The sequence below is a fragment of the Pleurodeles waltl genome, chromosome 9 (genome assembly GCF_031143425.1).
Source record: "Pleurodeles waltl isolate 20211129_DDA chromosome 9, aPleWal1.hap1.20221129, whole genome shotgun sequence".
Classification (NCBI taxonomy): domain Eukaryota; kingdom Metazoa; phylum Chordata; class Amphibia; order Caudata; family Salamandridae; genus Pleurodeles; species Pleurodeles waltl.
Genome location: NC_090448.1, coordinates 532,181,561 through 532,253,649, shown reverse-complemented (window position 1 = coordinate 532,253,649; position 72,089 = coordinate 532,181,561). Strand labels below are relative to the sequence as shown.

At 43.3% G+C, this 72,089-nt stretch overlaps 1 long non-coding RNA gene across 2 annotated transcripts; it reads left to right on the top strand.

Annotated features, from left to right (window-relative positions):
- The first annotated feature begins 15,000 nt into the window (after positions 1-15,000).
- On the top strand, positions 15,001-71,352 carry LOC138258672 (uncharacterized). Of its 2 annotated transcripts, XR_011198491.1 has the most exons (5): positions 15,001-15,177; positions 23,334-23,550; positions 32,821-32,869; positions 58,202-58,345; positions 70,931-71,352. It is a non-coding gene; the product is annotated as an uncharacterized lncRNA (long non-coding RNA). The 2 variants fall into 2 exon arrangements; XR_011198492.1 differs by lacking the exon at positions 23,334-23,550.
- Positions 71,353-72,089: the final 737 nt, after the last annotated feature.

Sequence of the window (72,089 nt, the reverse complement as noted above, 5' to 3'; positions counted from 1 at the left end):
TGGGGGAATGCTGGGTGAAAGGAAATTTGTGGCTCCTCTCAGATTCCAGAACTTTCTGTCACTGAAATGTGAGGAAAAAGTGTTTTTTTGGCCACATTTTGAGGTTTGCACAGAATTCTGGGTGACAAAACCTGGTGAGAGCCCCACAAGTCACCCCATCTTGGATTTCCCTAGGTGTCTAGTTTTCAAAAATACACAGGTTTGGTAGGTTTTCCTAGGTGCCGGCTGAGCTAGAGGCCAAAATCCACAGGTTGACACTCTGTCAAAAAACAGCTCTGTTTTCTTTGGGAAAATGTGATGTGTCCATGTTGTGTTTTGGGGCATTTCCTGTCACGCGTGCTTGGCCTACCCATACAAGTGAGATAGCATTTGTATTGGGAGACTTGGAGGAACGCTGGGTGGAAGGAAATTTGGGGCTTCTCTTAGACTCCAGAACTTTCTGCCACCGAAATGTGAGGAAAAAGTGTTTTTGGCCAAAGTTTGAGGTGTGCAAAGGATTCTGGGTAACAGAACCTGGTGGGAGCCCCACAAGTCCCCCCATCTTAGGTTCCCCTAGGTCTCTAGTTTTCAAAAATGCGCAGGTTTGGTAGGTTACCCTAGGTCCCGGCTGAACTACAGTCCAAAATCCACAGCTAGGCACTTTGAAAAAAACAGGTCTGTTTTCTTTGAGAAAATGTGATGTCTCCACATTCTGTTTTGGGGCATTTCCTGTCACGGGCGCTACGCCTAGCCACACAAGTGAGTTACCATCTTAATTGAGAGACTTGGGGGAACACCGGGTGGAAGGACATTTTTGGCTCCTCTCAGATTCCAGAAGTGTCTGTCACCGAAATGTGAGGAAAAAGTATTTTTTCTGCCACATTTTGAGGTTTGCTAAGGATTCTGGGTAACAGAACCTGGTGAGAGCCCCACAAGTCACCCCATATTGGATTCCCCTAGGTGTCTAGTTTTCAAAAGATTTCCCTAGGAGCTGTCTGAGCTAGAGGCCAAAATCCACAGCTAGGCACTTTCCAAAAAACATGTCAGTTTTCTTTGGGAAAATGTGATGTGTCCATGTTGCATTTCCTGCCGCAGGCATTAGGCCTACCCATGCAAGTGAGGTACCATTTTTATCGGGAGACTTGGGGGAACACAGAATAGCAGAACAAGTGTTATTGCCCCTTGTGTTTCTCTATATTCTTTCCTTCCAAATTTAAGACAATGTGTAAAAAAGACGTCTATTTGAGAAATGCCCTGTAATCCACATGCTAGTATAGGGACCCCGGAATTCAGAGATGTGCAAATAACCACTGCTTCTCAATACCTTATCTTGTGTCCGTTTTGGAAATACAAAGGTTTCCTTGATACCTATGTTTCACTCTTTATATGTCACTAAATGAATTGCTGTCTACCCTGTATAGAATGAAACCCCATTGCAAGGTGCAGCTCATTTATTGGCTCTGGGTACCTAGGGTTCTTGATGAACCTACAAGCCCTATATATCCCCACAACCAGAATAGTCCAGCAGACTTAAAGGTATATTGTTTTTAAAAAATTGATATCGCAGTAAAAAGTAACAGAGTAAAACGTGGAGAAAAATGGCTGTTTTTTAACCTCAATTTCAGTATTTTTGTTTTATTTCAGCTGTTATTTTCTGTAGGAAAACATTGTAGGATCTCACAAATGACCACTTTCTGAATTCAGAATTTTGTTTACTTTTCAGAAATGTTTAGCTTCTTGGGATCCAGCATTGGTTTTATACCCATTTCTGTCACTAACTGGAAGGAAGCTAAAAGCACAAAAAATAGTAAAAATGGGGTATTTCCCAGTAAAATGCAAAAACTGTGTTGAAAAATGTGGTGTCCTGATTCAAGTCTGCCTGTTCCTCAAAGCTGGGAAGCTGGTGATTTTAGCACCGCAAACACTTTGTTGATGCCATTATCAGGGAAAAAAACACAAGCCTTCTTCTGCAGCCCTCTTTTCCCATTTTCTTTTAAAAAAATGATTTTTTTGCTGTATTTTGGCTAATTTATTGATCTCCTTCAGGGTAACCCACAAACTCTGGGTACCTCTAGAACCCCTAGAATGTTGGGAAAAAAAGACACAAATTTGGCGTGGGTAACTTATGTGGACAAAAAGTTATGAGGGCCTAAGACCGAACTGCCCCGAATAGCCAAAAAAAGGTTTGGCACCTGAGGAGGAAAATGCCTGGCAGCGAAGGGGTTAAATAATCAGCCCACGCAAGCTCCAATTATTACAATTAGACAGCACCAAACACCATGCTCGCTCAAATTGGATAACATAATATTTGTAATGTTATGTAAACATATTTTACTTCTGAGTGTGAGCAGCATGCTATTTCAAAAAAAATATTAGCATTTTGTAACACAACAAATAAATAATGACTTAACAAGCCCGCAACATGGACGCCCAGCAGATTGAGCAGATTGAGCAGGTCGAGGATGTTGGCCCAGCAGTGTGTTAACTGCTGCTGTGTGCGTTTCACCCCAGTCCTCTGGGGCACACACTGGTGTATACTCCCATACAGAAACCAACACTCCAGACATACGCACTCCCATGCCTGCCACCTGCTGCCATAATGGAAGGGAGGTGGTGTTGCACGTAAAACACCAGCTCAAAAAAAAGGTTAGCAGCAGCACTAGTGACGGTGCTCCCACTCTTGCCCTGCTCTGCCATTGCGCTGGGTGGGAAAAAAGGAAGAAATAGAAAATTAAGGAATTAATAGAAGATGAAAGAAAAACTCAGGAAGTAAAGGGAAAACAAAAAAGTACAAAAAAGTCATAGAAAAGTTATAAAAAAGACAAAAACAGAAAATATGCAAACACAAAGACACACACTCATAAAATAAAGGTAAAAGAGGGGTATATGAGTGGGATCGAGGATAATTGTAATAATTTAGGCATGGAAATCAGGCCCAGCCCAATGCACAGAGCACAGAAAAGGAGGTAAAATAAAATGGTCACACTCATGCGACCGCGTGGTGCCGTTTGCACTAATTTTGCAGTCTGGAATGCGTTTGCCATGAAAGCAGCACAAACGGGCGGGTGGCTGATCATTAATTCTGCCCGTTTGCAGAGCTACGCTGAATCTTTCTGACTTTTTTGGGAAATCTGCAGAACCTCATGTAGCAAACCTCCATGAGGATATTGTGCATGTTAGATACTATGTATGTAATAAATCTGCCAGGACTGTATTTTTGTAACAAGCAGTCAGATAGTGTTTAAAGAATTATTGTTTTTGTTAATTGTAAGTGTTGTGAAGGAGTTGGATTTTAAGTGCCCACCAAGTGTATATAAATCACTGTGTGTAAGAGCTGAGTTGAGTATGGCTTCAGTTGCAGAACTGTGCTGTACTCCCGGACGTATTTTGTTTTGTTTTATTTTGCTTATAAATGCTCAATTATTACTAGAATTGTGTCACTTATTTATTATTGAAAAGAAATTAAACTACAATATGATGTTCAATTTTATGTTTTCATAATGGCTGTTAAGTATTAGTGAGATATGCCAAGCAGGTCGGGTGGTAGGGTTTTGTTAATTTGATGCCATAAATCGAAAAGTGTGGTAAGATCCAGTTTGATAAAAAATAAATCTTATGAGATTTGTGATATGATAAGAAGGGTCCTTTGTGGGCCCTGGAAGTGAGTTGCTAAGTTTTGCCCAAGACACTTGAAATTTTAAAATAAACATTGAATTGAGTAACACTCGATTCAAGGAGTAAAATCAGGTAATTGTTTCCAACATTTATACACTGATGTGGACTACATGAATGATTTGATCAATATATTTTATGGAGAAATGCAAGATTGTACGTGCAAATTTGAAATGAAAACCCTGCAAAATTACTAAATATGTTGCTAAAGTCAGAGAGTGCAAAAGTTGCATCATTTGTTTGTTGCTCTGGTGCTTTTTATTTTAACCAGAGCAATGAGTTGATGCGGCTGTGATCAAAATAAATTGTCCCCACTCCTAATGATATATAAACTTTCAGAATGACAATACTGTCTGGTATGGAATCTAGGGCAAATGTGGTTAAGTGTGAGTGGCATCCCGTAGGAAATATAGATATTGTTGAAGTATCTGGCAAGAGGGAGACCACCATAGTTGGATTTATAGTCTGAATGAGGGAGAACAGTAACACCCTGATTAGATACCTTTCTAAGTGATGAGGTATATTTCAATACAAAACTAAAGAAAAATCTCTCTCTGACAAGACAATTATGAATGCATAGCATGCATAGATCTAAGGTGGAAGATAAATTCCAAACAATCTGCCTCTACTGTTTTCCCAATGCACCGTAAGAGCCACTCTCGGGTTAGATCACATCTTAAAAAACATACGAGCTCAAGCATGCGGGCCATTATGTATTATGCTGCTAATGAGTGCTATTCTAATGAAAGGGAGACATACATTTTGTTGAGGTCGCAGCCACTCAACAGTTTTTAATTGTGTGTTTAATGTGCTTGACACTTGTCATTGTTAAGGTGGTGATTGCTTAGAGATGGTGAAAGGTTGATCCTTGAGCCCCTATTGCTATGACTGGAGAATAACCAACATTAGTAATTTGAAACAGAAAAGATACCACTGTGACAATCGAATGTTATCAGTGCAGCATCACAAATTGATCACTGAATAGGATGGTTACTCGATGAGAAATAATTGCATACATCAAATGGCTTAATCATGATTTGCTATTTATTACTACATCTGCTTACTTCTGAACCTGTCATTTATGCTGACTAATGGAAAAGGTGAAACGAGATATAGTAAAATGCGTGTTAACTCTTTCACTACCCTATTTACATATGTTTTTATAACGGAAAGCTATGCCCAGTAAATGTCAAGGGAAGTGCCTTTGTAATGCTGCAAGGTCAATGATAGGGTTATAAAACTGTTTTGCAGTCTTACATCCTCTCATGGGAAAACACATGTGTCTTCATTTATGTGCAGATGTATTTGTGAGACAGCAAATGCAAACACATTTAGGCCCTGATTTATACTTTTTGGTGCAAAACTACACCAACTCAGTTTTGCACCAGAAGGTTTAGTACCGGTTTGCACCATTTCTGTGCACCAGACGGGCACCATATTTATGGAATGGTGCAAGCCGGTGCAAAGGGTAGGCTAGCAGCAAAAAAAATGACTTTAGTTGGGTTGGGCTGGCAGTATGGAAGAAGGGGTTTTTGCACCAAAAAAATGACGTTAGGCAGGTTAGAGTAAAAAAAATGGCTCTAACCAGCCTAGAGTCATTTTCTGACGCAAAACCATCCATACCACATGACTCCTGTCTTAGAAAAGACAGGTGTCATGCCCACCACCCCAATGGCCAGCACAGGGGACTAGGGTCCCATGGGCATGGCCATTGCACCCAGTGCCATATGGGGGGCTCATTTCAGGGCTCCCAATGGCACTTTAAAAAACAAAATAAAATACTTTCCTGTACTTACCTGGGATGGGGTGCCCCATCCTCCGCTGTCCCCCTGGTGTGGGTTGGGGTGTTTCTGGGGCCTGGGAAGGGCACCTGTGGGCTTATTCCATGGTGTTACACAATGGAAATAGGCCCACAGGTCCCCTAACACCTTCCCTGAGCCAGGCATAAAAAAATGGGGCAAAGCAAGCTTTGCACCATTTTTTGACCCCTCCTCCGTCCCGTGCACCATTTTTGCATGGGAGTATAAATATGGCGTTAAGTCCATAGAGTCATTTTTTGCACAGGAATGCCTACCTTGCATCTCATTAAGGTAGGTTTCCACTTCAGAAAAAATGACTTTAACTCCATAAATTTGGCGCTAGACAGGTTTAGCACCAAAGTATAAATATGGAGTTAGTTTTGCACCGAATTAGAGTAAAACAAAATGACACTAATTCAGTGCAAACAGAGTATAAATATGCCCCTTAGTTCAGAACAAAGGAGTGGTGATCTGCCAGCCCACCAGGTTGGCAATGATCCTGTCCTCTTCCCCCTTGCGGAGGCCAATCCCACTATATTTTGAAATCCGTCTTCCTTACTGCCTGCAGTCCATTAACCGATGCACAGTATGCTTTAGTGGTAAGGCATGATGCCAAGCTGCTACCATGTTTTTTCGGCCCTGCTCAGTATATATGTTTTACTTAAACAGACTCCTAAACCAGTAGTCAGCTTAAGAAAATCATAAAGCAATAACCCTGCTGTGTAGAGCTTTCTCCCTGCTCATCAGGACTATTGTTTTCCATGTTTTGGTGTGTAATGTTTTACATTTCAATGCCTGGTAGGAGAACCAGTGACAGTCACCCTGCCCTATAGAGGGCAGTGCAGCCATCACTAGTGGCACTGTGGTGAAGTGGGGGCCTGTCAGGTTCAGGGTTTCCATTGGCAGAGCCATCTTAGGTTCCATTGGTGGACATTCTGCTGTTCCCCCATGTCTAAAAGGGTTAAAGGAATCACTAGTTTGGCAGGGATGGTATCAGCTGTTTGTTTAGATTGCCCTCATCCTCCCACCCCTCAATAAGTAATTTAGTAATTCCAAAACTAAAACTCTTCTCCTCGGTTACAAATGATTACTGTTTACAACTTTCAATAAATAAATCTGATTCTTGTGATTCATTTTATTGGTCAAACTGAAAAAGGGGATTTTTTTACATATGTTATTTTATTGTAAATATGTTAATCTACTTTGGAAATCCGTATCGTTCAAAATGAAGGAATCTGATTTACCTCATACTCTTACAAACACATTTTAGTTTCTATATCTATTCTAATATCTAAGGTGATATTAACCTGAACAATGGATCTGGCTGTATTCACTGCTTTGCAGTAGATACCTACCTGTTAGAAAGACTCTTTTAAATAAATTTTGTTTCATGATGGAACAGTGTTTTTGTGAATCAAAAAATAGATAATTTCCATTCTTATACCACACAAGGCAATGTTAATATGAGAACTTAGGGGGTCATTACAAGCTTGGTGGGCGGCTACCGCCGCCCGACAAGCGGTAACCGTCGTGCGGCCGCCAATGCGGCCGCACTCCCGCGGACCCCATTACAACATCCCCGCTGGGCCGGCGGGCGCAAACCTAGTTTACGCCCGCCGGCCCAGCGGGGATGCGGCCGCAACATAGGAGCGGTGTTGCGGCCGTGCGACGGGTGCAGTAGCACCCGTCGCGCTTTTCACTGTCTGCTATGCAGACAGTGAAAAGTTGCACAGGGCCCTGTTAGGGGGCCCCTGCACTGCCCATGCCAGGACTCCCCTTACCGCCAGCCTCTTCCTGGTGGTGCAAACCGCCAGAAACAGGCTGTCGGTAGGGGAGTCATAATCCCCAGGGCAGCGCTGCTTGCAGCGCTGCCCTGGCGGATTATCACCGCCGGGGCAAAAATGGCGGGAAACCGCCGCCCCCGGCGGTGCAACCGCGGCGCTACCGCCGAGGTCGTAATACGGGTCTCCATACCGCCAGCCTGTTGGCGGTACGGACGCCACATTACCCCTGGCGGTCTCCGACCGCCAGGGTCGTAAAGACCCCCTTAGTTACCTTTAACTAGGATCTCATCTCATGATCTGATAAGCAGTTCAATTGTAAATCAAAATTATATTTTTGATTCCCTTGAGCAATTTCATTTTTTATTTGTTTTAATTTGTATATATATATGTATATATATACAGTGGTGTTTGTTTGCTTGTCCTAAGACTTGGGTTATAAACATCAATAAAATCAACATACAAACTTTAGAAAGCATGTGCTCCACAAAACTGCAGATGATCCCAGATAATGCCAATCCAAACTCTTCTGTGATATCCTGGAAAACAGTCACCAGGAGGTGGCAGAAGGAATTGTCTCCTTAAAGCAAATAAGCTCAAGAAAAGTTAGGTTTCAGGATGATTCTCCAAATAACCTTTTAAGGAATGCAACTTTCTCAGTCTAACTGAGTACATATGAGCAAAAATGCTTTGAACGTGATTGTAGTAACTATAGGCAACAAAAGTAAAGAGTATAAGGGAAACATCATGGCAGCCAAATGAAACTGTATTAGATTATAAATTGACTCATCGCAAACTACCCGAAATGACTTTTTACCGTTACCAAAAATGTAAAAAGTCCACGGGCTGCTCCAGGCATCACAAAAATCAAAGACATCGGCAAGAAAAACTATATTCATCAACAAAATACAAATGACTGAGTATTCTTTTAATTCACTGTACCAAATGTGTAATTTTACGGCAAACCACCCATTAAAATAGTTGCTCTTCAAGGAAATAAATGTCTTTGATGTAGTAATCTCAAGTGCTGGACGGAATTAATCTATTTACTTTACTGATCTTTTTCTGGCTGAAATTTTCTAAAACATCAGTACATCATACTTCCCCGACAGTAATCAATGACTCACTCTCCTAGAACTAGTTACCCCTCTTCGTAAAAAGCATAGAGCTGACCCTTATGACTTGAACAACCTCTAGCCAGTATTCAGCCCTGGCCCCAGAATAATTGTTTCCGGTCCAGAGAGCACCTAACTTGGCAGTTTGGGCTGGACTGCTCTCATGGGGAACAGGGTCAAGACTTATTTGCAAATGGCTGGGTCCAAACTGGGGTGGCGTGATTGGCAAAAATTGATTAATTAATCCCAGATCTTTGTGACGGGGTGAATGTTTGCATTGTTCAGCATTCCGTCCATCATCTGTTCTTTTTGCTTTTATTGCCCTAAGCATGAAGGGTATGCCCAGAAGTGGGTCCCATGCTCATTGTGCCACTGGATTCAAACTAGCCTGATTGATGAAAGGTGATACCCTGAAACCGGTCCCAGGATGCTTGTTTCCGGTCCAGGGAGGACCTGGCTTGGCAGTTTGGGATGGACTGTTCCCAAGTGGAACAGGGTCAAGACTGATCTGCATATGGCTGGGTCCAAAATGGGGTGGTGGGCAAAAAATGTTGGATTAAACCCAGTTCTTTGTGACTGGGGGTGAATGTTTGCATTGTTCAGCATTCCGTTCATCATCTGTTCTTTTTGCTTTTGTTGCACAGTCTCATGGCACAGGCAGAACCTATTCCAGGTATACGGAGCAATGGGACAGACTGGTTTTCAAGAAATCTTCAGGATTTGAGTGATTGGATGTTGGACAGGATGGTGATCTTAAGAATTAAAGCAGTGGGGTCAGTTTGGGAATAATGTGTGAGCAAATGGGTTGAATTAATAGGTGAGTAGATTTTTCAGTTGACATCTGGATTCAGAAGCAGAAAGGGTAGATTTATTTCTGCAAAGCTGAAGAGGATTACTGTCATATGCTTTACCAACGTTTACCATGATAGCAATGGTGACTTTGATGATTCATTGTTGGAAGGTGACATTGGTGGTGGTGACTCCACTTTGGAGATCACATGCAGGGTTTCTAGCTATGTTGGAGATGTCTGAGTATTTCCCACTTCTCCCTTCATTTCAAGGCTAGCTAGTAGGCCCAGCCAGGGGAGGTGAACAATCTTGTGAGATTAGGTAAATTATCATTGGTGGCTTACAGAATTTTGAAAGGGTATGAAATGTGCCAGATCGTTTGAAAGGCACTACAAAACGTATTTCAGAATCTTAAACTCCATGGATTAAAAGTGGATATTGATTGGTAGTGCAGAAATGGTTACGCTGGTGTGTGGTGTGTTGAGCCTGTTTCAGTTCAGAAAGTTTATGTTGTAAATTCTTTATCAGAGTTGTTTAAGATGGGACTTTCATATAGAACAATTAACCTTTGCAGGTTAACAGTTACAACAGGAAATACTATAGTGAAAGGAATATTGGTAGACCAAGATGTTTTGGCGAGAAGGTTGATATGGAGAGTAACAGCAGTGAAACCTTCTGGTTACGCTACAGATACCCTTCTTTGTGAGATGTGAACGGTGTTGAGAGACTAATCAGAATTTCTCTTTGTGAATGTTGCTTTTAAAGGTACTAATGCTGTTATGTTTGGTGTAGTTTAGAAAGAGTATCAGATATAAAAGTACTGTATGTTTCTCGTAGGGCATTTCTAAGTTGAGTTTGTATGTTTTTATAAAGCAACGGCGTGGAATAATGTGTTAACTACTATTTGTGTCCAATGTTTGAGGATAATAAAAAGTTGTGTGTGTTGCACATTCAGCCAAGGAATATGAGAGATGAAGGCAAACAGGTGGACTCTTGGGTGTGACACAACTTAGGATTTGCTACAGGTCTCCTCAAAGAGATGTTTAATCTTCTGTCCTGTCTAGATGGGTTAAGAAAGTGAGGAGGGATACGAGTCAGGATATACTTTTTCTTAAACTCCCTGCACTTAAAGCCTACTGACAACTTGAGGGTACGTTTTCCACTTAGAACCCTCCTCTCCATGACCTCCAAGGTATAAACCAAAATTAATATTGTTATTGTCTCATTTGTTTTGTAATGAATTTTGTTCAATTTACTTTTAAGAAAAAATATAGAAAAGGTGCTATGCTCCAAAATTATGTTCAAAGCACAATATATTAGACCTCACACAGTCTTGGCTCGGCAAGCAACACGAAAAAGAGTTATGTTGCTTACAACTGTTAGATTGTTTTTGGGGGGTTTCTATTTTGTGTACTAACAGTGGCGATGCATCATCACTTTGAATTATGAATACAACTGACCTCAGTAATTCTGAGTTACAGGAATGTTTTGCAATTAAATTGTCCCTATGAAATTTGGAACTGATGTTTGCCCACACAGTTCCTTCTGTAGTTGCTAATTCTCGGGCCATTTCGGACCCTGATATTTTGCCTCGTTTTAGCATGTTAAATGTCAAGTGGGAAAACCACTGGGAGGGTGGATTAACACAAACGACGTAAACCCAAATTTGCTGGTACCCTCTGTTACAGGTAGAATCAGGATTTAATTCATGTTTTCGAAGAAGGAGCACAATGTTTCAATTAAGTTAATTAACATTTTTCTATAGCTCAACTTAACTTAGTCAGGTATCAGTCTGCTGTACAATTATAACAGCTTTAGAAACAGATGTTTCATTTAGAAAAAGCTGTTAGCCTAAAGAAACTGTAAAAACAAATGCCATAAACTATTAGATATAAAATATAAGAACTTTATACAACACCCTGTGATTTTTTGAAGATATTTTAGTATACATAAATGCAACCACAAAAAAGAAATGCACGTGTTCAGGCCTATAACCTGAATCAAAAGTTATCCTCGTCTGTGCAGAATCAATGAAAAGTAAAACTGTGCTTGCCAACAGTAATGTAAATAGGTAACCTTGAAACTTTTCATAAAAATATGTACACATCCATGTTTAAAATGCTCGAATTGCAATAAAAGATGTTTTCTGTAAGGCATTTTGCTATTGGCAGAAATTGAGCTTGTACTGTATATCCAATGGGAAACATACATTATAACGTCTTTACGAGGAGAGCGAAAATATATGTTGGCTTGTCAGCAGAGCTAGAACCTCGGGAAAATTAGATGAAGTAATATTGGTCCCTCCACTGGTTCTTGATGCGGCCTGGTGTCTGATAAGTATGGGTGCTGTTGTTACCCCTTTGCCCAGTGCTACCAAGTGCTCACTGAAATCCATGTGTCCTCAAGAGGTGATCAAACTATCTCTGTTGCAGACCAAGTTCTGAAGATTGCGCTTCCACACCATCTCCAACTGTGTACTAAATGCTTTCTCATTAGAAGATAGTAGATACTCAACCACAATGCTTGCTATCAGAGTTAAAGGACAGAGTCAAATAAACCCAGAACTGCTAGAAATGAATAATTTCACAGTGTAGTTATATTTTTATATGACCTTAAATAATCGATTTAAAATTGAAAAGTAAATGCAGTTTGTCTGTGAGTCTAAGGGCTAAATTTGTCTGCGTCTCATTTTCTCCCATAACTTTGTATGTAAACGTTTAAAAAATGATCTAGTCATGAGCAAAGTGAAATAGTGCACAACTGTGAGCTTATGTAATCGGCCTTAAAACATTTGTGTGGACATGTTGCCTATGTAATACATACTGTGACAAACTACTCTAAATGTGTGTTGGGGACTCTGTCATAGAAAACCCAGCAGGCCTCATACCCTTCAAAGTCAGCTGCATTCAATAACTTGTGACCCACTGTGTGGTGCACTTTAACGGTGTCACAGACTATTATTGCATCTCCAAAGTGGACATTTTTGTCAAACTCACTTTGTATAAGTTGCGATATAACAAATTGCTTACATAATGTTAACTACTGACTCCATGACTACAGGGACACAACGTTAACAGTTATGGACTTTCATTTATTTAAGAAACCAATGCATTCTGGGAATTTCGAACTTTGTTCTCAGTTGAACAAATTGCCTACATTTCCACATTGCCGTGGTTTGTGGAAGGTAATATTGGACAATCTTTGATTGTCCCTGATACAAAGGGATACATGCTGACCGTAAGCCTAAACCTACCAGGGCAAATAGAAAACTTCCAAAGTTTGTTATCTGAATATGTACTACATTCTTTGCAGCTGGCAGTAGCTGAGCAAGAATGTACCTACAGACCATAAGATACAAAGCGGACCATTTATGAAGACATTTTGGAAAACGTAAAGTAATACTCATGTACCAGGGGTTTAAATATGCATACTTGCCTTAGTGAATTTCCACAAAAACATCACGAAAAGCAATACAATTGGAACTTTAAGGCCATAGTCATATACATTTAGCACACATAGAAAGGATTTTAACAATTGTGGAGTTGGATGTTTCAACACTGATTCATAAAGGTATGTAAAAGTATGTAAAAGTGTACTCCTGTATTACGACTTCCCATGTGTATAAATGCTTTTGTGAATGTATTTGATGTGACTAGGTCTGAGTTACACTTGTAGTCCCAACTTACTCTTTAATTCAATAAGCAAGTGTATTCCTGATTTACTCTTGAAGTCCTGGACTAAGTTGGAATTACTACAAGTGTAAGACATAGCAAAACCTTTGTTATTTGGGAACAAATTCTATTTCTACATAGAAAGGACTTTAACAAATACAATACCGGATGTTTAAACACTAATTCATGAAGGTATGTAAAAGTATGTAAAAGTGTACTCCTACAGTACTATCACATGTTCATGAATGGTTTTGTGAATTGATTTAATGTGACTGGGTCTGAGTTACACTTGTAGTCCCAACTTACTCTTTAATTCAAGGAGCAAGTGTACTCCTGAATTGCTCTGGAAGTCCAGGTCTAAGTCAGAATTACTACAAGTGTACGTCACAGCAAAACCTTGGTTATTTGAGCGCAAATGCTATTTGTGAGACACACTGAAACATGTTCATCATTAGCTTGCTCTTCTGTTTCATCATTGGATCATTATGGTTGTTCCCAAATCTGAAGGTGATAGGATACTTGTAGTTCTAGCAGATGTAGTGGTATCAAACCATATCTTTCCATTACTAATTTCTTTGTGATTTGAAAAGGTACATAGCGTAATGGTAGGAGTATAATCTGATGTTTTCCGATTTAATTATTTGTGGCTAACCCATGAATAGCGATTGCCCTACTTTGAGAGGAGAAAAAAGGAGTTTTCCTTTTGTACGCCTCTATGACTAAAATCTGTTTGAACTCGGACCCAGCTGAGTGAGAATTCCTTTGTAGCACTGACATGATTAGCATTAAATCTTTAACGTCGAAATGTCCTATCCAACGTATTTAGGGCTTGCCTCACTTCTCAGAAATGCCGCCTATTTCTGCGCGAGCATTCCATTCGGCCAAATTAACACAGCCTGAAGAGTGGGTGTAGAGTCAGCGATGATATGATTAGGGCCAAGCCTGTCCCAAACACATTTTAGATGTTTGTTTTATCACTCTTAATCTTATGAGTTGAAAATATTGCCCAACGCTTCATGTGGTGAGGAGTCTGTCCTTTGTTTGCACCCTCCCGTAAGTAATTGGAAATGCAACAATTGTCAAGAAAGTGCATTGTCAATGAAAAGATTTAGTGAGGGATGAGAAATTTCTTGAACCTAAAAGGCATAATCTGGTGATCCAATTCTCCCCACTGTGTCCATTCCCGTGAAACCCCATTTACTCTCTCTGCCGTCACTAGCCTCCCCACTTCCCACCTAGCCAATCCTCTAGGTTTCCCCCCATTGTGGTGTCTTTTGTCTCCTGCTGGCCTAAGCAGGAGAACAAGAGGCCTGGTTCTGAAGACAGGGAGCATCAGGAGCTGGGGGACAGAATGGCTCAGATGAGGGTCAGAGTCCTGCCCCCACTGCCAACAGTTTCTAGGGTTTGTGCTGCCCGGCTGAGCAGTGTTCAAAGCCTTGGCACCCTTTGTTCCACTGTGTAGGGATTAGGCCTGGCGGTCTGAGAATTTGCCTTCTAATTAAAAAGGATAAAAGATTGAAGTAGCATTAGACTAAAACATAGCAGTGGCACTTCACAGGCTGTTTTTTGTAGTCACAAGACCACGCAAAAAGTTGTGTCAGGTTGTTTTATTTCCTGGCTTTTGCAAATAGTTTAAAACTAAAAAAAAATAGTTTATAAACTGCTACCAGCTGTTGCGCGGCGGGTTTGAAATCTAATCCTATGCAGCAATGCCAGAAATTGTAAATGCGCATGCTCTGTCGCAAAAACGCGAATGCAGTTTGTAAATAGAGAAATATGAGTTCCTCTTCCATGTTAACATTCGTTATTCTCATAAATTGTGCCCTACGAATTTAACGGCAGTATCTTGATCCCTCCACCCAGCTAAAATGTTTCTCCATGCCATGCGCTTTGACGAGTCACACTTGAAAAACATTGTTTCAAGCTAAGAAAAATGCGTGCTTTGCCAGGGCTCACGGACAGTTCAACTGAATGAATTTATTTGAGGTGGCTTCTCCCTCTCTGAGTGTAGGGTAGGCCTCAATTTGCACGTAATATAAGCCACGACTGAGAAAGATGATCTTTGAGAAACAGAGTGAGGCTTTAGTTGTGTGAAAACAAATTTAGCATGTAATCCCAGAAAAGCTTGTGAATCGCACGAGAATAATAGGATGTTTTAAGAAATACTTATCCACAATCCTGTTCCAGCCTCTGTCATCTATAATTCTTCAAGTAGCTTTATAAATGTTACGGACGGGAAAGTTCACAAAATTCTGAAATGATCGCTCTGACACCAGTGCCTACTACCGCCCTGCGCAGCCGGAGCGCTGCTGCAGAGGTAAATGTACGCTCTTCGGACGCGCAGAAGATTACAAGTCACTCCTTTTAGCAGGTAAAGGCGGAAGGTGTTTGCTCTAGACTTCAAAGTTCTCATTGGTCCTCTGGGGTTTCTGTTGTTCCCACGTGGCTCATGTTACATATTGTGTACCACATAGGTTCTCGCAAACAGTTTCCCAGGGGCCACAAAGTTTGGTCTGTGATATGAGGGAGGGCTGCATTGATTCCAGCCCGTGGCGGTTGAGGGGATTGGCAGTAGGGTGAGTGTAGGAGAAATGAAGCATTTACCTCTAGAGTCCGAATTGCACAATGTGAAACCAAAAACGGGATTAATCCCAGCTTCTCCCCTTAGCTAAACTGTGTGATCCTAGACAATTGTTTTATTTCGCTTTCCTTCCTTTTTCATTGTTACATACTAGGATCTCGAACTATGTGACTTCATGATGTGTTCTGTACAAAACCTTCTCCTGTGTTTGATTTATGACATAAACCAAGGTTACCCAATAGGGAACACAACTGACTTGCCTCTTACATACTGTATGATATTTTTACTCTTTTGCTGCAATATTTCTTTAAAAATTAAGGGTGTTTCTAAATTTAAACTGCGCAGAACACCCTAGTTACTTCCTGTGTTTACCTTAAATTAATTATTAAATAAATGCTTGTCTGTTTATTTAACATCGTTTTAATATTCCTGCTGAGTCCAGTCAGTGCTGCTGTTGCCAAAGGGGCTGCATATAAAGATCAGGAGGGCTGCATGCGACCCCCGGGCTGCACTTTGAGGATCAGTGGTGTACAAGTATGGGGGAGATAGTTCAGAACAAGGCTCCTGAGACACTGGTAGCAGTTCTGCTATACGCAGTCCAACTTATTAAATTAGAAGCGTTTGCTTGGTTTAAATAATATATGTAAAACAAATTTGAAAAATGTGTGTATTTTCAGAACTCATAAGCTAATGTGTGGAGAAACCATAACGTATTTGTAAAGCGCACCTTCACCCAGAAGGGTATCTTCGTGCTGAATAACAGATGTTTATTTGTTGAATTTCCAAAATATATTTAAAGCTGATAGTTGAATGCTAAAACATGCTTCATTGGGAAGATGTATTATTGCTAATAACATTACCATGATGCCACAGGCATTTCAGCTAATCTGTTCTGTTACCCATATTGAGACATTCTAAAATGATCAAGCATTTGTGACACTAGAGCTGATGCACTGATGTCCTTATTACTGGTAATCTTGCACAGAGTGACCACTAGTGTTATCTTGTCTGATGACACTTCTAATATTTTCTAGTAGCTCGGATAATGTTTATTAAACATTAATAGACCAAGGCCCTAGCTGTTTGTGCAGGAAGTATTTTTCTGCACACTCTATAATATCTGCTGTTCTAAATACCATTGCTGATATTTCAAAAGCTGGAAGAGTTCAGCGGGCATGTATTATGATTTTGCTATATTGGTGTGAAGACCATCTCACTTATGCCCTCATTGCATGGAGAATGAAGTAAATGGGTCTTAAAAACTGCTGTATTCATATGTTTACCACCACATTCTGTGTTTTCCATGTGGCAGTTTTATCCCCCAATTTTGTGTTTGGCAAATTGGAATAACAGATAAGGTATGAGAAAGCTGTGCTATGTGTTTTCCTTGTTCCAACCTGTTTTCCCTCTGCAAATTACTCTAGGTAATGCCTGAAGCAATTCACATGAGGATAACCCAGAGTCAATGTGCAATTTTCCGCTGAATCAGAGTCTGAGATTAGGCTCAAGTGGTTTGTGCCTACGATTTCAGATTTCCTCCACAGCACTTGGATTGAGGCTGTTATTATTGGGACCAATTGCTCTAGAGCTGCTGAGAAATTTGATTTAGTGATTATGTGCTTGTTGAGCTAGTGTGTTTGTGATGTTATTTACAACACAACGGTGCAGGTGCTATGGTTCCACTGACATCCATAGCTTTTACAGTATCAGTGATTTCGGAAGTATTTCACCTACCTCCCTACCTGTTCAAGAAAGAATAAGGGCCTGTTTTAGAGTTTGGCAGACTTGTACTCCATCACCACATGACAGATATCCTGGTCATCTGATTACAAGTTCATTATATCCTATAGCACTTGCAATAGGTAGACGGATTATTAATCACGTAATGCACTAACCCGTCTTTCAAACTCAAAATCAGCCTTTGCATTTTCTCTTCCATTCCTACCTGTAACGAGACAGTAAAGACTCTGTGATTCCCTAATTTTTCCAGTTGCACATGACAAAAGAACGCTAAGGTAGTTAAACACTTAGGTGCTCATCGCAACCCTCATGCTTAATCCCAATGTGTTTGCAAATTATGGTTTGTGTCTGGATTCCAACTTCCAGTGAAACTACCTTCCCAAATTGGGGCTGTTCATCAGGATGATTTTTACTAGGGAAAACCTAGTGCAATTGTGTGAGCAAATATCACTGATTTTAGATTTGTGCTGTTCTGTGGCTAGTAAGTTCTGGAGAGCTCATGTACATACCACACCTTTTGGAAACTGGTCATTATATTCACCAAAAAAGATGTGGCCTGAATCAAAGAGGAGGGACACCTTTGGTGCCAGAATGATATTGTGCTGACCGCAAGTGTGCTCTGCATTTGTACAATGCTCAGAGTAGCAACAGAAGTGGATGATGACCCTTAGTAGCCTTTTCGGAACCTGGGGGAAGCATTAGGATGAACTAATGGGGGAGCTGCATAACGTACTAATAACTTATGTCATTCCTCTGATCAGATGTTTGTCATCAATGGAAGGCTGCTGTAGAAGGTTTACTTGCGCATTTGGTCTCTAGTGATGAGCACTCTTAGAACTGTCAGTAGTTTCAATGATCTTGGTGTCAACTCTAGCGATGCAATTAGATGATAAGCTAGAAGATGACATGAGAGCAGGGGCTACTATGATAGCTGATTGATGTGAATCTCCTGTGAGAACTCCTCTTATGGAGCCTAATAAGTGTAAATGTGTCTAAGAGCTAGGGCATGATGTTTGAATGCTAGCAGTTCAAATATCTTCAGGAACTAATGTTTATCTTATTATTTGAGTCGTCCTACACAAGAGCGCGGGGGGTGGGTACATTGCTATGGTCTTGTTGAAGGAACATTTTCACTGTTCCCCACTATTTGGATGCTAAGTGCTATTATCCTTTGTATACCTGTATGCTTGTAACCACAATAAAGATCATTTAAAAACAAAACTAAGTAAGTGATCTTTTAAACTTAGTGGGCTTGGAGACTGAAAAACCACAAGTTGAGGATGAAAAATGATAAATGAAGAGTGAAAAAGTGTCTTGTGGAGATAAATGAATTCACAGTAGCTTTGTGTTGAAGTGAATAAACCTCTAACAGTTTAACTGGGACACCACAATCATGATGAAGCACTCAAGCAATTGGCGCTCCTAAAGAGCAAAGCTGAAAGAGACTGAGTCTGTCATTCCAACTCAGGTGCAATTTGGTGCGATATTTGGGCAACTGCAAATTGTCATGCATATGGTGTGGTGATTAGCGAAGTTTTGAACCACAGATGGACAATAAGGTCCTACATTAGCATGATTTCCCTTGTTTCGCGGTGAACAGGCCTGGAATATATGCTAATTGCTCACAAATTTTGCACAAGAATTTACCTGACAAATATCATGTAGTGAACACCCCCAGGTGTGGGCGGAATTTTTGTTCAACTTGAAACCCTGATTGGGGTAAAAAGCATAGTCTGCACCGGCATCAAGAATAACAAAAAGATTTCAATGAGGGTCACAATGTTTAAATACCTTAGCATTTATATTTGTTTTGTTGAAGTACATATTATGTGGATAGACCAAAAATAACCAAACTCGTCTGATGCTTTCCATTTGTATAATTTGAGGCATACTCAATTTAGGGATTTGTGTTGTTTATTTTGAACTTTTAAATTCAATTTAGGGCCTATCTATTTCATGGGAAAGGCACTCATCAGGTACAAGAGCAAGGAGTAAATATCCATGGTAGGGCAGTGGAAAAATGCCAAAGGGATGCTCTATTTAAAAATGAATGATTATTACATATATTCTACTGAACCTGCTCCAATTTGAAATAAGCAAAGCTATCAGGGGTTTTCTATTCAATTTAGTGCCAGGATTAAAGTCTTATATGAATAGTGCTTGCATACATAAAAAGTCACAAGATAGTGAAACTCCACTTATTAAAATGTGAATATGTACGTGCCATTGGTCATGGCGAAATTCTGCGTGTCAATGATTTTTCTTGACTCAATGAGTTATAGTTGCAAAAATTCTGGTATGGGATGTGTTGGTTAACTATATGCAACACTGGTTTTAACATTTATATTAAACGTATAAATTGAGTTATCGATTCCTAGTAAGACTGTTTAAAATATTTGAAAATTAAGGGGTCTTGTGCCTCTTTTCTGACCTTAAAGGGGGCTCTCCTAATTTCTGACTTTCTACAACTGCTCTACTTAGAAACCCTGACTTTTCATATCTCTGAAAATTGTGAGTGTCCCACGAGAGCCACTGAGTTAGCCAATTGCCTGTATATGCTATAGGTGTTGTTGAATTGTAATGACTTGCAGAAACTTCCAACTTTAATCTTAATAATGAAAAGCAAATGTAGTTATCAATTAAATGTATGCATATAGATGTAATGTGTGAAGGCCTGAATATGTATCACAATCACACTTTATACATTACCCACAATTACTTTATTTAAAATGTGTCTCCAGCCACAAGTTGGTAAAGATTCTTTTAAAAATACTTCATGAAGCTAAAAGTGGTAATTTATTCTCAATCCTAATTAAATTCAACCTGCTTCTGTAAGGATTAATTATGCACGTTTGATAGTTTATTCCAGTTTGCTGGAATATATTTGGTTGTTTAACAATGTTTACTGTCCACCAATTTGCATAGTGTGTGGAAATGCATTCTATTTGTTTATTGATTCTCTGTTTTATTTACTAAAACATTTCCACATTGCAATAAACAAGTAAAAAAATAAAATAGCATTGCAAACAATAAAACTTTATAAGAATGAATACTTTGGTGGTTTCTGTTCGGTAAGGTACTCATGAGGTCCAGACTGCATTATTTATATGATTGAAGCTAATATTATTTCTAGGACTAAGGTTGAAATTTGTGTTCCACTGTCAGGCAAAATTTTGATTGATGTTAATTTTAAGATCTGATCATGAGCCTTAAACACAAATTTCATTTTTACATTGAAGAATAGTCACAAAATGAAAGGTGTAAGACATTGGATAATTTTTAGGAGTGGGCAACTGCCCACTTCAAGGAATAATCACAACTTGTGCACCCTCCAAGTCACTAAATCAACCTGTTCTCAAGCCGCTAGTAGTTATGACAGAGAGCAGAGATGCTTCATTTAGGACAATGTGTAATGTATTTATGCTTTAACAAAATAGTAGCAAAGTCAAAATGCCACACAAAATAACTGACACACAGAATTGGAAAAATGGTCAGTAAACAAAATGACACCTTAATGTCAAAATCATCTAAGAGTACCCTTTCCACCGAACTGAAGGTCCATGTGCCTCATTTGCAAGACCTTCATCATGTTGGTGGCAGAGGCTACTCTGTCTCTGCCACCGACATAAACCTCTGACAGCCTAACAGAGTAAGGGCCACCGGAGATTCAGCCATGTGCCCTCCCACCCAATATAGAGTGGGAAAATACATGGATAGTTTTTACTACTTGAAAAATTTAAAAGTAACCAGCAATTACAACTGCAAACTTCCACCCTCGCCTTGGAAGAAAACCAGCATGGCGAGTGGGGCATTGTTTTTTTTTTATTTTGCAAAACAAAGTCTCACTGTGGGGTTTTCTTTAGGAAAATAAAAAAAAATAACTTTGTAAGTTTGTCATGCAGCTATGTCATGTTGACTGACCTGTCCATCAAACGTACAATGCATTGACAGGAACCACTGCGATGGTGGACCTGCCAATGTTAGAGGTGTCTCCTAGGCCGTCAGAATTTGTCAGATGAAGACTCCATTAGAACTACGGATGGCTTTTGTCCTTTTGGGTGATGGTCACTGTAAGGACATGATACCATTAAATTTCTACATGTCCTGCTTATAAACACCATGCACCCTGCCTTCTGGAATACAAGGCTGAGATAGAAGTGACTTATTAATATTTAAAAGGAAGGGTTTTACCTGTGATAAAGGGGTTACTTTGACAGGTAATAGTGCATGTTTTGCACTGTTTTAGTCAGGCTACAGTGGTAAACCTGAGGCCATGTTTGGACCACCACTATAGTGGATGGCACAATAAGCATTGAAGTCCACCAGTGCCATTCAGCTTCCAAGCCATGGGCACAATTTGTACCATATACAAGGGACCTATTTACATGTTAAATATACCAATTAGGTGTATTCCATTCAACCATGTTTTAAGAGTACAGGAACTTTATCGATGGTTCGCAGGGGTAAAGTGCACAGAGTTCTAAAGCCAGCAAAAATATAGAGTCCAGAAAAAGACAACAAATCATGGATGACCACGTAGAAAAGGTGGACTGTATACAAAAGGAGAGCCACAAAATATTATCTTCAAATGCAAAATGGATCATTTGGTTATAAATTTAACAGGCTAATATGCTGTGAGATCTGAGAGCACTATGGACAATTGTGTTTTTTTGTGGTTATCTGTTAAGAAGGTCTGAAGTCAATGGGTAACAGAAGCACTTACATTTTAATTGTGTTGAGAGAAGAGGGCATAAAAGAACATCTGAAATTTTCTATGTGTTAGAAATGTAGTCTTTTGGTTGGGGGTTTGAACCTTTCTCAAGCAACAACCACAATCTCTGTCAGGACGAAACACAAAAAGTCACTAAATTAACCTGGACTTAAACATCTTGTAGCTTGGCATAGAAGCAGTCAGGCTTAACTGAGAGGCAATGTGTATAGTATGTATGCACACAAACAGTAATAAAAGGAACACAAAACAAAACACAAGAAAAAACCCACACCAAACAAGAAAAATAGAGTCAAATCAAATATTTATTTGACACCAAACCGAGAACAATCCAATCAGTTGAACTTTATCAATTTTTAACGTTTTCAGTGAAAAAAGAGCACTTGACAAATGAAAGCACCAACCGGGGGCATCTAGATACACAAGACCAGTGCAAAGTCGAAAGTTATGGCCGACCACAATGGACTGCGGTTCCAATACACAAAGTGGACTTGGACCAATCTCAACTTACCTTCAGACTTAGAAGAAATTCGGTAGGGTACTCATGAGGTCCAGACTGCAAATGTCTTAGGAGGTAAATGTCGAGCCTGCTGGCTTTTTTGTGCCCCTGAATGCATGTCAGGCACTCAATACGTGTCCCTCCTGAGAAACTGACTGTTAGATACCAAGGATGTTATATGTCATTTATGGGGTTTCACTGTTTTTTAAACAAACAAGGCCAAAGGGTCAAGTTCTTGGTCAAGAACATGTGAATGGCATTAGCCAATGCTTATTTTTTGGAATCTGCCAATGCTTGTTGCTGAGTGGCAGCATTGTGAATTCAAGGTAAGAACGGTTGTTTGCTAACTGTCAATATTGTCAGGTGCAGGGAGGGGCAGCCTCGTTCTAAGCCCATCACGTGCTGTCAGACATTTCAGGAACTGCTGAGCGCTCCCGGGTTCCGCAATGCTGCAATCCCAGCCTCTACTTGGGGAGAAAAAGGCTTGTGCTTCCTCAGAGTCCGATATCTTCCAGAAAGATGGTAACTCACCGCACACGATTGTGTCTAAAGAATCTCTTTTCCGATTGGCAGTGTTTCTCTGTACCTTTCAGCTGTATTGTGTTGCAACATCAAACACCTGTCTATCTACTGAAAACAACTGCTTATATTGATGTTGGTTTATTTCACACAGTAACTAATGTGTTGTATTGTGCTAACCTCAGATGCACTATCACTCAGCTTAACAGTGCAAGAGTTTGGTGTTCTTATGCTTCATAAAGTAATTTGGCTACTCTCTTGATGTTTATTGACATTTTTGAAACAACGCTGAGATACATTGTCAATGAACAGTATTTATCATGAAATGATTTGACATGTGATATAACATAATTGAAAAGAGAAAGGGGATTATTACAGGTATAACTGAGACCTAGAGAGAGTATTCATAGTTATTGCAGCAAGTTAGTGTAGAATTTAATCAGTTCTCTTCATTCGTAGGAGACTTAAATTGAGCTGCATCAGTCCGGTGAGCAATCCACAAGAATCTCCGTGTGGCCAGTGGAAGTAGCGCCTCTCTCTCGCTCTTCTTCCATCCCCTTTCACCCAGATGTGTTCCAGTGCAGGTCGCAAGATGTTTGGGGACAGTGCTTGAATGTCCCAATGGAGTTGAAAATCAGTAACTTGGACCGGCATTGTTTCTCCGTGGGACAAACAGGTTAGTGCTTGACAGTAAAATTCAGAGGCGCAACACAGCCAGCGGTGTCCGAGGAGTAGCGTCATCATCTGGGAGCCACTGGGAAAAGTTGCAGTGAAGGATTCTACATTGGGACTCTGTAACTTTTTGGGACGTCAAAAATATCCAGGGTGGATGAAGCTGCAGGCTGTAGCCAATGAGGGCTTCAGGAGGCCATATACCCCTTCTGCAAGAAGCCACTGCACAGGATTTGCTGCTCTGAAGAAGAACATAGTGGAAGGTACCGCAAAGTTGGGTCAACTGGCAATGCACCTTGAGTGGATCTGTGCACAGATGGGCCCAGGTGTCCTGTCAGTTCTCAGAGCACTTTTTGAGTCAAAATTTCTCAAGTCATGTGTTATGGTTTTTGCCTGTTTGAAAAACTTTAGCACCATATCTAAGGGTCCAGGACTGTGTAGGTATCTCGTGGATGGTAGAACTCACTTCAGACAGGGTCCAGGTGCGGTGTCACATTATTGGAATTGTTTATGTCCCTGTAGCTCAGACCATGGGAACCAGCTAGACCTTAGAGTCTCTCTGGTAGTCCCTGGTTTAAGCAGCAAGGCAGGCCTCAAGCAGTAGGACAGTCCTCTGAGGATTCAAGGCAAGCTTCAAGCAGCAGGGCAGCCCTATGGGAGCAGCAGGATAGTCCTCTGAAGTGCAAAGCAAACCTCAAGCATCAGGGCAGTGCTCGGAACTACAGGGCTGGCCTTCTGAGTGTCCTCTGGTCCAGGAGTGAACTGAAGAGTTGTTCTTAGGGTCCTACTTTCATAGCTGGTGCTTGCTTTGAAGTGGAGGAAACTTTTAGAGTTTTACCCCCACAGATAGTTTTTGAACTTCCTTCCTCCCTGCCCAGATTCCAAGAGGGCTAGGGTGAAAAAAAGACTGGTGTGAAGTGCGAAGTTCTTTGTGAGTGTGCTGAGGAAGCTCATTTAAAATGCAAGTCAGGCAGGACACAGCTCCACACCTCTCATCCTGCCAACACCTAGTCCCCCTTTGTCTCACTGTCTGGGGGGAATCACAAAGTCCAATGGCCACTCTAATCACAGTCAGGTGAAAGTGGAATTTTCAGAATTGTGTCTTAAAATCCAACCTCACCATTAAAGAGGATTTTAAATTACAATTCTATTGAGACCGGTCATAACATTTCTACCTCTTCCCACAGAAGTTATCACTTATTAAATGTGATAAGGTAACACACTGTTAACCTATAGGAGAACAAGGGCTCACAGTAGTGAAACATGAATTTAGGAGTTTTCATGTCAGTGCAAGTTATACTTAAAAGCAGATGTCTAACGTTTTAAATACACTTCACTCTGCTTTATGGGTTGTTTAGGACCCATGTTAGGGGAGACTTCTGTGCATTAAAAAGGGAGGTTTCGGCCTGGCAAAATGGTTATTTGCCAATTTAAAACTTCACATAAGCTTCAACGCCAGCCCTGGGACATGTTTTGAAGGGCTACTTAAGTGGGTAGCACAACAAGCACCCTAAACTCACTAGTAGCATTTCATTTACAGGCCCTAGATATATGTAGTATCACTCAACTAGGGGCTTATAAGTAAATGAAATGTGCCAATTGGGTGTAAGGCAATTTTACCATGCATGGTGGAGAGAGCACTTTAGCACTGGTTGGCAGTGGTAAAGTGTAAAGTGCACAGAGTCATACAGCCAACAAAAACAACATTCAGAAAATAGGAGGGGAAAAGACAAAACCTTTGGGGATTATCCTGCAGAGAGAACCAGGTCCAACACTGTGGTAACAGAGTATGTAGGCTGTAGGCACTGGACAACTAAAGAAAAATTTTCTAAGATAAACCTGGCCATATGCACAAGTAGTAGAAGGTCTTCACCAGACGTTTTTTCACTGAAGCTCTTAAAATGTATCCCAGCACGTATTTAGGAACTTGTTTAACCAAACTAAGGGTTAGAGTGAATTAATGGTGGCTGAATCTAGAACATATGGTTCACTGCAGATTTCCTATTTGGGTCAGAAATATGAACAGAACAGGTGTTGACAAGATTTGCTAGTCACAAATTTAAAATATGTTCCGGAGCTGGACAGTCCCTTGAGATCTAGCCTGGCTGGCAAATAATGTGAGGACTGTTTTTCTGGCTCAGTCTCAGGCAAAATTTATGATACTATTTTACATGCAATCCCTACCAGCACCCAAGCCTTTTTTTTTTTTTTTTTGAACGCCCATCTTTTCCCAAATACATTGACTTAAATACTTCCTCCCACAAAACCCCAGCAGCTTGCATCTCAACTTTAAAAAAGTTTTTATTTTTCTGATTGCTGGCCACAATGATTACATACAACACCTTCTTAGAACAATTATTTTATTCTTCCAAATGTTGAGTACTTGGAATACCACATGTAATTGTTGAGTAGTTAACCACTATTCCCCTGAAAGTATTGCCATGATTTCATATATGGACCACCGTGCCATAGTCAAGGAAGTACAGACTACAGACATTCGTATATCATCTGCCTTGTCTGGCTGGCATTTCAAACACTTTCACAATTTTTATTCTTCATTAATATCAACCATATTGGCAGTGTCTATTACAACCTATTTATAGTAAAGAACTAAGGGACTTATTTACAAGCCCCTCTGGGCCGCCGGAATGTCACTTTAAGTGACTTTCTGGTGGTGCTGACTGCAGGATCATATTTAAAAGGCCAGGAAAAGCCACACTGCATGGCTTTTCATGGCCGTGTGAATATGAAATGAAGCAACGCAGTGCAAGTCGCTGGGTTGCCTCACCCTGCGACAGGGAGGCGTGCCATGGACATTGCGGTGGGTGTTCCCATGTAACACCCATGGCATTTGATACATTCCGATATTTATGAGATTTTGTAGTGCTGGGAATGCATCAAAAGCCTACGCCTCCACAGGGGAGGTGCAATGATGAGAAATACCTATATTTCTCCTTGTTTTCATTCTTCTACGTGTGCTGCATTCTGTGTCCCTTCCTGCACAAAAACAATCCTCCCTGCAATGCAGACTCCATTGAACCATGGTGCTAGGATGCCTGCGTTGGCGCTTGGCAGCCCATTGTGTACCAGCGCAGGGGAAAAGGACAGGAATGTGTTGTATCTTATAGATATGGAGCATTCCTGCCCTCTTTTTATGCAAGTCACCACAGCAAAAAGGCTTGCGGCACTGCCCTGCGCCAAAAACATGTAAATATGCCCCTGATTGTCCTAAACCTGGAAAGCTTTACAAGTCCAGTGGCATAGTGCAACATGATGAGGCCGCCCTACAGAATTGATTAGGGCCCCCTGCGTTTTCCTTTTTTCTTAGAAATGCTTTGGACTTTGGTTATATCACGGGGCTCTATGAAGATTTGGGGGTCTCTTGAAGAGCAATCACTAGCAAATCCATTTCCCACATCTTCCTTGAAGCAACCACCTTTCTCTCTTCTGTCTTGAACAGGATATCTCCGCTTCAGTGGCTTAACAAAACATGAGGATCTCCCCACCCCAACTTAAATTAGAAGTACGTTTGGTGATCATATATATATATATATATATGATCACCAAACGTACTTCTAATTTAAGTCTGTTTTTATACATGAGTGAGGTATTTGTTACGTAAAAAAATGTGGTGTCACAGAATTGCACAAATGTCCCACTACTGATAAGTAAACAATAACCATTGCACTTAGCCTTATGTATTTACAAATAACGCAGTTGTAAAGCTCAAGGGGGTAACTCCCAATTCCCACCCACTTTCAGTAAGTGAGTTTCTTAATTTGTAGTAGGCTATTTTAGGTTTATCCATACAAAGTTATCAAAGTTATTGAATAGAGTGTGAAATTTAGTTATTTTCATTCTATCTATATGTAGCAAGAGGACTCAAACAAGTTATTATGTAATAATATGGTTTTTTCCCTTTAAGCATGAGAAGGCTGCTACACCGAGCTAATTTAGTTTTAATCTAATTTTTCTTTTTCATACCATTCACTGTGACAATATTGATTAATTGTGTGACTATTATACTCAGATATCTAACTTGAATTTTTACCTGCTGTCTTTCAACAAGTCAATTAATTTCCTCATTTCATTCTATTGCCTAATCTGGTTTGACTCTGAAGCACATATCATAAACTTTCAACTACTTAAAGAGTGATTGTTTTACCCACTCAGTAAACTGATAGGTCTTTATATTCATTCAGCTTCTTACTGTTAATAGGTAGCTCTATACAGACATACAATAGGGCCAGAAACAGCACTGTCTAATGTCCTTGTTGATTTCCATCACATGGTACTGGATGCTGCCTATGGCTATTGTACAGTTAGACTTCATGAGAAATGTTTAGTAAATATGTGTACAAATTCAACTTTATCAAATAACATTCCAAAGGTATAGCAAATTCATATGATCTAAAGCCCTATTTAATTCTTTTGTGCAATTCATTACAGATTGTTTAATATTAGGGGCTATATCTAGATCTGGCGAATATCACTCAAGAGTGACCCCCTTCTGAAAGGCTTTTACTGAACCTTTGCATGTGAGATGGATCTATAACATTAACAGCAGTATGGATTCATCTTTAAATTAAGAATAAGAGACATTTTTTCAATTGGCTGTTATTACAGCCATTTCCATGATGAGGTAAACACTTCCACAAAATAGAGTGCTAAGGCCCTCTTCACAGAAATATACACCTGCACTTGATGTTCTTCCTTCCTTAAACTCTAAAGTCTGGTATGCAGTACTTGTTTTCTCTCTCTCAAATCAAACACATTTATTGAAATTTATGAAAGAAAACAATAATTGACATACTTCTTACATTGAAGGCTATGAAGTGAAGAGGTGGTTCACGGGAAAGTGTTGAAGACTTTGTGTGGGTCATCTATATTACGAAAAAGCAATATGCCTGCCTTAAAATATGGCTCACTCTATTAGTACAGTACAAGAGCAGATGCTCCATTTGGTAAAAATTTAACAACAATATCACTTATAAGAAGGCAGTGCAAATTACAAAAGGATGAAGAAACACCTGATACTACCAAATACAATCCAGTGACCCTTATGAATGGACAGTTGCCAAGCACCTAAATACCTAAGTCTCATCACTTGGCCCTGCCAAAGATGAGACTTAGGTATGTTAAAGACAGGTAATACAATGATTCATTGCCAATAAACCTTTAAAAGAGGGATTTTGAATAGTAAAAGACCTGTAGGGTGTCCCAAATCCACTCCCTATTGTGCATCTGCAAAACAGATTTGGGATACTCACTATTAAACCTTAATTTGCTTTTTCTAAGGGAACATTATGTACAAACCTAAAGAGTGCCAAAATCACTCAGAGAACAAGTGTGGAAATTGCTTGGGATTATGAGTTATGCCTAACAGTTAGTTCCAAAAATTGATTCAGCCATAGCTTCTGCTAGGCTGAATCCACTGCATAAGATAGCAGAGTATCAATATTCAAAATTGATTTATTGCCGATAGAAATCTTCTTGAAATCGCATATCCTTCATGTATTGTCTAAATGTAGGTAGATTCATCATTTTTAATTTTTGCCTTGAAAAAGATTTCCAAGTGTTTTGGTACACCATTCCAAATAGAACATCAATGAACAGATTAAAACACTATGGATATAGACTAACAGCAGAGTAAATAGATCTGATGTTATCACATTTATGAATTCCAGTAGCAAAAGTGGCATTGAACTGAACAGAATGCTGGACACAGGCAGACACAGTGGCCATCCACTGGTACCTGAAATCCAATTGTATCTGAGGGTATGCTACATATAAAGTGTGACAATATAGCGAGGGAATGCTTTGGTGTTGGACCTCAGTTCAGGTCGGGTGGTAATGGAAAATCCTTAGAGTTCTGAGTGAAGTGATAAGTCTGGGAGAAAATCCAGTAGTTGATATTTCCAACAATACTGTCCTCATGGATCAAGAAATTCCAACTGTCTCTAACTTTCCTACTTTTAAATTTTGAAAAGTTTCTATTTCCACCTGCTGGACCTGGCCCTTTTTGCAGGGTCATCCCCAAACCTTTTGCCTCTTTCCTCCTGTTTTTCCTGACCTGTTTTTGTTGGCGTTAGGACTCTGGGAACTTTACCATTGCTAACCAGTGCTACAGTGCATATGCTCTCTGTGTAAATTGTACTGTTGATTGGTTTATCCATGAGTGGCATATTTGATTTACTAGTAATTCCCCAGTAAAGTTCAATAGAGGTGCCCAGGGCTTGTAAATCAAATACTACTAGTGGGTCTGCAGCACTAGTTGTATCACTCACATAAGTAGCCCTGTAATCATGTCTCAGACCTGCCACTGCAGTGTCTGTGTGTGCAGTTTTAAACTGTAAATTCGACTTGGCAAGTGTACCCACTTACCAGGCCTAACCCTTCCCTTTTCCTACATGTACGACACCCCTAAGGTAGGCACTAGGTAGCCCCCTGGGCAGGGTGCAGTGTATGGTTGAGGTAGGACATATACTAATGTGTTTTATATGTCCTGACAGTGAAATATCCCACATACAGTGTTCACTGTTGCAAGGCCCATCCCTCCCATACGTTACCCTGGGGGCTGCCTTAAAAAAAAAACAAAGATTCCCTTTGGGAGCAGATAAACGTGGAGTTTGGGATCTCTGAACTCACAATTTAACAATACAGCTTTTAGTAAAGTTGGTTTTAAGATTGTGTGTTTGAAAATGCCACTTTTAGAAAGTGGGCATTTTCCTGCTTAAACCATTCTGTGACTCTGCCTGTTTGTGGATTCTCTGTCTGGGTTAGTTTGTCAGTTGAGCTGTTTGCACCTCTCTCTAGACAGTGACACAAAGGGGGCTGGGGTGTGGCCTGCATATCCTGATGAGCCATCTGTGCTGGGGGGGGGTGAGTAGTAGTCACTCACACCTGAAAGGGCTGTGCCTGCCCTTACACAATGCAGTCTCCATCCCCCTGGTGTGTGTCTGAGGCCTTGCCTGGGCAAGGCAGGATTTCACAAACAAGTGAGACTTTCCTTTGAAGTAAGCCTACTTCAAAGGCCAAAATGGGTATGAGAAGAGTACCCAAGACCACAGACTTTAGATACTTCTTGGGGTAGACACTTTACCTCACAGACACATCTGGACAAGAAACCTGCTGGTAAAAAATCCCTAAACCAGACCTGCCAAGAGGACCTGCCTGGCTGCCCAAAGGACTCACCTGGACTGCTTTCTCTGAAGGACTGCTGCCTCGTTGTTGCAATGCTGCCATGCTGTTGCCCTGCTGTCTTGCTGCTCTCTCACTGTGCTGAGAAGTGCTCACCAAGGGCTTGGCTAGAGCTTGCCTCCTGTTCCCTGAAGTATCAGGACCAAAATTACTTCACTCCTGCAACTGGACTCCTTGTACCGCAAAATTCGATACACAGCCTGCTAAAAATGACACACAGCCTGCATCGTGGTGAAAAATTCACCGCACGCCGAACCAGAACGACACAGCCCGACTTCGCAATGAGAAGATCGACACAGCGCCAGCGTAGCGACCGGAACTGTGACGCACGGCCCACTGGATCGACGCACAGCCGACCCGGAATGACGCAGCCCGACTTCCAGAAAGGAATCGATGCAGCACCTGCCGTGCAGGAGAAATTTCTACGCAACGTCCACTAGATCCAAGGAGTGCAGGTGACTTCGCTTCGTAAGCCCAGGATTCCATGCATCGTCCCAGGGGCATCCAAAAACCCCGCAACCCGAAGAGGAACCAAGTCCGTGAGCTGGAAATCAATGCAAAGTCTTCCCCTGCGTGAAAAATAACGACAAAAGTCTATGTGCGAAGGGGCAAAACTGACGCAAACCTCCCCGTTTTCCACGCATCACCTCCTCTGCGGTCCCTTGCGGAGATTTTGAACACAAACCAGGTACTTTGTGCTTGCAAGAGACATTTATTGTTTTAAGAGACGAAAGACACTTTGGCGGTCATTCTGACCGCGGCGGTCGGCGGTCATTCTGGCTTTCCCGCGGGGCCGGCGGGCGACCGCCAGAAGACCGCCGGCCGGCCCAGCGGGAAAGCCCCTTCAACAATGAAGCCGGCTCGGAATGGAGCCGGCGGAGTTGCAGGGGTGCGACGGGTGCAGTGGCACCCGTCGCGATTTTCACTGTCTGCCCCTGTTAGGGAGCCCCTGCACTGCCCATGCCAGTGGCATGGGCAGTGCAGGGGCCCCCAGGGGCCCCACGGCACCCGTTCCCGCCATCCTGGTTCTGGCGGTGGACACCGCCAGAAACAGGCTGGCGGGAAGGCGGTCGGAATCCCCATGGCGGTGCTGCAAGCAGCGCCGCCATGGCGGATACCCTGGGCCAGCGGGAAACCGACGGGAAACCGCCGGCTCCCCTTTTCCGACCGCGGCTTTACCGCCGTGGTCAGAATCGCCCAGGAAGCACTGCCAGCCTGTTGGCACTGCTACCGCCGACCTCCGCCATGGCGGTCATGGACCGCCAGGGTCAGAATTACCCCCTTTATATTATTTTTACAGTGATATCCCAACGTATGCTTATTGACTTATGATCGTTTTGACCTGCATCTTATCAGATGAATATTATATATTTTTCGAAACACTGTGTGGTGTATTATTGTGGTGCTATAGGGCTGTCTAAGTTAAGCCTGACTGCTCAGTGCCAAGCTACAAGAGGGTGGACACAGGATAATCTGGATTGTGTGTGACTTACCCTGACTAGAGTGAGGGTCCTTGCATGGACAGGGGGTAACCTAACTGCCAACCAAAGACCCCATTTCTAACACCACCCAACTGTAAATCAGGCCTATAGTGATTAGTAAAGGACCATTCAGGAAAACACCAACTGTGTCAACTCCCACACGTAACTTGCACTTTAATAGTGAGGTTGCCAATCTATTGGTGTGACAGAGTATGGTTCTATTTTTGGATTGTGCTTTGGAGCTGGGGAGGTCTTTCCCTCCAGGCAGCTCCTTCTTGCATGACCTGAGACACTTTGGAAGAAAATGGTATGGGGTAATTAAATCATTGATGGCATGCTATGACCTGGGGATTCATTTCAATTGGGATATGTAGTATTTCATCCATACAAGGGGAAGATTATTAAAATGAACAATATATATATCTGTGTCAAATTATGTTATTGTAGGGAAACGGTGTACAGATAGTATAATGAGAGGTCAGGAGGAGTGAAATACATTTGCAAGACTTATTTTGATTTTTAAGTTTTGTCAGTCTTTGACCAGATGGGTGGACTTCCCCAGGTTTAATTTCTCTCCCTTTCTTCTTTTACAGGTCTAGGAGTCTTTCTGCCGGTCCCTCAGTATAAAACAGAGCAATGCAGGTAAGTTATCTAATTGATATGGGGTATTTTGTTTTCATACACCTACACCATGCTCACCCGTTATACACCCCACCTACACTGGGATTGGGGAAAAGTGCCTTGTCTCTTTTAAGGTTTTGGGAGCAACAAAATAAATAATATCAGAGTGAGCGTTTTTTGTTTAGTGCCTTCACACCATAGCCATCACCAAGTGCAAGTGAGAAAAAACATCTCTGTGACAGACCACAATTTACCCTTTACCCTTGTTGCAGTCACCCTTCCCTTCACAACTTCCTTCCTTCTTTCCCAAGCCCAAACACACACCTGCATAAGCTGCACTCTTCATGGAGCATGGCTGGGACAGCTGGCACATCAGTGGTTTCTGCCTTCTTCAGTCTAGAAGCAGTCTCCCCATAGAAGGCAATCAGCTTACTCCTCGTGGGTGGACTGGTGCGCTCCATCTCCCTGTTGCGGATGAGTGACCTCCGTCGTCCTGTTCCCTTGCTGTATGCAAACAGTCTCTCTTGTCCCAGTTGCTTCCTCTTTGGCATCTCTTGGGCTTTGTTGTGGCATTCCGTGTCCTCACAACTCCTCCTCTATTGGTTAGTCTCCTTCCGGGTTTCCATATGCTCCCCCACAGTGGTCCTGCCTCCGTGGCCAATAGTCAAGCACCGCCTCCTCAAACTCAGACAGAATGGACTTAAAGGGGCAAGAGGTAGCCTGTAGAAAAAGTGTGTCCTTTAATTTTAGGACAGGTGTATGGGCCTCCTGATCTTTGCCTTTTCTGTGTCTTAGTTCAAAATGGAAAGGATGTAAGATTATTTCGGTACAGCCTAGTAAGAGGGGCATGGTCTGTGTAAAGAACAAAGGATCGTCCTTCCAGCTAGTATCAAAGTTTTTTAATAGCCCACCTAAGGGAAAGACATTTTTTCTTCATTGTAGGGTACAATCACTCACGTGGGAACAACTTTCTACTGATATAAACAATTGGTCTTTCGTTACCATCGCAGTCTGTCTGGGACAAGACAGCATCAGTGCCCACGTCAGATGTGTTTGTTTGTAAAATTAAGGTTTTATCAAAATCAGGGAATATTAACAGAGAGCTAGTAGTAAGAGCCGTCTTTAATCTTTGAAGAGCAGCGAGGGCAGTGATTAAGCTTTTGGGGAAACTGATTTCTTCAAAAGATCTGTTAAGGAAATAGACAAGTCAGAGTACTGAGGAATAAATCTTCTATAATACCCTGTGAGACTTAAGAAGACCCTCATCCCTTTTTTTGACTTTGTAAAAGGTGTTTCAGTTATGGTTTTGACCTTTTCCAGTTGTGGTTCAATAACTCCTTCCCCCAAGAGATACCACAGATATTTATCTTTGCTATATGCAAATCTGGACTTTTCAGCATTAATATAGATGTGACAGATGTAATTTGCAAGAATTAACCAGAGATGTTGTAAGTATTCCTGCCAGTTATTACCTTATATAACAATTTCATCCAGATAGGATGATGAATCACCCTGGTGTTGTCATAAAAGGGTGTTCATGAGCCGCTGGAAGGTGGATGGGGCTTCATGGAAGCCGAAAGGCAACACAATAAACTGATAGACGACGATCAGGGGTGATAAGGCTGTTTTTTTCTTGTTCACTGGGATTCAAAGGGACCTGCCAGTAGCCTTTTGGTAAATCTATGGTTGTGATATAATGAGCCACACCTAATTTTGCAAAAATTCATCCATCCTTAGTAGTCCAGATGTATTATTCTGCTTTTAGGGGCTCCTGTACTGCTTTGTAAGGTTTCTTTCCTTTTTTAGATCCAGTTAGAGAAATAGGTTTAGGAGTCTTTTCCCAGTCCAACCGAAATTCCTCGAGATTGTGCTTGAACAAAGGTCGTGGGTATCTCAAGGGCCTGCTCTATAGTTAGACTACCATGTTGTCTAAACCATTTTTGAGTATGGTATGGTAACTCTTCAAGACATTGCACAAGATAATATTTATCCATAATTTCTTACTTAAGAGAATCATGGGATTTTAACCATCTGAGGCATCTTTCATTTTGTAAAACAGAGTTGTCGGAGTGTCACCTGGTAATCCTCTCTCCTAACTTAAGTCTGTGGGTTTCATCATCAACCCCCAGGGGATCCACAATAACTGTCTTTATCTCATTATATGTAGAAGTCCCATCTACATTGGCAACCTGATAGGTCACCTAGGCTTCAGTAGTTAGTAAGGGAGCAAGGTAAAAAGGACACTTTTTGAAAGGCCACAATTTAACTCTTGCTGCACGTTTGATATTTTTTTTAAATGGCACTGGTTCTTCTCCAATGATGTACCTCTGTAATGGGATCATGGGGTCTGGTGCTGGTAAGCCTTTTCCTTGAGCTATTCCTGAAACCAACTGAATTTGTCCTTCAGACTTTTTGGTGATGTTTTCCTCTGATGCTCGTATGGCATTTGTAAAGGCCGTGCAGACAATTTCAGCTTAGGTCATACGCTTTTCAAGGGCCCACTCCAGCTTCCTTTGACCCTCTCTGAGCTGCTGTATTATATTTTCCATCTTTTCTCAGATGGTTTTATGCCCACATTCTCCACCACTTGTAGGTAAATAGGATTCAGGTGGTATATGGAGAGGTCAAGAGGAGTGGAATATGTTTGCAAGACTTCATTTTATTTTTATGTTTTCTCAGTCTTAGTCTCAGTAAGTGGACTTCCCTAGGTTTAAACTCTCTTCCTTCCTTCTTATGCAAGTCCAGGAGTCTCCCTGCTGGTTTCTCAGGATGAACCAAAGCAATGCAGGTAAGTTACCTAATCAATTTTGTTTTTTGTTTTCTTACACCTCCACCGTGCTCACCTGTTATACAGCCCATCTACACTGGGGTTGGTGAGAGGTACTCAAGAGTGCCTTGACTCTTTTAAGATATTGAGAAATAAAGAAGAAAACTCCAAATAATATCAGAATGAGGATTCTTGTCTTAGGGCCATCACACCATAAGCATCACCAAGAGAAAGTGAAATATAATCAAATAGCAGCCCTCAGACTGGCCTCATTAGAAAATCGCACTGTGGGATGTCAACTCTTGCTCATCAGCTCACATTCTCTGGAGCCTCGCTGAAGAAAACTCCGACCACCACTTGGCAATTGCCAGAATTTGGCTAGAACTCCATGTTACCGAGTAACGCAGAGTTAACTAATTAACCCAATTCTGCCCAACTCTCGCTTTAAGAAGAAGGAAATTTCTGTTTATGAAGGTTAGGTAGGGCAACATATTTTGTTGAACATAATGTAGAAAAGAGAGTGGACAGAGTGAAGGAGCATGCTGAAGGAAGTATGCTGGGAGGATAGCATGGTACATATTATTTTGCTGTGTCTTAATTTAGCTTTTGCAAGGGCATGGCTTAGGTCATAGATATTTGTTTTTGTTATACCCCATAGCTTTCTTGGTAATATGTGTAAGGATTGGGATAGATATGCCACGTGCATAAAAAGCCCTTTGCCATTTACCAGTCACAAGAAGAAAAGCCAACTTCTTCACCTGCAGGACGATCCAAAGTATTATTCCAATTTCCTACAATCCAAACTCAAACTCTACTGAAAAACAGAAATCACAGAACAAGAAGTGCACCAATACTAATGATCCGGCCTTTCAGGAGAACCCAGCTATCTGGGGGCTTGTTCTTAGCGCCAACAAGCAAGCTAGGGAACACCTTACTTAAGAACATTAGGACAATGAACAAGAATCTAGAAATCAGGCCATAAAGCATGGCTTTTTACCTAATTAGAGCTCAGGGCCTCATTAAGAGTTTGGTGGGCGGCAGAGGCCACCTGCCAAACTCTTTAGGATGGAAGACCGCCAGTCCGGTCCTCCGCCCGCTGGCCCTATTAAGAGTTTTCCGCTGGACCAGCGGGAAACTCACCACAACATTGACGCCGGCTCGTAATCGAGCCGGTGTCAATGTCCCAGTGTGTCGGATGCGACAGCACCCATCGTGCTTGAAAAGCAGGATGGGGCTGTCCATGGGGGACCCTGCCCTGCCCATGCCAAGTGCATGGGCAGTGCAGGGGCTCCCATGGGGCACCTGTCACCCTGTCTCCACTAGCCTTTGCATTTAGGTGGAATCACCATGCAAAGGCTGGCAGACAGAGGGGTCATAATCCCAGGGCAGCGCTGCTTAATACTGCTGTCACCGCCAGGCTGTCGACTGGTGGCAAACTGGCGGTGCGGCGGTCACCCGTGGCACTTTTGCCATGGTCAGAATGTGGAGGCCGGACCTCCACTGTGGCCCTGGGGGTCTCATGACCACTAGGGTCATAATAACAGCCTCAGTCTTTCAAACTCATGACCTTGCATCACGTTATCTAAGGACACTTCTAGTGAACCAGCAGTACAACAAGCAGAGGCAGGTTGTGCCACTCACAACTATGTGAAACAAAATCCTGCTGGTTTAAACTACATAGTTATTGAGCATTTGCCAGCTCTACTGATTGTACCACAGTTATTGGATTGTTTGCCATGTATTCACACAAGCGTGCATAGCCCAATCAATTGCTCAACATGCAGAACACTGGCAATGTAAACAGCAACCCTCATACAGCTATAACAGCAAAAATAACCCAATTACCAAAGATTTTGCTTTCACTTATTGTTGCAGTGCTCCTGGAATTCAGGAGTAGGCCAATAGTAAGCCGGGAGTGTGTTTCGTTTTCTCCTGAAATTCATGACTAAGCCAGGAGTACAACAAACGTAAACCACACCTATTCATACAGAAATAGTTGTGAATTGAACCCAAGCGATGAAAACACCACAAATGCTCAGCTTTGTCTAGCCTTACACAACTCTGCAGCAGTTATTCAATGTCACTCACCCCTTTTCTTTACCTAAAATGTGTGTACAGTGCACCCAACTTTCCCACAATTGTCAAACTGCAACCAATGTCCTTCCAATAATGCACCTGAAGGGTCCCCTGGAGCTTGATGGAAGTCGGAGAGGTCCAGGAACCTCCCAGGGCTTCTAAACACTACATAAATGACACATACCATGTAGTGCAGTTGTGCTGTTACAATGTGCTTTTGTTTCATGCACACTAGTGTAAGATTGCCCTCAGTTCTCAGTTAAATGTAACAGGCCTGATCCTTAAAAATAAACTGTGAAACTGCACCAGAAGGATTAGTTACAATGTGGGGGTGTTTTTTTGGAAATTATTAAGATTTCCAGGAGTACTATCCACAAGGTACGTGTTGCATTTTCAGGACCCGATTTTGACATGGGGTAGTTGTGCACAGGAGCTGGGCTTCAACAGATGGAGAGGTGCACACATAGATCACATTCTGATCCGCCATTAATAATGATTTCATTCCATGCCGCCGTTCTGTTCAGTGCCTCTGGAGTATAGACTCTATGCTTTCGTTATCCTCCCTTGGATTGTCTTTCTCCAACTCTCCCCTCGTCTTCATTCTCTCTCACCCCCTTGCATGGACTCTCGCCTCCAGTGTCACAAATGAATAGGATCCGGAGGCCTCCAGACAGCCCACACTTCCCCCACCAGCTATATGCAGACCGACAATCTTATTTGTTGGAAGAGGTTTTTATTAACACCCTTTTTTTAACTTTAAAGCATAAAGTCATAACTCATTTATAAAGAACATTTATCAAGAACAATCCACAAATATTTACAAGTAATGATAATTAGTGACCATAAATCTTTTCTGATAGGATCCCTTCCTGTCCTGAACCACCATTGGACCACACAAGTGACCCATATCTCACCTGTGTCCTTAGGAGGGGCGGTTACCCTCACTACACCGATCCTTGTCCTCACGCTCAGGGTTCCGCCCCCCCCTCCAAACACCAATCAGACTTGGGGTATGACAGGGCGGCCAAGAGCTGGAGCCCCATGGCCCCCCCTTGATCTGGTGTGTACATCCGCAGGTTGGCTCAGAACTTCAGGATCCTATCCCTGGTGTCCTCCCGGGGCCCCAACCTTGGGGACCCCCCTGTTGTTTCTAGTCACTTTTATACCTCAATTTCTGCCACAAGGGCAACCAGGGCCCCAAAGGTCCTTCACCCTTCCTACCCGCGAAAAGACTGCGAGCAAAAAACCATATGTCCTGAATGAATTGATCGGTACCCGCATCCAATAGATGCACTAAGTCCTTGTGAAACATGTGGGATCCCTTTATAAGTTTGTGGGGGATGTTCCATAACCGCCTTGGGCCCGGGCAAAGTTTGGCCATCTCGGTGTTAAGTCTGCGTACTGAGACATTGATTGTCCTTGATTTGATTCCTGCCCCCCATTTGCGACGAGGCACCATGTGGGACCAGGCAATTGCAGCATTTGGGAATTGTTTTGCCAACTTTGTGATCTCCAAGAATATTGTTTCTCTTAATGCCTTGCGACCCAACCGCACCAAGTCGTTGCCACCTAAATGAATGACGATGAGATCCAGGGACTGGAGCCCCCCAAAGCTCTTTGCCAAATTGACCAATTGCTGGAGTTGGCTGATTCCCACTCCGCCAATTCCACACCAACGGAAAGCCACGCCTTGCACCATCGCCGGATTCGACCCACGGAGCTGTTGCACCCGGTATGCCGCCCGTCGAACAAATGAATGCCCCAAGACCCAAACTACATGCTGAGACATTGCACTGAAATGAAAAGAAAAGAGCGTGAGGAGATCACATACTAGAAACCATTGCCGTCACTACACAAGTTCAGGCCTTATGTATCGCCTATAGCAATCCGATGACCAACGACCGATACCCTTCACCGTGGTCGCCGACAGGCCTGCGGCTGCTGCCATTGTAGCTGCACCGATTCTAAAGGTGCTAACTTGAAAACCTCCAAGAATTGGTAGCGTGAGAGGCAGTCCCCGTTAGCGTGGATGAACAAGGCAGAAGAGCCCAATGGAGGGCGGACCGAGAGGTAAGCACTCGTCAGGTTCACAGGAATAAGCGGGGAGCCAATCGCAGCACTGAGTGTAATGCGCACTCCTCTTTTAAGCTGATCAGTTTTTGACTTGCGCAGGATTATTGATAAAAACTCAGTTCTGAGAGTCACGTCTCCCCTCTGCAACCCTCCTGCGTGGTCACCCCTGGAGGAGCCCACCAATTCGCTGATGCGGAAGGCCCCATAGAAGGCTAACGAAAACGCTGCTGAAAATAGGAAGACTCGGCCAGCGAGGAGCAGACTGTTGGGAGTGCGCGCAGCTGATTCTCCATCAGGGGAGCTGTTACAGGGTGCCTAGAGTCTGAGCAAACCTGGACCACCCTGGCCCAACCCGCTAGAGCCCGTTTAATAATAAAAGTGTTCAAAGGTGCCTCCATGTTTTTGATTCTAGCGAAAAAACGTATCTCAGCCAGGTAAGCTTTTGCAAAAGAAACTGGGCGCCCCTTGTCTTTTAAATGCTGTAGAAATGCGTATATCGCCGACTCAGAGAACAACTCAGAAATATGCTGTGCCTGCAAAAACCGCCTGTATTGGTAAAAATCGTTCTCATATGCCCTCCTAGTACGCGCAGCTAGAGATGTTGCTACTAAATCTGGGAGGGCAGGGCACCAATTTTCCACAGAGATTCTGGGAACTCCGTCATCTTCTCCTTCGCCTGAGGGTGGTACTGCAGAAAATCCTGCATTAATGAGCGAGACAGGGCGTCAGCTGCATTGTTATGAATCCCTGGTACATGTTTAGCCCTGAAAGTAATGTTGTATTGTAGACATGGCAAAATTAAACATTTTAACAGGCGTAGGACCAGTGGGATGTAGCTCCTTGGCGATTAATGACTTCTACTACCGCCATGTTGCCAGACCAAAAGATTACAACTGTATTCTTAAATTCCTCTGCCCAGATAGTGACTGCAACAACGATAGGGAAGAGCTCTAGAAAAGCTACGTTCTTTGTCCATCCCCAGCTTACCCATTCTGATGGCCAGTCCGCCCTGCACCACAGAGGGCCCAAGATTGCGCCAAAACCTATGCTACCGGCTGCATCAGTGTACAGGCCCAGCGTATGGCTGGAAATCACCCAGTGAGGCCAAATAACCGCCCCGTTAAAATCTTGAAGGAAAACCTCCCACAACTTTAAATCCTCCCTAACCTCCAGAGACAACCGAGTATGGTGATGTTTCTCGGTCAGCCCGGCCATTGACCGAGCAATGGATCTAGAAAAGGGGCGGGCCATGGGAATAATCCTAAGCGCAAAGTTCAGTTGACCCACTAGCACCTGTAGCTGGTGGAGGGTAACTTTTTTCTGCGATAACATTGTTTGAATGGACTCCTTGAAATACCTGTAGCTTATCCTGAGGCAGGCAACACTCCCCTGCCACAGAATCAATCTCTATTCCAAGGAAGGTGAGGCAAGTAGAGGGTCCAGCAGTCTTGTCTGGGGCCAAAGGGACCCCAAATTCCTCAAACATTGTGATCAACGCCTGGAGCGCCCACTCGCATTTTGCTGACCTAGGAGGGCCTACAACTAAGAAATCGTCTAAGTAGTGAATGACGTCGTGGTGACCAGTGCGAAGTGAAAAAACCCAGTGAAGGAATGTAATGAACTGCTCAAAATAGCTGCATGATATACTACAACCCATGGGCATGCATTTATCATAGAAGTACTTGCCCTGAAATTTTAAACCCAGTAGGTGGTATTCCTTGGGGTGGACAGGAAGAAGTCTGAAGGCTGACTCAATGTCGGTTTTTGCTAACAAAGCTCCGTGGCCTAAGGCCCTGACCCTTTCTAATGCGTGGTCAACGGACGCATAGCGGACCGAGCACAACTGAGGATCAATGGCATCATTTACCGATGACCCCAGAGGGGCAGACAAATTATGAATCAGCCTGAACTGCCCCGGCTCCCTCTTAGGAACCACCCCCAAAGGAGAACCAACAAAACCTTCCAGGGGCGGGCTCAGGTAGGGGCCCGCTAGCCGGCCCATCGCACATTCCTTTGCTAACTTCTTGGCTACTACAGTCGGGTTCCGTACTACGGAGATTAGGTTATTGCAATGATTCACTGGAGAGACATTAAGGGCTGGGATTCTAAAACCAGAGGAAAAACCATGTGCGAGTATCTTTGCAGACCCCCTCGCAGGATAAGTCTGCAACCACGGAAGCAGGGTGTCAAACTTGATAGGGGACGGAAGAGGGCGATCACTTAGAGGACTTGCTCGACTCTCTACCTTTTTCATTTGATTTATTGATGCATTTAAACTCTGGATGAGAAGGGTGTCCACAAAAGGAACAGTTGTGCCTGAATTTGCAGGACCCTGCGGGGCGCGAACATATCTTCCTACTGAATGCCCAACAGGATCCTTTCTTTTCGCCTGGGTATTACGACCGAAAGGGCTGCCTCCCCGGTACTTTGTTATTAACACATTGTAACCAGACATTCACCTCTGTTTGATCCCAACCAATGGATGGATCTTCCACTTTAGCCCAGCGAAAATCTCTATCATATTCCAACCAGGCAGACACCCCATAAGTGTGCTGTGACTTCAGTATCTTGTTAGCATAGTAAATTAATGAAATACCCAACTCCGGTTTCTTTTCTAACAACACAGACATGAATACATTGAAACCAAACAACCAGTTTGTGATGTTCTCATTGACTTTTGGTTTCTTGTCCCCAGAGGAAGTTGACTTAACTTCTTTATCTTTATTATCTACTTCCCTTCTCCTTGCCCTCATTAAAGAAAATATGTCCACAAACTCCCCCTTCCAAATTTTTTCCTTTACTTCCGCACTAACGTGCGCTGCCAGCTTACCTGGTCTTGATAGTAATGCATCGGTTGTCCCCTCCTTTGCCGAATTATCCTTGCCTGGAACCCTGTTATCGTTTGGCAACGCATTTGTAACCAAAGGCGTAGCAGTCTCTACAGCACTCGGTGTCGGGGTGACACTTGGGCTATTTGGTACGGCCTGCGGTGGAATTGAACTATGTGATGCCGCCAATGCATCAACCTGGGGTTTTAGTTCTGCTAATGAATTTTGCAAAGAACCACTTGAACTCCAAGGGGTGGTAGGCGGGGGGGTACTAGCTGGAGCACTAATATTTCCCAGTAACTTAGATACTTGCAACAATGCTTGCCTGGTAGAATCTAGGGCCTGAGCCTGCGGAGTGGGTACCTGATCTGCAGGGAGGGGCATGGATGAAGCTGCTGGTGCTGGGGTAGTTGGGGGCCCTGATGTGGGTGGCAGAGAAGCCAATGATTTGCAAATATTGTCTAAAACTTCTGCCACACCAAGCCCCGTTGAAACGGGCGCTCCCACACCTGCCCCTAGTGGCATAGGCTGCGTGCTTACAGAGGGGACTGGAACCTCGGGCTCCAAGACTTGCTCCTGGGGACTAACAACTAAGGTAGAGGACTGGGACACAGGAGCCTTCCCTCTATTCCTGCGCTTCACAGGGGGAAAAGCGGCGCGCGGGGCCACATGGGACCGACTTGGGCGACTGTTAGCCTCCCCATTAACTTCATTATCAGAAGCTGTCTCACTATTGTCAGTGTCATCATTGCCTAGTTTTTCAAGAACCATCTTTAATAACTGGGACAACTCTGGGTCCCTCCCCTTTCTCTTCCCTGCGCCTGCCTTGTAAGATGGCATGATGTAATCAAATAACAGTGACTACCCCTTTTTTTTTTTGTACAAAGTTACAAGGGAGGTAAAGAAGTACCACCATCGGGCCCCTCACGCAACCAGCCACTGCAAACGGTAAAGAAGAACGAGCCTTCTTGGGGGGGCTCTTAAATAGCCCCCCACGGGTTTGCGCGGCTGGATCCGGCTAGCAGCCAACGCAGCCGCTACGATCCACCTGTTTGAACCGAGGCGTGGGGGTGGAAGTACTGGCCAGCCTCAGAGGCCCTGTCCCCTAACGGGCCGAGCTCCCCTATGTTGGGGGGCGCTTTACCCTAGGTGATTAAGGTGAGGCGACACCGGGACAAATGTGTGCTAAAGGGCTGTTCACTGGTCTGAGGTATTCAGCCAGGACTGACCAGTGGGCACAAAATGGCCCCCACTAGTAACACCAATGGGAGGAGGAAGTTAGGAAAAGTTTGTTGGGGCGGGGTGGATCAAGTGGGACTCCGTCTGACATAATGCCTGCCCTGTAAATATGTATAAAGAAATATTTCATAGACGCAGTGCGCGGGGTGAATGCGAATAACTCTTGAAGTGTTTTCACACTTTGACCCTGATCTAAGGTCAGATTTATACATTAAAGCCTACAATAGGTGTTCAGAATTTATTGGGTGTAAAAATGATTGACTTGTCTGTACCGAGTTTTGCCATGAAAATAAGGCAGGGCATTCAGATTTTGATACTTACAGTACCAAAATATCCATCCTTCTATTTTCCGGATCTTTTTCACTCTAAATTTCATCTGGTTTGACCAGGTGGTAACCACCAGTTATAATTGTGATCCCTGCGCAAACAGTTATTAGCTCAGGCACCACAATTTACCTAGCCACTCAGAATGAGGCTTAAAGATGTCACACAAAGGTGAGCTACTAATTTGGTTGTTCAGTAAGTGCTATTTCGTTGGGCTTTAGTTTTTTTCACCTATCTATTTTTAAGGCCTATATCAGTGGTTCCCAACCTGTGGTCCGGGGACCCCTGGGGGTCCGCAAAGCCTTCTCAGGGGGACCGCGAGAGCCTAGAAAATTAAAAAATATGAACAAATATTGACAAATTAGGTCCCCAGCTTCCAGTAATGACTACGGCGGGGGTCCCCAGATTCCCATAATGATTCAGTGGGGGTCCCTGGGTTCCATTAATGTTAAAGAGGGGGTCCACAGAAATCAAAAGGTTGGGAACCACTGGCCTATATCATGATATTAACAGATGCAGGATAATATGCAAGAAACAAATTATAAGAAAGTGGCGGCTGTGGAAACAAGCCCGCCTGCATGGATTCTAAAGACGAGAAGCAGGCAGTAATATGTAGTACCGAATAAATATAATCTCGGGAGTGTTAAGGCAAATATACCACAATGCAGCTCATCATCATGCGACGCTGCGTGACTATTTCACGAGGATGTACAATATAAAATGCGGCAGCTATGCAGGTGCAGGCTGTTGTTGATTATTGTACCGAAATATGTCGATCTGCCACATTCCGCTCATGAAAAAATGGTTCATATTACAAAGGATAAAAGAATGAGTCACAGCACGCAAGCAGTTATTACAGAGAAACGAGAAATTCAACACCGAGAAGTGGAAAATACAACAGTCTTCCTGGCCTTACAGCGATCCAGTTAATGTATAACTCTCCACTACCTTGTCAGGGTGAAATCAGCGTGATCTGGATATTTCACATAAATTAATAAAATTGAGCACAAAGAAGTTGCTTGCAGATGAAGCCAAATGTGTTGCTGCTTGCAGGGCAAAAGCACATAACGAAAGAACAACGACATCTGGTGTTAGGAAGAGTTGAACGCGAAAAAATCAGTCTGTGCCAATAGCAAGGAGGACGTTTCGAAAGACCTCTGGGGTGACATTAATGCTTGACTCAGATAGATCGATTCAGAAACAGCGAGGACTGGCCACTGCCCTAGTTGCAGCTGGATCCTCTGCAGGAGAAGGTGATGCAGTCCTGTAGATGGGGAAATTGAATGCTGGAGCACAACTTTCATCAGTGATGGGGAAACAAGTGCAAGAGTCACGTGGCTGCATCCAGGAAGACACACGGAACTCGCAAATGCTTGCAGAAGCGAACAACATGCTGTTATGCACAAAACATGTAGGGTTTGATCCATAAGGGTACACTTTCACTATTGTGTAATTTGTAGTTTGGTAGTCACAAAGGTATTTTACGAGTAGTATCTTTACGACTGTGAAGTCACCCGCATGTAAAAAATAGGACTGTTCTATCTTTCTATGTGCAGAGGCTCCACATTCATAAAGATATTACTCGTAAAATACCTTAGTGAGTAACAAACGACTGCAAGCTCACACAAAAGCGTAAGCTCACCTTTGTTATTCAGATTCATAATATCACATTTTACGTATCATCCCATAATCTAGGGGTTTATTGGTCTCTCTCTCTCTCTCTCTCTTTCACTGTGTGTCTCTCTCTCTCTTTCTCGGGCTTCTGATGCAGTTATAGGTTACTGGGGAATATAATTTGTAGTAACTGTCATTTACCAATGATGTCGCAGACACACAATGGGTGTGTACTTCACACTGAAAAACCAAGTTACCCCTGTTAGGTATTTGAGTCTCTTATGGTAGTGAGTGTGTGCACTCAAAGCTTACTCCAGGAGGCAGAGGGGGGTTTGAAACTGAAATTATGTTTTCCACATTAAACGACTCTAAGCAAAATAAATGTCCAGTCAGTGTTTTATTTTAGTGAGTGAATAGAATGGTTAAATCAAACATACACAAAAAACTATAAGTGCTATCACCTTCCGCTGTCTATATATGACCCCAAATGTTCTTCTAGGTCTTTAGCTATGGATGGTAGCTTTTCGAGAACGTTTTCGCTAAGGTCAGTCTTATCCTAGAGGACTTTCTTAGGGACGACTACGGATCTTCATAAGCATCACATAGCTGCAGGTTTTAGAAGGAATTTTGGAAAGGATGCAGTTTAGGATACAAGAATATAGTTTCAGTTTGATGTACAGACTCGGTTCTCAAATGTTGAATAAAAATAGTCTCTGTCAAGAAGAATACAGAAATAGCTATCCAGAGGAGCCCAATACCAAAACAACAAAACCCCTACCAACAGCAAAACTTCGAGGTATTAACAGTGATGTTGAGGTGAACCAGTACCTGGCCACCAGTGTCCAGTTAAAGATGCAGTGCAGTTTGCTAATGTCAATGGACCAGTTAAGGGCCAAACGGGATTGTTTGTTTTACTTTAATGATAGTAGTGTATAATGAACAGTTCGTACTATCTAGTTCCAAAGGTGCCTTAAATTTCAGCTTCTTCTATTTTACATCCTACTTTTGTGGTGAAGATTTTCTGGTGACAGGACACACAAGGCACAGAGACACCGACAGTAAGTTTGGATCCTACCAGTAGCCTTTGTCCACCTGCCACTGGTCATTGTGTAAGTAGTTCAGAACAGTAATATAATGATGACCCAAATGGTTCCGGAATCTGGGTAGCCTACTCCAGCTGCTAAATCTGGACAATATGCTGGAGGTGTGAAGAACAAGTATCTATTGTTTTAATGAAGCTGAAGCAAGGTGATGGAGAAGGTCCACGGCCCAGATGTTTTCCTACCTTCTGTCTCAGGCAGCTCGACCAAGTTAACCTGATTGCTCCTGTGTTAAAAACAATACAAATTGCTCTCACACTTCATCTCAGCCAGCCTTGTGAACATCTTCCTGGGTATCTGGTCACTTGTTTGGGAAGACCAATCCAGACCCTTGACAGACAAGTGAGTTCTTCCTTCTCTTCCCAGATCACAGCAGCAAGGGAATTTTGCAAACTTTCCCAGTTACAGGCCCAGAGTGAAAGGAATTTTGCAACCTGGTAGAGATTCTACTCTTTTCCTGCAGTCTTCTTACCTGCGCTGTTGTACATGCCATCTCAGTATTGAGGATGTGATAGTAAACCAATTAACTTGAGGTTCTATTACTTATACGTCATCAGCGCTTTAGGTGGACTGCCAGAACAAACCAATGAGTTTCAATCATTCACAAGTTCTAGGGTTCCTTTGTATGTATGTACCAATGTATATGGCATTTCTAGCGCCAGCCTAGCCAAAGGACAGGGAGCGATGTATAAGGTCAAAGGCAAGATTAAAGTTGAGTAACAGGAGAGGAAGCTGAGTTTTGGCTGGTTAATGCTTTGTGATGTAGTCTTCTTTAAAGAGGTGAGCCTTCAAATGCTTCCTAAATAGAAGCAGTATTGGGGAAATCCTGATGAATACGGGGAGGTTTTTCCGGATCTGAGGTGTGGAGATGGAAAAGGCCTTGTTTTCATTTTTACAATTCCTAGTCTGCAATCTGATGGCATCCTGGCTGAAGGTGTGCCTTTGATGCTGGCAGGATTTTGTGTGATTTATGCCCAGTGTCAGCAAGTAAGACCAATTGTAACTGGTTCAGATGTGATGTACATTCCCTTCAGTCTGGAGGCACACGTTACCCCACTGTCAAATGTGATGGTCACGAGAAAGGAAATTAGCAATGTCTGAATTTCTTTCAAGCAGGGGAAACCTACAATGGGACAAAGAGAATCGGCCAGAGGCCTCCCTTACCCACTGGTAAACAGTTTTTGGGGAGCAGAATATGGATCATGTGTGTGGTGGGCAGGCTAGTGTGGCCAAAATCGACACCAGAAGTTTGCTTAGGAAGAAACAACCATTCTTTGAGACAACACGCATGGGTTCCAATAGACTGCAGCAATGACCAGACCATTCATAAACCACACTGTTTGTGAATCCCCTCTAGACAGTGACACAAAGGGAGCTGGGGTGTAGCCTGCATATTCTGATGGGTCATCTGGGCTAGAGTGGAGGGAGGAGTGGTCACTTACACCTGAAAGGGCTTTGCCTGCCTTCACACAATGCAGTCTTCAACCCCCAAGGTGTGAGTCTGGAGCCATGCCTGGGCAAGGCAGAGTCTTGTGAACAACAGAAACTTCCCTTTGAAGTTTACCTACTTCAAAGGCAGAAAGGGGTATAAGTAGTGCACCCAAGACCCCAGATTTTCAGATTACTTCAAGGATTCCAGAGGAACCTCTGCCAAGGAGGAGAGCTGAAGAGCTGAGGAGAAGTGCTGCCCCTGCCTGTGAAAGGGGACAAAGACTGGACTTTGTTGTTCATTTCTGCTTGTGACATATCTCCAAGGTCTTGGACTGAGCGTGCCTCCTGTTTTGAAGTCTCAGGGCCATCAAATACTTCCTCTGCCAGCACCTGGGCTCTCTGCTGAGACTCCTGCCCTGTCAAGTGGTGCCCTATCCAGTCCCTGGGCCCTTGAAAGGTTAAGCTGGTAGAACAAGGATGGAAATCCATGCACAGGGAGCTGTACAGGGAAAATTTTGATGCACCACCTGCAATGCGGCTGTAAAAATAATGCGCCACCCATCTTGCGGCTGAAATCGATGCACTACCTGCATCCCAGCTGGGAAATCATTGCATCACATGCATCACGGCATAAGAAACGACACACCACCCGCTTACGACTGTTAAAAACAACGCAAACCCCTCGCAGGGCAGTTTTTCCATTGCCGTGCGGCCGGATTTCACACACGTCATTGCTGGGCGTCAAAATCAACATGAACCTGCGAGGACCTGAGGAGCCACATCTGAAAAATGATGCACAGCCTCACTTGCGAGTGAGAAAACAACGTATCCCCAACTTTTTTAACGCACCCTCACCCATGCAGCTTTATTTTTGATGCAAACCAGGTACTTTGGGTAACAACAACGTTTCCATTGTTTCCTATGGAGTAAATTTCTATTATTTTGAATATTCATAACTTTACTTGTGTATTTTAGATTTTTGTCATTTTGGTTTTGTTTGATTTAGATAAATATTGCCTATTTTTCTAAACTGGTGTGGTGTTCATTTTGTAGTGTTCTCACTGTATTACTGTGTGTTGGTACAAATATGTTACACATTGCCTTAAAGATAAGACTGACTGCTTGTGCCAAGCTACCAAGGGGGTGAGCAGGGGTTATCGTAAGTGTGTGTCTCCATTGCCTGACTAGAGTGAGGGTCCCTGCTCTGACAGAGTAAAAACTGACTGCCAACCAGAAACAACATTTCTAACATTGATGATCAGGGTGAGGATTGAACTTGTATTTGTACTTGACATGCAGTGATTAAGTGTACACTACTATTTTCAGTGCAGACCATTATGTGACCACATATTTGTTTTTGTGTCTTTGCTTTTTCTCTTCTTGTACTTCATCTGCTTTCATTTTTTTGACCTTCTGAACTTCTCATTGGGAACTCTTTGTTCTGTCTTGGAACTTTGCACTTTTGACTTGCCATAATGTCTCAATCCGGAGATGCACCAGCTGGATCTGTTTTTGAGATGGAGAAGCTGGAGAGCTATACAGTTATCCAACTGAACAATTTAGTAAGGATATTGCCAGTACCATTAGGAGCTCCGCCAGGAAGGAGGAGCTGCAAAAGGCTCTGAGGGCCTGGGTATCAGCCAAGGAGGTTGAGGGGCTCACACAGGAGGAGATTGACGGTGAGGAGGTGCAGGACAGCCATGAGGGCGTAGTAGAGGTAGCTGTACTACCTAGGGGAAGGGCCTCCGGGTGGGGGGAGCAGTGTGTCCTCTAAGGGCCTGACTCCTGAAGAGTTGAAGAACAGACAGGCAAAGAGGGTGCACCAATTTGAGTTGGAGAAGCTCAAAATGGAGATGGAGGAGAGGAGGTAGGCCATTGAGGAGAAGAAGATATTGCTGGCTCATGAGCTTAGTTTAAGGGAACCAGATCAGTGGAGCCAGTCAAGTAGAGATAGTGTCAGCAGTACCTCAGTGCAGCCTGAGAGGAGGTTGCACATTCCTAAAGATCTGGTGATGGAAAGGTCAGGAGCGAGGATGACATCTATCTGTGGTTCAAGAGGTATGAGTCTGCTCTCTACATGAACATGGTCCCTGAAGCACATTGGGGGGGGCTGAGTTTGTGGAAGCACTTTGAGATAGAGGGGAGGGACACTCTGCGATCCTTAGGGGATCCTCAGGGACTCATTTACACTATCATGAAGGCTGTCTATTTAAAAGATATGGTCTCACCGCTGAGCAGTACAAGGACAAGTTTAGGTCCCAAACTGGGTTATAATATGTGGACTCTTTTTGCAGGTCACTGGATGGTTGGGTGAAGGGCAGTAAGGTAACAACTTATGAGGGGCTGTACAACTTAATTGCTCAGGAGCACTTGTATAGTTTTGGTTTTCCCGAACTGCGCCAGCGCCTAATTGACTGCAAGCTGTTGGACCCCAGGAAGCTTGCTCAGGAAGCAGACCAGTGGGAATGCACCAGGGTCCAGAAGAGGTATGGTGGAGACTCCGCCAAGGGTGGGCAGGGTCCCCATCAGAAGAAGTGGGAGGGTAAGGGTAAACAGAGGAAGTTCTCTAAAGGGCCCCAACCTAGTTCCCAGGGTAAACATTCCCATGGGTCTCTACAGCGAAACCTGCAGAGAGGGGTCCCTGCAAGTGTTATGCATGTGACTAGGTGGGTCATGTGAGTGAGGATAAAAAATGCCCCAAGTGGACACAGGTACCCACTGATGCTCAGTCACAGGTTTTGGCTAGTGGGAGGAGTTGGTTCCAGGTGGGTTGTAACCATCTGAGATGACCCTTGTCTCACTAGGGGACAGTGATTAGGTCCAGAGGACCCTCATGCCTGAGAAAACTAAGAAATACAGGCAGTGGGTGAACATCAATGGAAAGAGGGTGGAGGCTCTGAGAGACATAGGAGCCAGTGTGACTACTGTGAGAAGTCACCTGTTGTCTGAAGAGCAGGTAGATCCACATGTACTTCACCAAGTAGTTGTGGTAGACAACCCAGAGTGCCCCTGCAGAGTGGCACAGGTTCCCTTTGAATGGGGGGGGTGGTCTCAGGTGCATTGAGAGTAGCTGTTAGTCCAACCATTCCTGTAGATTGTCTGCTTGGCAATGACTTGGAGGATTCTCCTTGGAAGGAGGTGGAACACAGGTCTCACTTGGAGATGTCGGGTCTGCCTGGGTGGATGTGTATGTCTACACAGTCAATGGCAGCCCGTCAGGGTGATCAGGAGGCCTTGGAGCCTGAGAGAGTGGCCCACGTGCCTGCTAGAAGGGGAAGGGCAGGTGGCACGGGAAACCCGCCCCAGATGTTCCCACGGTCTGACAGGAGGCTGAACCTGAGGGTGATGTCATGAAGCCTACAGGGGAACAGGTGGCTGAACTGGGGAAAGTACCTGAGCTGACTCAGTGACAGCAGGAAGGGGGTCCCACCAGGGAAGCATTCTGTGAGGTACAGAAAACATGCCCTTCTCTGGAGGGTTTGTGGCAGCAGGCTGCAGACAGGGCATCTGGCAAGGAGTCTGATTCACACTTGATTTATTGGGAGGATGGCCTCCTATATAGCGAGCATGTGCTGAAGGTACCCCAGTGATTCAGAGCCTTCCTACTGGGTTTGGCTCATGATGTGCATTTAGCTGGAAATTTGGGGCAGGACAAGACCTTTGAACAACTTGACATCCACTTTTACTGGCCCCAAATGCGCAGACACTCCGATGCACACTGTAGGTTTTGCCTAACTTGCCAGGCAAGTGGCAAGAGTGGGGGGGAGATATAAGTCTCCCCTCCAACCTTTTTTTGTAGTCTGCACCCCCTTTGAATGGGTAGGTATTGACATTGTGGGGACTCTGGATCCCAAGACAGCCATGGGCAATAGGTTTATCCTGCTCTTAGTGGACCATGCCGCCAGGTACCCAGAAGTAATTCCTTTGAGATCAATCACTGCCCCTGTGGTGGGACGTGCACTGATGGGGGTTTTTACCCACATGGGGTTCCCCAAGAAGTTGGTATATGATAGGGACACCAACTTCTTATCTACATATATGAAGTTTCTGAGGAAGGAGTGTGGGGTACCCTAAAAGTTTACCACTCCTTACCATCCCCAATGAAGCAGTCTGGTTGAGAAATTCTACTGCACCTTGAAGGGCATGATTATGAGACTATCAGAGACCTTGAGGCGTAAGTGGGAGTTCCTCTTGTCATGCCTTCTGTTTGTCTAGAGGCAGGTGCCACAAAAGGGTCTTCAATTTAGCCCTTTTACGTTGTTGTTTGGCCACCCTGTGAGGAGACCTTTGAGTCTGGTTAGGGAAGGCTTGGAGAAGGCCTCCAGTGAGCCCCCCACAGGATGTGTTCAGTTACATGCTGGCTTTCAGGAACGAGACTGCCCGCTTCAGGAAGCTTGCTCAAGAGAACCTGGAAGCAAGCCAGGAAGATGTGAAATGGTGGTATGACTGGAACGCCATTCTGGTTGAGTTTCATCCTGGACAAAAAGTGTGGCTGATGACCCCAGTGGAGCCTCGCACTCTCCAAGATAAATGGACTGGGCCTTTTGAGGAGGTGGAGCGCAAGAGTGATTTCACATATCTGGTGAACTTACGAACTACTATGAACTCTTTGAGGGTCCTACAGGTGAACCGCTTCAAGCCTCACTTTAAGGGGACAGAAGTTATTACACTCTTGGCAACAGATGATCAGGTGGAGGAAGAGAGTGAGCTGCTTCCTGACCTCCTGTCTGCCAAAGAGAAATATGGTTTAGTGGAGGGTGTGAACCTCTCCCCCTCACTGGCTATAGAACAACAGAGGGACTGTCGCCAAGTGTCGGGACAGTTTGCCTCTCTCTTTTCCTTAATCCCAGGGGTCACCGACTTGTTCACACATGATGTGGACACAAAGGACAGTCCTCCTGTTAAACAACATTTCCAGGGTGACTGACAAGGTTGGAGCCAGCATTAAGGATGAGGTATCCAAAATGCTAGTTCTTGGAGTTATTGAGGTTTCCAGTTGCCCTTGGGCCAGTCCTGTGTCTTTGTCCCAAAGGCTGCTGGTGCCACTCCAGAACACAGGTTCTGTGTGGATTACCAGGGACTCTATGCGGTCATGAAGACTGAAGCGCACCCCATCCCCTGAGCTGATGAGCTTATTGATAGGTTAGAGGCTGCCAAATATCAAAATACTTTTGACCTGGCCTCGGGACATTGGCAGATTGCTCTGACTGAGGGGGCTAAGGAGAGATCTGCATCTTCTACCCCAGATGGGCACTACCAGTTTAGGGTGATGCCCTTTGGGATGAAAAATGCCCCTGCCACCTTTCAGAGGCTGATTAACCAGGTGTTGGGGGGATTGGATCATTTAAGTGAAGCCTACCGTGATGACATTGCTGTGTTCAGCCCAACTTGGGAGGAACACATGGAGCACCTCTGTAAAGTGTTAGAGGCCCTGAAGAAGGCAGGCCTCACTATTAAGGTTAGCAAGTGCCAAATAGGGCAGGGCTCTGTAGTAAACTTGGGGCACCAGGTGGGGAGTGGCTAGGTTGCACCCTATGACCCAAGACTGACACTAGTCTGACTTGGAAGCCCCCCAAGCTCCAGAATGAAGTGAGAGCCTTTGTAGGTCTCACAGGTTACTATAGGAGGTTTGTTAAGGGGTATGGCACCACTGTTGCTCCCTTAACAGAGTTAACTTCCAAGAAGCAACCAAAGAAAGTGATCTGGACTGAATCCAGACAGCTTTTGATGCCCTGAAGACAGCCATGTGCACGACACCTATGTTAAAGGCACCTGACTTCTCTCAAGAATTTGTCATGGAGACTGCTGCTTCAGGGCACAGTGTGGGAGCAGTACTAGCACAGCTAAATGAAGAGGGCCTAGATCAGCCTGAAGCCTTCATTAGTAGGAGGATGCTTCCCAGGGAATGTAGGTGGAGTGCACTAGAGCAAGAAGCTTTTGCTGTGGTCTGGGCACTTAAGAAGCTAAGACCCTAATTGTTTGTGACTCACAGGTTCAGACAAACCACAGTCCCTCAGATGGTTAATGCAGATAAAGGTGAGAATCCAAAACTGTTAAGGTGGTCTATCTCCCTACAGGGAGTGGACTTTATGGTGGAACACCGCCCTGGAACAGCACATGCCAATGATCATGGCCTGTCCAGATTCTTCCACCTTAGTGATGAGAACTCCCATGAGGTTGGGTAGTTCTCCCCACTTTCAGCTGGGGGGAATACATGTTAGAGCTGGAATCCTTTGTGTAATCTCCCCTTTCTTTTTTGCCTCTGCTTCCCATGCTTTGACTGTGTGCTGGGCTCTGTGTTTGCTGGTTTTGGTACTTGGGGCACTTTACCACTTCTGACCAGTGCTAAAGTGCAAGTGCTCCCTGTGTCAATTATATGTGTAATTGGCTTTTCCATGATTGGAATATTTGATTTACTAGTAAATACCTATTAAAGTGTGCTAGAGGGGCCCAGGGCCTGTAGCTCAAATGCTACTAGTGGACCTGCAGCACTGATTGTGCGATCCACATGAGTAGCCCTGTAAACATGGCTCAGACCTGCCACTGCAGTGTCTGTGTGGGTAGTTTGAAACTGCCAATTCGACCTGGCAAGTGTACCCACTTGCCAAACCCAAACCTTCCGTTTTTATACATTGTAGTCACCCCTAAGGTAGGCCCTAAGTATCCCTGTGTGCAGGGTGCAGTGTATGTTAAAGGTGGGACATGTACTGATGAACTATACATGTCCTAACAGTGAAATACTGCCAAATTCAGTTTCACTGTTGCAAGGCCTATCATAGGTTAACATGGGGGCTGCCTATAAATAACTTTTAAGTGCACTTTCACTTTGGGAGCAGATAGAGATGTGGAGTTTGTGTTCTCTGAACTCACAATTTAAAAATGCACCATTTTGTAAAGTTGGTGTTTAAATTGTCTGTTTGAAAATGCCACTTTTAGAAAGGGGGCATTTTCTTGCTTAAACCATTCTGTGACTCTTCCTGCTTGTGTATTCCCAATATGGGTCAGACTGACAGTTGGGCTGTTTGTGAATCCCCTCTAGAAAGTGACACAAAGGGAGCTGGAGTGTAGACTGCATATCCTGATGGTCCATCTGGGCTAGAGTGGCGGAAGGAGTGGTCGCTTACACCTGAAAGGGCTGTGCTTGCCCTCACACAATAAAGTCTCCAACCCCCTGGTATGAGTCTGGAGCCAGGCTTGGGCAAGGCAGGATCTTGTGAACAACAGAGACTTTCCTTTGAAGTTTGGCAGCTTCAAAGGCAGAAAGGAGTATAAGTGGTGAACCCAAAACCCCAGATTTTCAGATTACTTCAAAGATTCAAGAGGAACCTCTGCTGCGAGAAGAGCTGAGGAGAAGGGCTGCCCCTGCCTGTGATTGTGCTTTGTTGGGCTATCCTGCAGTTGCTGCTTCTGGCTGTGAAAGGGGACAAAGACATGACTTTGTTGTGCATTCCTGATTGAGAGGTATCTCCAAGGGCTTGGACTGAGCTTGTCTCCTGTTTTGAAGTCTCAGGGTCATCAAAGACTTCCTCTGGTAGCAGCACCTGGACTTTTTGCTTAGATTCATGCCCTGCGAAGTGGTGCCCTATCCTGTCCCTGGGCCCTTGAAAGGTGAAGCAGGTGGAATAAGGACTGAAATCCACATAAGGGGAGTCATGCAGGGAAAGTTTTGACGCACCACCTGCAACATGTCTGTAAAAACGGCACTCCACCTGCCTTGCAGCTGAAATCCACTCACCGCCTACATCGCAGCTTGGAAATCGACACATCATGTGCATCGCGGCTGGAGAAATGACGCACCACCCACTTGTGGCTGCTGAAAACAATGCCAATCCCTTGCAGCGCGGTGTTTTCATCACCGTGCAGCCAGATTTCGCACTTATCATCGATGGGCACCAAAATCAACGTGAACCTGTGGGGACCTGAAATGCCCCATCCGGAAAACGACACACGGCCTCACATGCAAGTGAGAAAACGATGCATTGCTCACTTTTTCGACGCTTGCTTGCCCGTGCAGCTCTATTTGTTACGCAAACCAGGTGCTTTGGGTAACAACAACGCTTCCATTGTTTTCTACGGAGTAAGATTCTATTATTCTGAGCATTCATAACTTTACTTGTGTTTGTTGGATTTTTGTCATCTTGTTCTTGTTTGATTTAGATAAATATTGCAAGTTTTTCTAAACTGGTGTGGTGTCCATTTGATAGTGTTTTCACTGTATTACTGTGTGTGTTGGTACAAATACTTTACACATTGCCTTTTAGATAAGCCTGACTGATTGTGCGAAGCTACAAAGGGGATGAGCAGGGGTTATCTTAAGCGTGTATCTCCATTGACCTGACTTCCGTGAGGGTCCCTGCTGGGACAGAGTGCAAACTGACTGCCAACCAGAGATCCCATTTCTAACAGTTCCCTATTAATGGGCATAGCATTGTGCAGGAGTGCATCGTCACCATTGCACAGATGCTGCAAATTAATTTAAATACATTTAGTTTAGAGGCCCACCAGAGAAATTGCAAGTTAGGCTCTACACTTCTACCTTCTTGCACCACAACTCCATCCTTAATGCTGCTACACCACCATGAGCACTGCACCCCCAATTCCCAGCATCACATTGTTGCCCTGAGGACTGTGCTATGTGAAAACTGCTCCACCAAACTCATTACCATACTACTACGTGCCCATCACACCTCATATCAACATTCTGCACCATACCTCCACCCCAACCCACCATCACCACCCCATTTCCATGTTCAAAACTGCATCTCCACTCGCCAGCAGTGCGCCTCCACCCAGCACCAAGTCCTCAAAATAGCCCTATGACCGTACCACTACCCGTACCCACTACCCATGCACTTAATGACCAATCTCAGGACTCTACTACCATCTTACAGCACTGCATCTCTCCCTTCAGGGCCGTAATTCACCATATCGCCAGCCCCCTCCCAAAACCACTAATCCTCAGCACTGCAGTACAACCGCAAAGCAATCATTAGTGTCTCCAAACATCAAGAGGCACCACATGTTCAAGGCAGTCTTTCCATTCAGGGACAGCAGCATCACTTGCGTCTGCAGGCTCATCCAGAGATCAGAACCCTCTTTGGACATGATTTTCTGAATTTAGATTCTTGTGGTCCTCAAAGGAATCTAGGATAACGGCAACGTTTAGAAGGAAAGAGAAGGAAATGGTACAGCGGTACTTGAATGAAAATGTACTGTTGTCCTGAACCAAGATCAATTGCTTATCTAGCATGAACATGCAGAGCAGTGGCCAGGGCTTAGTAGAGATAGAGGAGATTGTAGACTCACCAGTACCTATTTTTCGAGCATTTCATTGCTTGTGTAAACAATTTGTAGAAAAAAAAACATAAAACGTTCTGCACTTTTGCCAACATAAATATTGTCTGCACCGGTGATTAAGCTATCACTTAGAGATGATGGTATCCGCATACACAAATGTACAGTTTCCATGACAGCACTAGAATCGGATTTCCACCCACTGCTGTCTTCACACCAGAGCTGTGAAGTGGATATTGTCTTTGCCAATACAAAGGAAACTCCAGTTCCACTGCCAGAACATGGGAGGACAGCAGTGACTGAATAACCTGAGATGAGTGAGAACCTGGAGATAGACTGACAGTATAGACAAGGAGACTAGACCGTAAAGCAGACAGGCAACAGGAAACGTATTAACAGCCAACCCCCGTTTGTTTAATATATGCAAAGGTAATTCGATTAAGTAGAACACCCCGCCAGCCTAGATTTAAGAAAGATTCTGCTTAAAACACGGCCAAAAATATCTAAAACATTATAAAAGGTAGAAAAAATATATAAAATTGTGAAGGAAAGATTACTTACTATGTACAGCTGGATGTATTGTAATATTTTATTTTTATTTATTTAGGTGCTCTGTAATGTGTTGCGTGTCACCCTTACGGTCACTTCTGATCTTCTAAAATATGCAAAGGAGCAAACTAAAAATAACGGAAATAAACAGAACCTAGACGGATGACAAGGGAAGGCCGCATTCCACAAACATCAACTATAGGTAGGTGTACACATTTTTCAATAAATAGCTTCAAAAATTTGTTTTTTTTTATTCACTGAGCCCTTTGAGTAACTTTAATCTCCAAGAGGGTAACAAAAATGATTTGAAAGAACCAGTAGCAATTAAGACTGTTTCTATTTTGAAACGTCTTCTGCAGAGGTCTCCTAGATTTCTCCGAAGTCAGGGATGTGAAATGAAAACCAATATTTGTCGAAAATCAAATTACAGTAAAAAAATGGATTGTCAACGTTTTATATAACACAAAGCATTGATGGAATGTCATCCAATGTAGAGATTTTACATCCTGAGAGCCATGACATATTCCCAAATTTTTCCCTAATCCCCATCAGTCTGGTTCAGAATTCTTTGTGTCTATGATGCTGTAAATTCTATTTCTACTGTTACCAAATGATACTGTTGTTGGACTTTTTATGCAGGGGGTATTCCTGTCCCAACAGGTACTCGTGAATAGCGTGCGTACAACACACGTTAGGTCTTGGAGGGGTCCTGCAGCTGCGGTGCTGGCTCTAATAACCACATTCAAGGCAAAACGTTTGGTGGAAATGTTTTAGGTCCCAATTTCTAACAGCAGAACTCTACAGACATCAAATAATCATTAATTCACGTCCTAGAAAAGAAAATGACCAAAAATGAATATAGTTAAATGAGCAAAATCCATGAAACAGCCATTAAAACGTGACCACTACCACGTAGTTTCATTACCACGGATTTTACAACGGTTATGCCTTTAACATGCTTGCCCTTTCAATGAATTTCATTGTAAAACATGAATGTTAAAGGAATATGCGTGTTAAAGGTTTTGCAAGTAAATGTATTTATTTTGAAAGTATTACATGTTTAATTAAATATATATATATATATATATATATATATATATACACATACATACATATACATACATGCATACAGGTCTCCAGGCCGGCGGGTGGAATGGAGAACCGGCGGATGACACCGCCATGGTCATAATTCCACAAAGTAAGACCGCCAGCCTGTTGGCGGTCTTACCGCCGGTTCTCCGCCTTCTGCCAGGGTTGTAATGACCCCCCCATGTTTCTTACAAATGCTATTTTCATATATTTTCATTGTGTGTTCTCTAGGGGCTGTTCTGAGCATTACAGTCTAATGCAAACATTTATTTCTGATAAAGATTTTTATTGGGTTTATATGATAAGTGTATATGTTTTAATAATCTCTCCTTCTTGCAATTATGACCACGATTCAGGCCAACTTAACATCCTTATTACACTATTATTGTTTGAACACTCTTGATATATTTGGGTGACCCTGCCAGTTTATTCCCCTTGTTACTCCTCCATGGCTGTCTTGTTTTGGGAATTGCGTTAGCCAGCCAGCAACCCTGATGGTGGGGTGCTGAAAGCTGTATTCTATTGGAATGAGCATGGCAGATTTAAATTAGGATGCTAAATGGCAACATTTCATTTTTGGCTGCAGATAGAGGAAGAAGGTAAATGGAAGTGCTTTAGTTACATGCATGGCCACTGGAATTATGTGGCAGGAAAAGACCAAATTATGAGGCAGGGTTCACCAATTTATGTGGCAAGAAAAGTCCAGTTACCAGCTTACAATGGCAATAGCCCTATCTAAAGAAAATGCAAGACCCATTGCATTGCGGGAGCCTCGCATGGAGCAGCAGACCAAGGGACATCAGCTTCCAATTTGTCTTGGACTGGAGCCACCCTGTCACACCCGTCTGCCACACCTGCAAAGCATTGCAGAACTTTAAATTACGGTGCCATGTTCTGCAGCGTGGGGCGCAGCCGGGCATTTGCCCGTCATCAGCCGGAGGAGGCTGGGCCATCTCTCTTTATTTTCGGTTAAAGGTACTGTACTCTTTGTGTTTATTTACTTGATTTCTGCTAATGCACGTCTGTGCACCCCTGGTCCATCAGAACTTCAGTAGGCACATGTTTTGTTTGACAGCATGCAATGAGGAAGCGAAGGGCGACTGGCACAAAATGTATGTCAGGGTCTACCCTTGACAGTTTTTTTACAGCGTGCTGTGGGTGTAATCACAAAGGAGATGGAAATTGCTGAGCGGCGCTTGTCTTTATCTTCCTTTGTGTCTCAGACTGTGGGGGCCCCACCCATGACTGCTGCTGCCACTCCTGCCATTACTGTTATCTTCCTACATTCATCCTTGTGCCCCTTCGTTGATGGGGCTAATTCCACCTTGCTGCCCTCCAGCTCTCCAATCATCGTTGAGGCTGCAATAGAGGACAGAGAATGCCATGCTGGGATAAAGGGAGAGCAACATGCACTGTGGTGAAAAGAAGGAGAGTGGAAAAGGGAACCAAGTTCAAAAGACACAGGTTCTGCATGGCCCAGCCCCCTTGCCCACCTCTGACCCGCATAGTGGCCTGTTGAACGATCCTGGTCAAATCTCATCTGAAAGTCTAAAATCCGTGAGAAGATGGTGTCATCATTTAGGGATGTGCTGGGACCAATTTTGGGCTGGTTAGAGAAGTGCAAGCAGTCCGGAAAGTCTTGAGGAGCGAGAGGGCAGAGCAGTATATGGAGAAGGCACCACCTTATTTTTGTCTTATTGGGAGCTCACCAGTTGACGCATCTTTTATTTGATGCAAATCTGATCAGTGTTTTTTTGAGATATTAAAGGGAGAGTACATTTGTACGTCTAGGGCTGCAGATCCAGGGAGATTTCCTGCTGAGATCTGATTGGCTGCCAATACTTCAAGATATTTGCGCCCTCGCCATTCACTGCTAATTACCCCAGATATTACAGTACTCATGACATCTTTGATAGCATCATTGATAATGTCACTGTAACATTTGCAGTAAAGTTATTAATGAAAAAACTGTGCATGGCGAGAGACGGAGTTATAGTGACCTTAGGGCACGACTTATAATTACTTGAAATAACTCTAACTATAACTGCTGAATTCCTATGCATTTGTGTGAGTAAATTCAGAACCTAACTATAACGTTCCTGTAACCTTTGTTTTTTTTTTAAATGATTTGCTATTTTTTTTGGGATTATATATAAAACCTAGTGACAGTTGCCACTAGGTAGTTATAGATAGGACCTAGTTTCTATAAAAAAGTGTTTTGTTTTTTACTTGTATATACCGGTCGATGAATCTTCACAAACGTTTCCCCAAAAATACAACACTCACTTCATCTACTGTCTGGAAAGTTTCAGGGTGATCTGTCAAGCAGGTGCTGAATAAAAGAGGGGGGGCATAATTCATTATCTCCATTTTAATTTCCATAGGGATTTTGAAAAGGAATAGAGGTCGTACCACTGGACGGAATTACAAGAAATTTGGCAGAAAGCTAGTTTTTGGTTCAGAACGAGCCCTTTTTGCTATTTGGGGTGAATCTGTTCAGTAGTTTTTGAAATAATAAAAACGAATTTGTATCTATAGGGACGCAAAGCCCGATCTTGTGCTGAGATCTGATCGGCTGCCAACACTTCCATAGGGAAGTGTTGGCAGCCATTATTTGAACTTGGCTTCAGCTGAGTCTCAGAAATAAGAAAAGGGTCCAGGATAGGGACATCCTGGCCCCTTAGCTCATGTTAAGAGGGAATCCCCAGGGCAAAAAAGTACTTAAAAAAAAAAAATAGCTGCAGATTCGCAACCCCATAGAAATAAAAAAAAAAAAAAGTGCGGTCTCCCACACTTGTTTTAAGAAAGCCCCTGAGTGGGCCAGGCCCCAGGAGGCATGTTAAAACTAAAGGCGAGGGTGCATGGGTGCCCCCCTCCTGAGCTTATTTAGGCCCCAGTGACCGCCACCTCTCTATGGCTTTATTTCAATAGTATGTGGGGGGCCATGTGCCCCCCCATGGCACAGGGTCCTCCACCTCCCTGGGGAAAAATCAGTAAATCATATAAGGGGTGGTCCTGAGAATCTCCCTGCAGCCCCAGATACCGCTACCTCCCTGGGGCAAACATTCAATTACATGGGGACCCACGTAGACCCCCTGCAGCCCCAGGGACCACACCTCCCCGGGGCTGAAATGAAAGAATGACAGGGATCCGTTGTGGGCCTCCGGCCCAAGGGATCACCACCTCCCCGGGGCAAATAATATGGAGGGGGCCATGTGGAACAACACATGGCCCTGGGGACCGCCACCTCCCAGGGCCCGCTCCTGCTACGTCGCTGGGTGCTCACCCCCCCGGACACATCTGTTTGCTCTGACTTGGCAGGAGCTTTGACAGCTCCCACCAAGTCAGAACAAACACTCTGGTTCCAGGAAATGAGAGCTGTCAAACAGCTCTCACTTGCTGGAGGCAAAGGTTTTCTCTGTTTTCCAGCCTGCAGAGATGTAGGAAGGGAGACAGAGGAAACAATTGCTCTCACAGAGAAGGAACTGCATGTTTAGCAGCTCCCTGTCGGTGACAGCAAGCCAGCTCCTGCAGGAGGCAGGGAGTTGGCTGGGACCGTGGAGGCTTTCAGGCCCCCCCCATAGACCCCAATTGTGCTGACTGGTGCCCTGGGAGGTGCCCTTGTGACATGGCCAGGCCCTGGGGAATGGGGTCCCCAGGGCTGAGATTGGCCAGGGGAGGGGGTCGAGTGGCCCCCTCCCCACAAGAAAAATTAAATGTTAAGGCTGGAGCCCGAGGGATGGGGTCCCCGGGGCCACGATTGGCCCAGGTAGGAGGGGCCACATGCACCCTCCCCAAAAAAACAAAAAAATCAGAGGCCCGGCCCTAGGAGATGTGGTCCTCGGGGCTGAAATTGGCTGGGGAGGGGGGCCACATGGCTGGGTCCTGGGGGATAGAGTCCCCAGGGCCAAGATCCGCATGGGGAGGGGCCCAAGTGGCCCTCTCCTTGCACTGCTAATTACCCCAGATATTACAGCACTCATGACAACTTCTATAACATTATTAAAAATATAAATTAAGCATTAGCAGTCATATTAATGAAGAAACTGTGCTTGGCTGGAGCACAAGTTATAGTTACCTTATGGCGCGAGTTACAGCTTCCCGAAATAACTTTAATTATGAGTATATATATATATATAAATATATATATATATACATAAATATAAGTGTTTGTACCTACCTGTACATTTTGGTATACATGGTGGTTTTACTTTAGACAATAAGCCTTAGGTGGACAGGAAGAAAGATCACATTAGTTTGAGTGCTCCAGGAGGCAATATCAAGGATGCCCACTCTGTCCTGGCGATTATGAACCTGGGGCATTCAAGCTACAAGTCCATGATGGACCCCAAAGAATCTTCTCAAATTCCAGTAAATAAACATTCTCCTCCTCACTGCCTCTCAGCGCTGAAAGTTGGAATTTTGGAACTGGTTGCCTAAAGAGACTCACACACCAGAACTACTATGAAGCTTTGGTGTGACACTAGTGACCTGCACTTGCATTAGTACACAGATTCCCATGCTGGCACACACACTTGGCATATGGTCTGGAGGTGCAGCTGTGCTGGCACAAAAATTGTCATGCAAGGAAATCCAGCTCATAAAGTGGCCAAAAAGTAATACGATGCAAATAATAAAACACCTTAAGCAAGTATAAGGCTGCATGAGTGTTCTCTGTTTTGAATTCCACTGTAAACACAAAAACATTTGTATTTGTATTTGTATTTGTGAAGCGAATTTCGGGCGTAGCATCGAAATGCTGAGAAGAGTCGGTGAGTTAAGGGGATGCGAAGCAGAAAGGGGACAGTCACCCAGGACAACCAAGAGTCACACCCTCCCTAGAGGGAGAACAGCCAGGTTTTTTATTTCTTTCTAAAGCGAAAATATGACTCTGCCTGCCTAATGGCAAGAGGGAGGGCATTCCAGAGTCTCGCTGCCCCCACTGAGAAGGCTTTGTCCCCCCATCTTACCCTATGGCAGCAAGGCACAGAGATAAGCTGCAGAGTAGAAGATCTAAGCAGCCAGCCGGGCTGGTAGGGCTTCAGGACCAAACTAAGATAATCGCAACCGCCCTGTTGGTGGGCCTTATAAGTTAAGTGAAGTGTTGTAAACTTAATGCGTTTTTCCACAGGAAGTCAGTGGAGTTGTCTAGGATACCAGCTGGCTGATGTGGAGTGCGTCAAATCTAAGACCAAACGGGCTGCTAAGTTCTGAAGAAGCTGTAATCTATGGAGTGTGGACTTGCTGATATTTAGCATTAGGGCATTGCAATAGTCCAGTTTAGAAATCACAGGCGCCAGGACCACCACAATTTTCAGGTCTTCCTGAATGAAGGGTAAAATTATCTTTAGCATTTTCAATGCCCAGTAACAACATTTAACCGTCTGTTTAACTTGGTGCTCAAATGATAGAGATTTGTCAAACACAATACCCAGGTTTCTGGCATAAGGGCACAGGACTGGGCGCTTACTACAGGACTCTGGCCACAAGTGGGGGCCCCATAAATTTGTATCTAGGCCAAAGAAAATTATTTCCGTCTTTTCCCCATTCAGGCTGAGCCAGTTATGGCTCATCCAACTGTTGATCTTGCTCATACATTGATAGAATCTGTCTGCCACCTCCTCCCAATTGTGAGAAACCGGAATAATCAGCTGAGTGTCGTCTGTGTAAGACACAAAAACATGGACCGGAATGCGGCCCAGAGTGGTTACCAGTTGTTGAGATTGATTACAATATTGCAAAGCTTCTTTATTTTTCTTAGTGATCAAGTGGCATGCCAGCCCCTCGAGTGGAATTTGTTGCCGCAGTCCGGAAACTGCACAGAACACTGACTTGTGTTGATGCCTTTTACCAATAAAGTCATATTCAGTGATTTGTCAAATTGTAACTTCAATCAAGACACCTCACGCTGGTTGATTAATAATGAAAGGGCTAAGCCTTCAGGATTCACATACAGGTACACTGGTGAGGCAAAAACTGGACAATATTGATGTTGCTCTTCAATAATCCCATTACTCTTTACCCACTGGGCAACGTCAGAGCATAAGAGGAGGATTACTACTCATTGCTGTTCCTGGTGCAAATCTGCCCTCCTATGCCCCACAACCCAATCTGTCTTGAAGTCTGCTGCCAATTCACCCAATTGATAAACCCGCTGGAAACAGGTAGGAACGCTTCTCAAAACAGAACCACTTCTTCAGAAGATAAGTGTACACATGGGAGTTTAGCATGAACCAGAATGAGCGAATCAGTGCATTTTATATCTAGGAGGCTAGGCTTTAAATGCTGGCATCCCAACAGCATCTTGAAAACACAAAAAGAACTAAAGAACTTCCCCTACCACTGTTTGTGACAAAGGCGATACCTGCCAGCAGATTGCAAGACTAAGCTGCTTATTTAATTTCTCTGAGCAATTGAGTAGTACAAGCCACCGGCACATCAGTGATATACTTGTGCTTAGCACAACTTTAAAGATCCATACGTCCTCTTCATAAGATTTTTGGTCTTGAGAGAGACCTACATAAACTGTGATGGGTTCTGAGAAACCTGGCCACCAATACTCCATAGAGACTAGTACAGATTCAAAGGGGTGAATGATTTGGAATTCTTACATCTTGAAACAAAGCAAAGTATCAGCAGTGTTATTTTAATTCCATGAATCTGTCCTGAAAACATTGCTTTTCTTCAAACCCAGCAAAACCTGATGTTTCAGTAGTCTCAGCATCATTTTACAGGTAGCCCTCTGGCGATTACACTCCTCCCCTACTGGCTTGCAACCTGGCCTGAAGAACTGTATTTATGGTGCTCGTGTCAAATAACCAGCAGCAATAAGAATGGGAACAACACCAGAAGTGTATCATAAAGCTATTCTGAAGCCATTCACTTAGGCTTTTTTGTTATCCTCTCCCCCAAGGATAACCAAACAGCCAAAACACCTTGACACATTAATGAATCTACCAGTGCGTCCAGCAGGGGTGAAGTTCAAATCACAGTACCTTTAAAATTTTCTAAAGGCTGTGAGAGATGCTCAAATCCACTATAACAGTAGCTGTGTTTCAATACTCAAAAGTGATAGGACAGTTTGGTCCCCAGGTCTCCATCAGTTTACAGAGGAATGCTCAAATGAATCATCAACCTAGGTAAGGCTAATTTGAGAAAAAGGATGTGTTCTACCTGCTCCTCTTTGCAGTGTTTTTCCCAAACATTTTGCATTTACCCTTCCTGTTTTCTGAACCATTTTTTGATGGTTTTAGGTCCCCACACATTTTACCACTGCTAACCACTGCTAAAGTCTTTCTGCTCTCTCCTTTAAAAATAGCAAAATTGGCATACACCCAATTGTCACATTTAACTTACTTGTAAGTCCCTAGTAAAGTGGTACTACATGTACCCAGTGCCTGTTAATTAAATGCTACTAGGGGGCCTGCAGCACTGAGTGTGCCAACCCCTTAAGTGGACTTTTTAAGCATGTGTCAGGTATGCCATTGCAGCCTGTGTGTGCAGTTCTAAACCACCATTTCAACCTGGTAAAGTAAAGGTTTTGCCAAGCCTAAACCTTTCTTTCTAATGCATAAAAGTCACCACAAGGCTAGGCCCTGGATGGCCCATTTGGCAGGGTGTGTGTATTGAAAAAGTAGGACGAGTAGTTTTACATGTCCTGGTAGTGAAAAATCCTTACTTAAATTTTTTAATATTGCAATATCTACCTTACCCATAGGATTACATTTGGTTACCTTATTACATTTAATAAGCCATAATTTTAGTTTTTGAATAGGTTGGAATATCATGTTTGGTGTCTGAAGAATTGTAACTTAAAACCTCCTTGAACAGCAAAGTCAGATTTTAAGTTGTGATTCTGAAAATGACACTTTTAGAAAGTCAGCATTTTCTTGTCCTAACTTGAGTCACATAAGTAGATGTAGTTGGCAGTTTTCCTTTGTGTATTCCTCTCAGACTGCCCCACAATAGGGAACATTGGTGTTGGCAAGTTGAGCCATCCAAGGCAGGATGAGATGACAGTGTTGTGCCCTGCCCCACTTTCATTTCAAAGGCTCTGCTACAGGTTTCCCACAAAGAACCCCACACTAGCCTATTGTGCCTGCAGACAGAATGGGACCAGGGCAGGGAGGAAGGAAAATTCAAACACTTCAGAGGGGGAAAACTCCAGAGTTTTCTTCCACTTCCAAGGAGGCACCTTGTATACTCCTGGACATGTGGATACTACAGAAGAAGGACTGCCCTGCTGTCAGAGGACTGGCTGTTTAAGGCCTGCCCTGTTGTGTGAGAAGACAAACTAGACCAGCACCCTTCATCCCAGGCTGCGGTAACTTCAAGGGTCAGCCGAATTAACTCCTGTCCTGAGCTACAGGGACACAACAAGCTCCAGAGGCCTCTCTGAAACTGCCTAGCTGACCTATTGCAATGGACATTCCTGGACCTGCTTCTGGACCTGCCTGAGCCCTGTTGGCTTCTGCTAGAATGAGTTCCTGATCTCCACGAAGGTCCTCCTAGGTCCTAGACCCTTGCTCTGGCATCAGTTGAGCTCGTCCTTGAAGAAAAAGAGAAATCTTATAGTTTGGGCCCTTTATGACTGCAAATTGGCCATTGTGCCAAGTTTTTGCCACCCACACAGAACTCCAATTGCAATCTCTGGTGAACTTGTCTCTTCACGTTAAAGCGACTGCCAGTGATGACCAGCATTGTAAGAGCTGTACTTTGAACTATAGCATGGACAGCTTGCGGTACCACCAACGAGAAGCTCCACCAATGACCATCCACGACTCCAGACAGGATCTTTAAGCTACAGCACCAACCTTCCACAACGCTCAGCCTACTCCTTGCCCTATAGCACCAACCATTCACTATGCTGTCCCTGCTCCTCGAGGCCTCTACCACCACAAACTGGCCTCTTCACACCATACTTCAGAAGGCATCTTTTTCAGCTGGACTAACCTGGTCCCTGTATCCGCCCTGTGCTCCATCGCAAATGGAGTGAACTTGTGACTTTTTCCCTCTCTCATATGACCAGATAATCGAGGGTGGCGCTTTGGACTTTTAGGCTCTACACTTACTTTAAATCTTTCAAATTGCACATCTCTGGTTCTACTCATTGGGTTTTTGTCATTTTCGTGGCAAATAATTTATTAGATGTTATTGTATTTTTCTAAATTGGTTTGGGACTTTCCTTGTGTTGTGTTTTCACTTTAATACTGGTTAAGTGCTGCATAAATACTTTACACATTGGCTCTAAATTAAGCCTGACTGCTTTTGTGCCAAGCTACCAGAGGGTTAAGCACAGGTCAATTTAGTGGCTTTTGTGGTTCACCCTGACAATGATTGTAGCTTTTCTTGGGAAGGGCTGACAACCCCTCAACCAAAAACTAGGTGTGGGCATAACTTGTATAATCCAGTATACTGTAATCACATGGAATTCCTCAAGACTTCCGCAAGATTATGCTGAATTACACAAAATGCTTCTTGCGCTTGTTGCGTTAGAAAAATGACATGTGTGACGCCATTCGCGCTAAAAAAAAGCACAAGTGGCATCTCGCGTTGCACTAGTGTGAAGCCATTTTTTTAAGGCCTGCTCCTGACTAGTCATATCCTCGTGTTCCTCATCCAACACAAGTTAACTTAGGGCATGACGTATAGCTACTTGAAATAACTTTAACTATAACAGCAGTTTTCTACGGTTGTCTACATTTAAAATGTTCAGCCAAACTGTAGCGTCCCTGTAGGAAGCTGGCTCTGTATGTACTGTATCAAAGTGAGATATACTATGCACAGAGTCCAGGGGTTTCCCAGAGGCTTGACAGAGGCAAAAATAGATAATACTAATGCTCTGTTTGTGGTAGTGTGGTTGAGCAGTTATGCTTATTCGAGGGTAGTGTTAAGCATTTGTTGTACACACACATGCAATAGAAGAAGCACACACTCAATGACAACTCCAAACCAATAGAATTTTGTATAGAAAAATATATTTTTTGTCACTTTATTACTAGAACCACAAGATTCAGTTCAGAAATAAATACTGTTGCAGGTAAGTACTTAACATAGACATCAATGTAACTTGGTTTCACTTTAGTCAAGTAAACAGTTTTTAAGAAAACAGAGAATATCTATTTTAAAAGTGGACACTTCATTTTCTCAACATTTTCTGGGGAAAGAAAATAAAGAACTGTTTTAGAGGTAAGTACATGTCAAGAACCCTCTGAGACGCAATGTCTTGACTTTGTCTGAGCATTAAAGAAAGACTAAGTATGTGAAAGTCAAGAAGTGTCCCCAATGGAGGAGGCAATGCCCTTCTTGGAGATTTGTACTTCGAGTCTTACTACAGAGATTGCAAGGAAAAGACTGTGAGAGAGATCCAAGATGGCCACAGGAATGCGCATATGCTAGATACCTGGTCTAGTGTTCGCATCTTCAAGAACCACACAACATTTGTCGGCGTGCATGCTCGAATTCTGTGCTGCGCACTTCAAATGTGTCCTGACAAGAATCAGGTAGTGTTTTGAGAGCGCCGTGTTTGTGAAGAGAAATTCCAGACAGAACATTCAATTCAAGAAGAACAAGAGGAGAATTCAAATAAGCCAACATAACTTCGATTGTTTGGAAGACATAATATAAATAAGCAAGTAGAGAGTGAAGGAGGAGAATTACAACTACTAGAGAGTTCCGAGTTCGGTATCTCCTTTCAGTACATGACTTTAATAGGCTCAGTGAGTAGCTTTTTTCCCTCAGCACAAGCGCTGTAATTCAGAGACTCAGAGAACAGCGTACTACTTCAGCTCAGGGTAAATATTCCGATATCCAGGGAGCGGTGTCTTTCCTTGCTTTGTGTTAAAACTCAACAACTCAGAAAATAACGCTGAGTAGGGTCAGAGCAAATATTCAGAGAGTCAGTGAATAGAGACTTTCCGTAGCACAGTGGAAATATTCAAAGACTCAGGAAATAGTCATAACACTGTGTAAATGCACAGAGAAACAGAGAATTGCAATTTAAGTCAGAAGAGATTGCAATGAGAAAAGATTGTAATTAAACTCTCATGACTACACAACCAAGGCAACTTCGATAGTTACATATGATCACATAAAAGAATATGTGTCACCATGTCCTTTCCTCTGGATCTGCACGCTGCTGAACAAAAGGCCCACCTTCCAGCGTCACCGACTCAGAAAGCTATTATAGCACAGAGTTATGACGCAGCCAGTCTGAATACTGTGATGTCAGATCAATTTCCTTCTCAACTGCAGTAAAAGGAGTAAAAGACCCATTTATGTTAAATCTTGAAGATTGAATAAGGTATCGATATATCTTGAACGAGTGGTTTTGAAATTGGTTTGGGACAATATTATTAATTTAGGGGCTACTGTGCACTTTGCCTGCATGTGATAACCTTGATTGTTTTTTGGCTTCTAATACTAATTCACTGAGCATGTTGTAGGGTATTATATGTGTCTTGATATTTTAACTATGGTACTTTTCAAATATAGTATTAGTTATAACATTAGAAATGTTATGTGGTCACTGGTTGTTTTCAATTATAGTATAATAGTTTAGTATTTATAACTTTTCCTCTCACGTGTTCTTGGTGGTTTTGGTTTTGGATTTGGTGTTTGTCTGGGTTTTTTACACAACACATAAATTTGGTGTTTGAGCATTTTGGTTTTAACTTATTAATGTGCTTATAATTTCTAGCCCTGAAGAATTCATTTGGGATGCGAAATTTCCCAAGACGAAACACGTGTTGGCTGGAATTGCATTTTTCTTTGGATTAATGGCTGCTCGATGTGAAGATTCAATTAAATAAATCACTGGATTTACTGGACGACTTTGGAATTTTATCTGATTGGAATGAACTGATACTTAATTTACTTTACGCATATACTAATTTACAAATGTTATATGAGTGGGGTGCCTCATATTGTTTTTTCGCAGTAGCAATAGAGTGTTGAAGATATCCATCTTTGTTTCATCTTGATTGAAAACATTTCTTTGCACAAGAAGAAGAAGAAAAACGCAAAACCTGGTTGCACCAGTCTATGCATGGATTATGTAACATTAACCACAGCATTCCTAAAATAAAACCATATTGAGGTGCTTGGATTATATTAAAGCGAATTAACTCACAATGGATCTGATTCTCTTCATCTTTGCAAATCATTTGTATTCATGAGGTTTGTTTAGTAACAGGACCTCCTGCCAACTCACTACCCTAAACTGCATACACAACTTCTGGAACCTTTTTCTTGACACTGGGTATATGCAAGTCTAGTGCAGTTTGTTGGTCCACAAAATTTTCTGTTGCCCCTGAATCAATTAGAACTTGTACATTATATCTTTTTCCCCGCAGTCATTTGTACTAAATTTCGAAAGTGTTTGACATAACGATTTGTGCAATAGCACACTGAAGGGATTGTCAATTTGCCAAGAGGTCCCCTTTGTTTTTTCTTGGGCACTTTAGTTTTCCTCTGCATTTTCCAAAGCAACCGCTATCTTTTTCTTTGTCACAAATGTTGGATCAATTTTACCTTTGGGTTTCTTTTGACATTCTTTTAAGAAATTACCCTTTTTCCACAATACAGACACTGTCCATTTTTTCGTCGCATGTCTTTCTCCTCTTTGGTCAGTGGTGGGCGAACAGTTCCGATATCCATCGGTTCTATCATAGAATCTGAAGACAATTGAAAGTGTCTGGATCTTTCCATTCGCCAGTTGGGTTTTTCCCATTTTTTCCTTACTCCTTTTCTTTTCAGAAAGTCTGTGATCTATCCGTAGGGTTAGATTAATTAAATCAGTGCAAGTTTCTGGTTGTGGTTCAACTTGGGCCAATACATCTTTTAGTTCATCTTTTAGC